General features: G+C 52.8%; 2 protein-coding genes across 10 annotated transcripts in view; both read right to left on the bottom strand.

Moving 5' to 3' along the window:
- Window positions 1-5714: 5714 nt before the first annotated feature.
- Window positions 5715-33161, bottom strand: LOC142930411 (serine/threonine-protein kinase Nek8-like). 8 transcript variants are annotated; one of them, XR_012946361.1, is made up of 16 exons: window positions 32958-33160; window positions 30469-30674; window positions 25897-26129; window positions 24688-24819; window positions 23239-23444; window positions 22523-22599; window positions 21979-22178; window positions 21165-21312; window positions 20301-20377; window positions 18563-18680; window positions 16500-16649; window positions 15608-15777; window positions 14813-15096; window positions 9498-9591; window positions 8676-8756; window positions 5715-5738 (listed from the first exon to the last, which is right to left on the bottom strand). XR_012946361.1 is itself a non-coding variant. In XM_076072769.1 (15 exons), exons 1-15 carry the CDS (start codon window positions 33002-33004, stop codon window positions 9586-9588), a joined length of 2151 nt encoding a protein of 716 aa, XP_075928884.1. In that variant the 5' UTR covers window positions 33005-33160; the 3' UTR covers window positions 9498-9585. The 8 variants fall into 8 exon arrangements, 5 of the variants coding, with proteins under 5 accessions (XP_075928884.1, XP_075928883.1, XP_075928887.1 ...); XM_076072769.1 differs by lacking the exons at window positions 5715-5738; window positions 8676-8756 and adding an exon at window positions 13856-13952; XR_012946363.1 differs by lacking the exons at window positions 5715-5738; window positions 8676-8756 and having other exon boundaries at window positions 9525-9591; window positions 14813-14971; window positions 32958-33158.
- A 6004-nt stretch (window positions 33162-39165) lies between these two features.
- LOC142930410 (uncharacterized) overlaps window positions 39166-58281 on the bottom strand; it is a 22602-nt gene continuing 3486 nt past the window's right edge. The window contains exons 2-13 of one of the 2 annotated variants that reach the window (XM_076072766.1): window positions 57932-57985; window positions 56874-56927; window positions 55958-56106; window positions 53727-53863; window positions 51888-52028; window positions 51388-51523; window positions 49923-50004; window positions 45658-45830; window positions 44563-44623; window positions 43882-43999; window positions 42883-43275; window positions 39166-41156 (exon numbers count right to left, since the gene is read on the bottom strand). In XM_076072766.1, coding sequence (XP_075928881.1) covers window positions 39656-41156; window positions 42883-43275; window positions 43882-43999; window positions 44563-44623; window positions 45658-45830; window positions 49923-50004; window positions 51388-51523; window positions 51888-52028; window positions 53727-53863; window positions 55958-56106; window positions 56874-56927; window positions 57932-57983 — 2997 coding nt within the window. In that variant the 5' untranslated portion in view covers window positions 57984-57985 and the 3' untranslated portion in view covers window positions 39166-39655. Of the gene's footprint in view, window positions 41157-42882; window positions 43276-43881; window positions 44000-44562; window positions 44624-45657; window positions 45831-49922; window positions 50005-51387; window positions 51524-51887; window positions 52029-53726; window positions 53864-55957; window positions 56107-56873; window positions 56928-57931 lie in introns of both variants that reach the window. The other variant, XM_076072767.1, reaches the window with a different exon arrangement.

Genomic DNA, 58281 nt, shown 5'->3' with positions numbered 1-58281 from the left:
TGCCATGCATAGCGCCCTGACAGCGATTGTTTAAGGGCGCTTTATACATTTACATTATTACTAGTCATATGAGTAGGGGGTCGCCACCCTTTTTCCACCGTGGACCAAACCCAGACGCCGTTCTTCAGTCAGCACTGTGGTCCATCAGCAGCGGTGGTACAAATCAATCACTGCTACCTGCAGGACAGGTGGCAACCTTTACATTTGAAGGCTTAGTCGACCTTGGGGATGCCCAGAACCGCTTCTGATATCACTCACCACTGATGTTAACCGTGGCCAGGAATCGAACTGAGGTCGCCTACTTACTACCGTTACCATATCCGAAAAAAAAGACAAAGATCCCCCATATAGCATTTTAATTGACTGCCGGGGCAAGTGCTTTTAGCGAGCACCTAGTAAGGCTGGTGGCAACACGAGGTGGGTGGCCAGCACCATGCCCAGCCGCCTTTGTTTCCCATGTGCCGATGTTTACATACTAAGTTAAGGCTGAGTCGACCTAGGGGAAGCCCAGGATCGGTTCAGATTTTCGTCACCAATGTTGGCCATGAGCTGGGATCGAATTCGGGTCACGGGGTTCGTAGCGCAGTGCGCTAACCACACTTAACTCCCGACGCCCTGTCACAAACACATAGATACATGTTGTAGAGATTTAACTTCATTTGCAATTGCACTTGACATCATATATCCTTGTTTGTTTACGTATTATATTTGTTCCACATCTCTGTATCTTAATTGTAAATGTACTGCGATCAGTTTAACACGGAGGAATTCGCAACCAATATTAACTCTAAGAGGTTTTTGGGTTAGATGGCGAAAATCTAACACAAAAACCTCTATTATGGGTACTGCGAACAGTAAAAAAAGACTTAATATTGCTTTACGCTGTCCAATATTTTGTTATTGCTCATGTTGTGTTTCTACTGATTTCTGTGTGCTTCATTGCAGTACTTTGTTTTTATTTTGTAATATCTGCAACCCATCACTGGCAATTGAGACTCATCCTGGTTTCTTGAGTTCATCTGGTGAAACAAAAAAACTTTTAACTTAAACTAGCTCGCTCGCTTATCATCTCACTCACTACCCGTTCACTCACAGTCTCACTGAACCACTCATTCGCCAACCTAGTCACTCACCCACTCATGTACCATCTCAATCACCATTACTCATTCACCCATCCACCATCTCACTCACCCACCCACCAACCCACTCATGTACCATCTCAAGCACCCACTCATTCATCCACCCACCATCTCAATCACCCACTCATTCACCCACCCATCCACCATCTCACCCACTCATTTACCCACTCATTCACCCACTCAGCCACCCACTCATCAACACTCAGTCACCCACTCATTCATTCACTCAACTGATCACTCATCCACTCGTTCACACACACACACCATCTCCTCTCACCCACTCATTCACACAATCTTGCGAGTGCGACTTTGTCCTTGCCTCTTGAGCTCACACCTGGTGAAACAAAATAAACTTGAACTTAACATATACCATGTAGCCCATGCAGTCACACACATACGGATCATGTGGGTAGCACACACGTTCCACTGTTCACACGTACAGTCAGGATGTGTGATAAGGAGGACGTAATAGATGGGGGTGAGAGGGCGAGAGAGACAAGGAGAGGGTGAGGCTGGCAAGGAGCTGCAGAGTGAGGGAAGGGAGAGGAAAATGTGAGGGCGGAGATGAGATGGGAAGAGCGGGAGGGGGAGCGAGGGGAAGAGTGCTATTTAGCGAACGCTGTTACCTGTGACTGAGCGGTTAGGACAATGGATGATGCACAGATTGAATCATTGCAAAACGCGAGAGAGAATGAGTGAGTGAGGGGGAATGAGTGAGACGGGGAGCAAGTGGGAGAGTGTGGGGGCTGTGAGAGTGAGGAGAGAGAAAGGGAGAGCAAGGGGGAGATGTGTCTCACCGCTCCGAGCAGGGCCAGGCCTGATCCCACGTTCACGGCCGTGGGAACGATGCTGAACCTGCCCGCCTGGGTCAAGGGTCATGGTTAGTTCATTATGTATATGTTCGTTTGCAGCTCAGGGTCAATCCACTTCTGGATGAGGATATTCCCACGCCACACACCATGTGGGTCTTGAGGGGGGGGGGGGTTATTTGACCATACTTCACCATGCTGGTCAGAGCAGAGTTGATTAAGTTTTAGAGCATACTTACGGGCAGCATAGTAAGTACAGTGCAACACTGGCTTTTGCTGCACTCCCATCTCAATCAGAGCTGTAAATTCCACATTTCTATGAGAGAAACCACGAGTTCATCACTAGGATAACTATTAACGATGTCTCGCAGTGAGTCACTGTTTCTTTTTTTGACTGTCCCAGAAGGGTCTGTGAGTGAGGCTGAGATTTGGCAACTGGCCAAGTCTCATTCTCGTGAACTCGTGCCTGAATTACCACGATGTCACCTGGCCAAACAATAATAAGAAACTAATAACGATCTTTATTTAAAGAGCAGAGCGCATTTCGTACCACAACGTTCAAGGCCACTTCACGCAAAGTTAAGATAAAAGGGAAACGTGAATAAAATAGGTCGCATGTCCCGTGTGGCGCTCACCTTGCCGAACACCAGGACGTCAAAGCGGATGCCGTAGACCTTGAAGAGCTTCCGCTGCTCACCGCCGTCCGCCTACCGGTAGTATTTGGCGAATCTGCATGGGCCGAAAGGGTGCGGGTTGAAGGGTTGCGGTGTTGGTCAGCGCGTAACGTTCGTTGGTTGGGGTTCTTGTTTTTTTTAACGGTAGGGTTAGGGTGAATGTTGCAGTTCGGGATTGATGTTAAGGTTAATGTTACAGTTAGGGTTAATGTTAAGGTGAGGGTTAATGTTACGGTAGAGGTTAATTCTACGGTGAGGGTTAATGTTACGGTGAGGGTTAATGTTACGGTGAGGGTTAATGTTAGGGTGAGGGTTAATGTTAGGGTGAGAGTTAATGTTAGGGTGAGGGTTAATGTTAGGGTGAGGGTTAATGTTAGGGTGAGGGTTAATGTTAGGGTGAGGGTTAATGTTAGTGTGAGGGTTAATGTTACGGTGAGGGTTAATGTTAGGGTTAATGTTACGGTGAGGGTTAATGCTATGGTGAGGGTTAATGCTACAGTGAGGGTTAATGCTATGGTGAGGGTTATTGTTACGGTGAGGGTTAATGCTACGGTGAGGGTTAATGCTACGGTGAGGGTTAATGTTACGGTGAGAGTTAATGCTACGGTGAGGGTTAATGTTACGGTGAGGGTTAATGTTACGGTGAGGGTTAATGTTAGGGTTAATGTTACGGTGAGGGTTAATGTTACAGTGAGGGTTAATGTTACGGTGAGAGTTAATGTTACGGTGAGGGTTAATGCTACGGTGAGGGTTAATGTTAGGGTGAGGGTTAATGTTACGGTGAGGGTTAATGCTATGGTGAGGGTTAATGTTACGGTGAGGGTTAATGTTACGGTGAGGGTTAATGTTACGGTGAGGGTTAATGCTACGGTGAGGGTTAATGCTACGGTGAGGGTTAATGTTACGGTGAGGGTTAATGTTACGGTGAGGGTTAATGTTACGGTGAGGATTAATGTTAGGATGAGGGTTAATGTTAGGGTGAGGGTTAATGTTACGGTGAGGGTTAATGTTAGGGTGAGGGTTCATGTTAGGGTGAGGGTTAATGTTACGGTGAGGGTTAATGTTAGGGTGAGGGTTAATGTTACGGTGAGGGTTAATGTTAGGGTGAGGGTTAATGTTACTGTGAGGGTTAATGCTACGGTGAGAGTTACGGTGAGGGTTAATGTTACGGTGAGGGTTAATGTTACTGTGAGGGTTAATGCTATGGTGAGAGTTACGGTGAGGGTTAATGTTACGGTGAGGGGTTAAGGAAGATGGTGAGAGTGAAGGGGCCCACCTGAAGTTGTACCCCGAGGAGGAGGCGGAGGCATTGAGGTGGGGTCGCGCTGCGTCGAGGCGGTTGAAGGAGTCGACGGGGTGGCACTCACTCGCTGGGCGGTCCAGGTTACAGCTCCACTCGATCTGAACCCCGATAACGCCACCCTGTACACGCAGCATTACACACACAGCATTACACACACACAGCATTACACACACGCAGCATTACACACACACAGCATTACACACACGCAGCATTACACAGACACACAGCATTACACAGCATTACACACACACAGCATTAACACAGCATTACCAATACCCGCCATACGCCACTAAGTGAAGGTGACGCCACCACGGCGCCTGTGCCAGGCCAGGTGCACTTTGTGGCCACGTGAAGTGTCGAAGGCTCGCTGACGGGAGGTCACGGGACAGACCCAGCAGGTGACATGTTTTGACTGACCGAGACGACTGGTTGATGCACCAGCTGTGCCCCCCACTGTGCCAACTCACTGTGTTTTAGCCACCCGACGTTACACTTGTTTTTGTGAGCGTCGCTCCTCCGCCCTCCGGTGGTGTTGGAGGGCGACTGCCTCCAACTGCCCAGTAGCAGCGTCCTTCACAAGTCTCCATAAAGGCCGATCTTGACACTGCTCGTACCAGTCATTGGCAACTCCACTCCAAATTCAAGTTTCAAGTCCACTCAGCTCCATATCCTCTGTTACCACATAATGCCATCTCTTCTCTAGCCCATGCCACGCTCGTTTAGCCCTCTCTATCCGGCCGAACAAAAGCTGTTTGGGCATGCTGTGGTTTGGCATGTGGGCTACATGACCCAGCCAATGGAGGATCTCACCAATGGGACTTTGTCCAGATCAGTAAAGGATCTGTGAGCTCATCACACAATCCAGCCTGGTTAAACCCAGGATTGATCGTGGACAGGCTTGCCTGAATGTTTCAAACCAGCCAAGATGTTTCTTTACAGGGCTCCATGTTTTGTAAGCATAGAGAAGGAAGGATATCACTGTGGGCACGAAGATCCAAAGATTCTTGCGGAGCAACAAGCCAGGCAGCTTCCACACAGCAGCATTATACTGGTAGGAACCTCCTGGTTACACCAGCCCACAGGGGATTATTGTGTCCGTCCGTCCGTCGTGCATACAAAAATGGGAGGTGTGGGGCTGGGTAGAGAGGGGAGGGTGGGGAGGGGCTGGGTGGGGAGGGAGGGGCTGAGTGGGGAGTGGAGGGTGGGGAGGGGCTGGGTGGGTGGGTGGTGGTAGGGGTGGGGCTGGTTGGGGAGGGGCTGGTCACCCCGTGGTGCCCTTATAAAACTCAACGTTTAACCTACTCACGCCGGCTTGTGCCCGCCCTCACAGTCGGGCATATTTGCGGAATACACCACGTGGTGCCGCCGTTGACCCTGGCCATTGACCGAGCAACCCAACGTTCCTACCAGCTCCCTCCGCAGGAATGTGTTGTAGCTGCTGAGTGAAAAGATAACGCCGCTGGACTGATTCGAAGTGAGACATCGACTGCCAAACTGGAGCTGGTCATAAGCACACTGCCCAGGTACAGAAACCTCTCCATTCTCTCCACAACTGCCCCATCACTCATTGGGAGTGGAGGGGGTGGAGTATGCACCCTGTGTGTACGTGGTGTACACGCCGTGTACACGTAGTGAGTCATGTCCGCGGCGTGTTGCCAGGCAGGGCGCCACCTCCACGGCGAGGCTGTGGAAGTCCTCCCCGGCTGCGCGCACCAGCTGGCCCAGGCGGAAGATCGGGCAGTAGGGGGCGGCCGTGGCGCTGTAGCGGCAGCGCTTCAGGTAGTCCGCCTCGGCGCGCTCCAGCACGTTACGCCTGGCACGCCGGACACACGGGTGGACACGGGTGGACACGGGGGCACACGGAGACGAGGGCAGGGTGAGGGTGTACCGTGAGTGCCTGGTGCGGAGTGTAACCATTAACACTGGGGGAGACAAAGGCGGCCGGGCGTGGTGCTGGCCACGCCTCATCGAGGGTGCCGTGCCGGCCGTCGCTAGCAGCACTTGCCCCCAACCGTCCGTGAAGGCTACACGGGGGATCTTTGCCTTTGTTATATATCACCAGACAAGAGGCTCCTCTGGCGCTCCCTCGAGTCACGTGGAGGTGGCAGTGACAGTGACGGAGCAGTTGCTGTACCGCACCACTGTGCCGTGCAGTACAGGTGTGTGTGTGTGTGTAGTACAGGTGTGTGTGTGTGTATAGTACAGGTGTGTGTGTGTGTGCAGTACAGGTGTGTGTGTGTGTGTGTGCAGTGTGTGTGTGTGCAGTACAGGTGTGTGTGTGCAGTACAGGTGTGTGTGTAGTACAGGTGTGTGTGTGTGCAGTACAGGTGTGTGTGTGCAGTACAGGTGTGTGTGTGTGCAGTACAGGTGTGTGTGCAGTACAGGTGTGTGTGTGTAGTACAGGTGTGTGTGTGTGCAGTACAGGTGTGTGTGTGTGCAGTACAGGTGTGTGTGTGTGCAGTACAGGTGTGTGTGTGCAGTACAGGTGTGTGCGTGTGGAGTACAGGTGTGTGTGTGTGTGCAGTACAGGTGTGTGTGTGTGTGCAGTACAGGTGTGTGTGTGCGTGCAGTACAGGTGTGTGTGTGTGCGTGCAGTACAGGTGTGTGTGTGTGCGTGTGGAGTACAGGTGTGTGTGCGTGCGTGGAGTACAGGTGTGTGTGCGTGCAGTACAGGTGTGTGTGCGTGCAGTACAGGTGTGTGTGCAGTGTGTGTGTGTGCAGTAAAGGTGTTTGTGTGTCTGATGGAGGTGTGTGTGTGCAAAATGCAGGTGGGTGTGTATGTGCAGTACAGGTGTGTGTGATGTAGGTGTGTGTGATGTAGGTGTGTGTGATGGAGGTGTGTGTGTGTGATGTAGGTGTGTGCGATGTAGGTCTGTGTGTGTGTGATGGAGGCCTTAATAGGTGCTCGCTTACCATCGCTTGCATTCTACTACTGAATTTTGAAGATCACATTGACTATATTGGTAAAAAGACAAAAATAAAAATTGGTTTTCTGTATCGACACAAGCACTGCTTCCCCCCAATGTTCCGTTTGGAATTGATAAAAGCTACCATACTGCCTCTACTTGACTACTGTGACATCGTGTATAAATCAGCCTCAAGTACTGTACTGAAGAAGCTTGATTCCATCTATCACTCGGCCTTAAGATTTACATTGAACTGCCCATATAGGACTCACCACTATGATTTCTACATTGGGTCAAACTTAACATCTCGTAATGTTCGACGGCTTGTGCACCAGATCTTATTTATTCACGATGTACTTACAAAAAAATCCGCAGACTACCTACTGGATCTCCTCTCTGTTTCAAAGAACAAATTTGACCTCAGGTCTTCGCTCATTTACCAGCTTCACATTCCCTATTGGCGTACAAAAACTGCAACTTGAATCGCTACCAATGAGATCTTCTCTCAAAACTGCTCTAGAGGAGTTGTACACCCCTTGCTGCCACTGCTATTCATTGGCGTAAAATAAAATAAAATGTTTCGCTCCGGATGACGCTGCAAAGTATTATCTGTATTTTGATTTAGCGTGCTGATCTTAAAGGTGCATTGCAAAATTTGATACTCCGACTGATGCTTCTGTTGTTGTGGAGTAACTCATGCAGCCAGCTATGGCTCTAGGATTTGGTGTTACATGTTATTTACGTAGTTTATTGTAAAAATTCGGTCACAGTCCCTATGATCACTGTTACGTTGCAATTATGGCTTTATTTTTTGGTGATTTTCGAAAACGTTTTTTTGGGTTGGACATGTTTGTTTTGTTGTAGTACGGAGTTAGACTGATGGCCTTAATCTAAGTTTTATTGTGGCTGTTGTTTGACTTGCATCCCACTGGGATTTTTTTTGCACAGCGTTGGTGTACGGTGCTTTTTTTCAGGAATATTTTGCCGTTTTTGTCATGGATTTTCTGTTTGCACAGTCACATGGTCACTTTAAGATGTTTTCTTGTTCGTGTTTTAGGTTTTTTTTTGTTGTGGTTGCACCCGATTCAATAGCCGAATGGCTCACAGGGCTATACCAAAATAAATAAACTGAAAAAAACAAAAAAAACCATGTATGTATGTATATGTGCATGTATGTGTATATGTGTGTGTGTTAAACTTCCTTCGCACTGTACGTAGCCAACTGTGCTAATCGGGAGTTGCGGGGGAAGGACAACAAACTGAACACAAATCATATTCTTAGTTCTTTCGGTAAAGTCACGTTGAAGGGAAGCAACAAAATAATAAAATATATAGCAATATAAAAATAATTATATATAGTATTATTTTGTTGTTTCCCTTCAACGTGACTTTACCGAAATAACTAAGAATATGAATTACTGCAGTCACGAAAGCTTTAAATCAAAATTGAACACAAATCAGTTCTAAATAAATGAGTTTGTCAATCTCGATGATGATTTAAAAGTGCACCGCTCCAGTGCCTTCCTGGTAGGGGAGTGAAGAGCGTTCCAGATAGCCGCAGAAGCGTATCTGAAAGCGTGCAATGCAGTGACCGCACGTACAATCACACGTAGGACGACTCAGCCCCAGGTGAATACCTGGTGCGGTGTGTAAACATCGCCACTGGGGAGACAAAGGCGGTCGGGCGTGGTGCTGGCCACTCACCCCCTCGTGCGCCGTTCCGGCCTTCACAGGTGCGACTCGCTAACAGCACTTGCCCCTACAGTCTGTTAAGGCTATTTGGGGCAGCTTTGTCTTTGTGCATATATACGTGCGTGTATATATGCGTGTGTCGAATGTCTCACTTGCTGAAGTCAAACTTGGGGAACCTGATTGTGTTCTTGATGAAGACTGTGAAATTCTCAGCCCCGGCGAGCACCGGCCTCCTGGACAGACGCGGAGAGAGCGGGGACGACGCTTGCTCGTAACCACACACGAGTTCACAGAACCTCCTCGCTGGGGCTACGCATCTCCTCCACACGAGACGACACTTCGTTGAGCTATCATTTGTGGGTGGCCAGGTCGCTTCTGAAAAAAATTGTTGATAATTTAGTTTAATCCATAATGCGTTTTTTTTGGGTTAGACCACGTAAAAAGTTTAGTTTAACCAGCCGACCCCGTTAAATACTTTCCTCAATCTACGCTTACGCCTCACTGTGTCCCCGAAGCGAACGGCAGTGAAAACCCACGAGGGATCCTCTCTGTAATCCCGCTGGCAGCAGCGAAGCTTCCTGCCTGACCCCTCTGCCGAGCCGCGTGGTTATTTTGTGTGGCGGCTTTCTCGCCGCGCTCCGAACCACCAAACCCCCCCCCCGAGTTCAGTTCTCTCTCGCAGCCAACGCCAGGTGACGGGCGTCTCAACCCATCCTGGGCCTTCCCCTAGGTCTACTCAGCCTTAAATGTATACCCGGTGCGGAGTGTAAACATCACCAACCCGGGGAGAGAGACAAACCGGGCGTGGTTACTGCCCACCACCCCGCTCGTGTGTTGTGCCGGCGGCCTTCACAGGTGCTGCGACTCGCTACTAACGGGGGATCCTTGCTGTGTGTAAAGGTGTTCATGCAGCTCTCCATACAGGTGCTCATACAGGTGTTCACGCAGGTGTGTGTGTGTGAGGTGCCCCTCACCGTGGGGCCGTGGCCTTCTCCACAGGGCACCAGGCTGAGATCTCACAGGTGCGTATGCCCGGGCTGTAAGGAACACAGCGACCGGTCCTTATACCTGGCAGGCAGAGGAGGACAGGTGAGCGGCTGTCTGTGTGAACAGGTGTGAGCGTGAACAGGTGTGTGGAGAGGGTGGCCACCGCTTTCACTGCACACCGAATCCGGAGAGATTTCTGAGTGCTACGTCGATCACAGCTGTGCGGAAGTCACGTAATGTAATACATGTGTTGAGGAGTTCCCGGCGACGACTCGGAGACGGCTTGAAGGTAAGGGCTTTCGCCAAAGGTTTATTAAGTGTATTACAATAGCACAAAGGGTGGGACAACTTCCCAGGGGTTAGGGGTCCTACACTAAGTCCTGGTCCAGCCCGGCTAGCTCCGGTCTCTCTCCCTCGAGTCGGATGGGGGCACTAGCCAACCCCACCGACCGGGAAGAGCAGCACCTCCTACGGCTACCAGCGGCTTCACTCCTGACTCTCGTCGATCCCTCTCTACCCCTGGTTCCCTCTCCACCCTTCTCACTCTACCCGTTCCCACAGTGACCCCGCTTTTGTCACGGGGTCCCCCTTAAATACTAGACGAGACATGACGTCATCGAGCCCCCCAGCGTGCATGATGCCACGTTCCGTGACGTCATCGCACTGGACGGCACACATGACGTCACGTCCCCATTTTACTCCTCTACACATACAAACGTACACGACACCGGCAGCGTAAGTGCAATAAAACGGTGAAAGAGACGAAATGGAATGTTTGAGGGATGCCACACGCGAGACGCTCGGACGGCAACCGCCTGCTTTGTGATTCCCACAGCCTTCGGCAAATCCCTCACGGTCAACGTTGGCGTTCCCTTCGCCGACGTCATCACCACGTGAGGCTTCTCCACACCTTGAGCACGTGGCTCCTCGCTTGCCCCTCCCAGTTGAAGCTGCCCCCCGTGTTGAAGCTGCCCCCCGTGTTGAAGCTGCCCCCCGTGTTGAAGCTGCCCCTCTGTATTGACGCTGCCCCTTCGCGTTGAAGTTGCCCCTTCGCGTTGACCCCTTGCCCACCGGATTCTCTGCGCTCGAGAAACTCGTGGGCTGGAGGAGAGGCCGAGGAGGATGGCCTCATGGTCTCGCGAGGCTGCATCAGATCGAGACTCGGGGATAGGAAGGGGGCTTGCTTGAGGAGCTTTGCCGGAAGGGACCCCTGGGGAAGGGGGCTTGCTTGAGGGGCTTTGCCAGAAGGGACCCCTGGGGAAGGGGGCTTGCTTGAGGGGCTTTGCCAGAAGGGACCCCTGGGGAAGGGGGCTTGCTATGGGGGCTTTGCCGGAAGGGACCCCTGGGGGTTGAGCGACCCAGAGTGGATGCTGCCGTCCGGGCGTGTGCTCCCACACTTGACTTGACCGTGGCCCTTTCCAACATTTACAAAGCCCAGTTTCCGCTTGGCTGGAGACCGTTTCCATGTTCGGTCCGCTTTGCCAGTGTGGCCTTTGTGGCGTTGCAGGGCTAATGAACTACGTTTGTTGCATTGCAGGGCAAGTGAACTACGTTTGTTGCGTTGCAGGGCTAATGAACTACGTTTGTTGCGTTGCAGGGCTAATGAACTACGTTTGTTGTGTTGCAGGGCTAATGAACTACGTTTGTTGCGTTGCAGGGCAAGTGAACTACCGAAGGATGCAAGCAACAGGAAGTACCTCCTCCGACTAAACAAAGCGCGCGGTGAGTGCGGCAGGTTGCATGGGACCGGGACTTTGTTCGGCTGCGTGCCAGACCGTGCCACAGGCAACTCAGTGGCTTGGCTGTCGAGTGTGCAGGCGGTGTAACTGCACCGGAGCCCACGGGACGGGGCGGCCCAGGGAGACCTCGGTTCTCCGTGCCGACCGTCGATTCAGCGGTGTCCAGGAACGGAGCACGTGTCAACGTTCTCACCGCTTCGCAATTTTAATTAGCGTTGACCTTGTTAGAGTGTTGCAGTGTTCAGTTTGTCGTCCTTGCCCCCGCACCTCCGATTAGCACGGTCGGCTACATGCGGTGTGAAAGAAGTTCCAACGTACGCGCGGTACAACACCTGAACCCCCACCCACCACCGCACCTTCGTGAGCCCGCGCTGAGCGGCGTGGTGGAAACGGTCCTCGCGAGTTTCGACGTGGAGCCCTTAACCCAGAACAGGGGCCCGTGGCAGGGCGGCCTCCCGCCGCACGCGTCCCCGTCGATGACCTTGGCGGGTGCCGCTCGACAGACGGCACCTTGCCCCGACCTTCGCCAAGACGGGTGGAGGCTGCCTCTGATTCTCGGGCGGGCGTCGTACAGGAGCGGTCTCGATCGTCCTGCACTACTCGTCCGGCGCGAGCGACATCGTCGGGGCCTGCTTCCACGCACAGCTGTTGAGCCTCGCTCTGCCGCGCGGGGCCACCGTGGAGGTGGCCGCGGAGCACCGGGACGGCTTCCTGCAGCTGCAGAGAGGCGAGTCGTAGCGGCCCTTATGCATAGCACGTGACAGTGGGGGCACTTTATTCCAGGCAAGGCCCCACTGAGCTGTCTAGCTGTTTTTTCACAAGTGACCTGGCCACAAATGATATGTGGGCTTATCATCATGATCATCATGTGGAGATTTCTCGCAGCCAACTACTCTAAATGCGTGGTGACGTTGATTCTAAATGTGGAGGGGAAAACCGGAGGGACCCGGAGATAAATCCACGCGCAGTGACCGCGGGGAGAGACGCAGGCTCCTTGGGGCCTCGTGTCAGTGGCGTTGTCTCCGAGCTCCAGCGTGCCGCTCGCAATCAGAAGGTTGCCAATAAAAAAAATTGCCATTTAAATTTCCATACTTGGCAGTAAGTCCCGAAATTCCGAAGACTCGCTCGGTGAGAGGGATTCTCTGGGTAAATGGCAATGAACCTGAGAGGTATGGCAAAAAGAGAAGTAATAAAAAATGGTGTTGTTCGGGAAGAATGGAAGGAACCGGAAAGAGAGGAAGACCTAACAGAGCGAATCTCATGACCACAAAATAAGAGATTGGTGCCAGATAGGTGTGGCCCTGCTTGACCATACTAGCACTACATGACAGAGAGGAAAATGGGAACAAATGACGAAACGTGCAGTGGACACCCGCGGGGCTATCTGCCCCATGGTTCTTGATGATGATGACGATGCGTGAAAAAATTGGCAACCAGTTTTTTTTACCTAACCCATCGGGCGGTTGCTAAATTTCAACCTTAAGAATCTCGATGTTTACTTTGGCTCTCGTTTCGTTTGCGCAGAAATAACCGCCGGCGACCCCTGCATGTCGGCGTCTCAAGATTTCGCGACGCGCCTCTTCCCAGAGGTGCTCGCCGGGCTGCGGAGCGCCGGCTGGGCCATCTCGGCAAGCCTCCTGCAGGCCGACGAGTGGCGGGCACAGTGGCACCAGTGCCACCAGAAGGCGCAGTGACGACGTCAAGAAGGGGGATTCGCGCGACATGAGAAAAAACGATTCAATTTGGGGCATCTGTTCCCGTGGGGAGAAATGTGGGGGGCTATAGGGAGTAGGAGGAGGGGGGGCTGTGTGGGGGAGCAGGAGGGGGGGGGCTGTGTGGGGAAGCAGTAGGAGGGGGGGTTGTGTGGGGGGGAGGGGTAAACCAATGTGCCACCCGTGTAGTATGTAAGTAATGCCCCACGCACGTAAATATAAATACAAATGTATTGACAATAAAAAATCGGAACGTTTTGTTCAGTGGCACAGTGAACTGTTCGTGATTTTGTATCACATCCCGCGACATATATCCCAGCACACATTTGATCATCCTAGCCCAACCTGGGGAGGAGCGGCGGTGCAGCGGTCGGCACGCTGAGTTCGGTGAGCGGAGTTCGATTCCTGGCCGCAGGCTGATATCCGTGGCGAGGGATATCTCACCACGTGGTCCTGCCCCACGCTTCACTAACCCACATTGACCAGTGTGGGGAGGTATGGTCAAACAACCCTCAAACATCAATGGAGAGGCCTTCCAGGAGGAGTTCTAGGTATAACCAAACTTGGTAATGTTAGTGACATTGAGGCAAGCAGTTTGGCAGTTAAGAACAAAGGTCAAAATTATTAAAATCACCCAGTAACATCAACAATGGGTGGATGGTCGATCCAGAGGCATCACAATGTTCAACATTGTGAGTGGAGCTTGGGCAAGCCACCGGCACCGCCGCCGCCGCCGCCGCCGCCGCGAGGAATTTGGGCGTTGACGCAGGACCGTCGGTCACGCCGACGCCGTGCCGGCAGCGGCGGCGGTGTCAGCGGCACTGTGAGGCACAGTGCACGGAGAGCAGCGTGTTGCCGTGCCGGCTGGACACGGAGGTGACCGCGTAGGGGAACCTCTCTTGGAGCTGCACGGGCCCAGGAACGCAGGCCTCGCCGTCGGTCCGGCCCAGCCTCCCCCGCGCGGCCTTCCCCCACGTGAACACTTGCCCTCCTGGCACGAGCACACGAGAGAATCACGCACGCGCGTGAGCACGGATCTGCACAGGTTATCATTGTGCAACGAAGTTAACTCGTGGTTTTTACGACACAAACGCGAGTCATCATGCGTGAACGCGCGTTGGCGCGGCTTGCGTGAAACTAAACCGGAGAGACGCACGCACGCACGAGCGGGGGATGTTTCAGCGAGACAAGGGAGCATTGCTTGAGTGCTCATCTCCATTGCCGGTGGTGGAAATTCCCCATTCCTACAGCGGTGGGCCCAGTCTGTGCAAAAAACAACAACCTCTGACTCCACACAAAGTGTTACTTAATTTATCACCACGGGAGTGACAATATTGATGATGGGGCGTCTGAGCCAAGTGCTCTGAGCAAAGAGGCCCCCACCCCCCCAGCATAAGGTGGTCATGGTTACAGACCTTTCACCATTCAACTGCTGGATGAGAGCCTCCCCCACACCGTGAGGGTTATTTCGCACTGGTCAGTGCGTGTTGGTGAAGGCGGGGAGTGCACAGACACACACAAAGATAACAGAGATCCCCCATATTAGGCCGGCACGACAGACGAGGTGGTGGGTGGCCAGCACCACCTCATGGCAACCTAGGAGAGGCCCAGGACCGGTTGAGATAATTGTCACCGGTGTTGGTGGCCGTGAGCGGAAAATGAACTTGTGTCTCTGGGTTCGTAATGCAGCGCACTCACTACACTACTGCTACACTACTGCTCCCCACACACGCACGTTCACACGCACGTTCACACGCGCACGTTCACGTGCGCGTTCACACACACGCACGTTCACACGCGCACGTTCACACGTGCACATGGCGGCGGCAGCAGCGGCACCGTCGTCGTCACCTTCGGCGACGGCCACGGTGAAGGCGTCGCCGCACGTGACCTGCACCACCTTCACCCCGCCGAGCCCGTCCACCGGCTGCGGCGCCCGGCTGCTCGTGCGAGCTCCCCCGCCAAGCTGCCCGTGCTGGTTGCTTCCAAACGTGTAGCACGTGCCCGTGTCTGCACGACGAGACGCGGCGAGATCGGCAAAGAATTTGCCAGGGCCGGTGACCGAAGAGAGGAAGACGGGGGGGTGCAGGGACAGGACGAGACAGACGGGGGAGATGGAGGCGGAGTGAGACGCCCTACACACGAGGCAAAGAGAGACGGGACAGACGGACACACCAGAGAGAGTGCGTCCTGGTGGATTACAAACGTGCCACGACTGACCGCGTCACGACTGACGACCGAGTCCGTCACAATGGCACGAGCGCTACGTGCAGAATTGCTCAGCTCGGTATTTTGAGGACGATGCACACGACGGAGGTGAAGGAGAGCGACGAAGACAAGGCAGACGGAGATTTAAGTATCTGATCAGCACGGTTGGCTACGTACAGTGCGAAAGAATGTCGACATACATCATGTTCGCCTTTTGGCGTCGTTCCCCGGTCTGACACTGGTGAGACTATGCCCTAACGAAGGCCGTCTCTGGTGTCGGCCAAATCAGTTTCAAAGACAACGCCACGTATAATTATCAGCGCATGTTTTTGTTTGCACGTTCACAACAAGTACCGTGTGTGATTAATGCGGGAACTTGATTCCTTGCAAAAGGTTTATATTTGCTGTTCAAGCATCTGAACACAACTCGCGCCCCACCTGTGACGGCGGCGGAGTGAGCGGTGCCCAGCGCCACGTGGACCACCCGGGCACCGTCCAGCGGGCTGGACTGCACCGGCGAGAGCACCAGCGACTCCTCCGTCTGCTCCGCGGGGCACGCGGCGTCGTCGCCGTCGTGCGAGATCTTATCCAGGCCCAGTTTGTTGTACCTGCGGTTCGCGTCGGGCAGACGTAGAGGGGGCGGGGGGGGGGGCCAGGGGGGCATACGTCCCGGTGCAGTTGTCAACTCGGCCTCAAATGAGTACCTGGCATGGTGCGTAAACCATCGTCACTGGGGAGACAAAGGCGGCCGGGCGTGGCGCTGGCCACCCACCCCCTCGTGTGCCACAGTGCCGGCCTTCATAGGTGCTTGCTAACAGCTCTTGCCCCAAGTCTGTTAAGGCTACACGTGACGGGAAGGGGGGGAGATCATTTGTCTTTGTATGTAGGCGGTGGCTAGGAGATGTTAACTACCTCGCCTGGCATGCAGGAGCCTTGGGTTCGATTCCTGATGTCTGCTGCTGCTGTATATTTGCGCGTCTTTCTCTCACCGCGGTCGCGTGGATTTTTCTCCGGTTCCTGCGGGTTTTCCCTCCACATTTAGAAAAACGCGTTTAGAGTATTTGGCTCCATACATTTCTACATCGTATTAAGCCATTTTGTTACGCTATCATTTGTGGCCAGGTCACTTCTGACGAAGAGCTACATCGCTCAGTGGGCCTTACCTGGTAAAATAAAAAAATTGTTTGGTTTAATAGTTTTAGTTTCGTCCGTTGAACTTCTTTCGCACCGTACGTAGCCAATCGCGCTAATCGGAGGTGCGGGGGAAGGACGATAAACAAACCACAGAGGAGCAGTGGTAGAGAAATGAGACTTTGAACCCAGCTCGTACCGGTTGCTGCCGCAGGCCAGGAGCCTGCCGCTGGAGGTGACGTCATGGAGCAGTCGATGCCGCAGTGCGCGGTGCACGGCTCGTAGGGCGGAGGGACGGCCACCGGCTGCGGGCACAGGTGGAGCTCCTGATTGCCCAACCCGAGGCGCCCTGGGGGATTGGAGAGACACGCGCAGACGCATGGAGAGACAGAGATGCGCACGGAGAGACAGAGAGACGCACAGAGAGACAGACAGACACAGAGAGACACAGAGAGACAGAGAGACACACAGAGAGACAAAGAGACACAGAGACAGAGAGACACAGAGACGCACAGAGAGACAGAGAGACACAGAGAGACAGAGAGACACACAGAGACACACAGACAGAGAGACGCACAGAGAGACAGAGAGACACACAGAGAGACAGAGAGATGCACAGAGAGACAGAGAGACACAGAGAGACAGAGAGACGCACAGAGAGACAGAGAGATGCACAGAGACACACTGACAGAGAGCCGCACAGAGAGACAGAGAGACACACAGAGAGACAGAGAGATGCACAGAGAGACAGAGAGACACACAGAGAGACGGAGAGACGCACGAAGACGCCGAGAGATGCACACGGGGCTGAGTCCGCGTGCCGGTGTCGTTACGGAAAGTTTCGTGACATGTGTGGGTTTGTTTATTATAAATAAGCATTCATATTGAACTACAACTGACTTTTTTATTGTACCAGGCCCACTGAACTATATAGCGTCTTTGGCAGAAGTAACCTGGCCTATCACAAATGATAGCTCAACGATGTGGCTTGTCGTCATGTGGACATTTATAGCAGCAGCCAAATACTTTGAAATGCGTGGCGATGTTGATTATAAATGGGGAGCGAAAATCCGGAGGACCCGGAGAAAAATCAACACGACCACGGGCAGAGAGAGAGAGACGCAAAATCCAAATATACAGCAGCAGCAGGCGTCAGGGTTGGGATCGAACCCATGACCTCCTGCATACCAGGTGGGGGAGTTAACATCTCCTAGCCACTGTGGCACCCTACTTTGACGCCGGCAGCATTGCGGAACGTAACAAAGAATCGCTTCTTCGCATGTCTCGTGCGGCAACGCAATCCGTCGTGCGCGGAGGGAACGGCCCACGGAAGCGGACACTACAGAGCTGCCTCAGATTGGCTTCAAAGCAAAGGGAGTTCATGACATTGTGGCAATTTTTCTGCCAAAAGTGAGCAGCGATCGCCTCCATTCCTTCCCATCAGTGGCACCCGTCGGGGTGCAGAGCAAGTGACAAAAACAAACACAAGAGGTATTGTGGGTAGAGGGCGGGGTAATCAGGCGACGGGGGCGCGCACGAGCCGTCCCTGCCCCCGTGGGAAGGTGCCACGCGTAACGGACGACGGCAACGCGTGCGGAGGGCGGCACCGACGAGGAATTGCACGCGCCCACCGTGCGCATGAGAAAACTCAACGTATAGGCCTCGGCCCCCGTGGTTCCGTTGAAGAGTGGGGAGCTGTGCGGCGCGGCGTGCCGGGCGGACTGGTCGCCGTGCACGTGCCGGAGGAGGGGATGCAAAGCGGCTCTGTGGCAATGCGGGGGCTGACATCCACCCGAGGAACAACATCTCTACTTGGCTATATCTACGTCGTTAATGCATCCGGTGTTTTGGCTGTGGGAAGTCGCGTGAAATAGCGTTCGCTAAATAACAAAATTGTTCAAAGTTGAAGAGCGATGATGCCATCGGTGGACGACGCAGGAAGTGAGACGAGCGAATAATAAAAGCCGGGAAAAAAAACGAGACCCCCATTTGTCGTTCCACTGCTGGATGAGCGCCTCGCCAACGCCGAGAGGGGTGGTGGTAATAGTGGGGGTTATTGAGTATTTGGGCTGATATACATTGCCGCGTCATAATGATAATCCACTTTGTTGAGCTATCACATTTGTGGCGATGATGAAGTTGTGATAGCTAGGTCAGCTTCTGAAAAAACAGCTACATAGCTCAGTGGGGGGGCCTTACCTGGTAAAACTGAAAGAAAACCAGTTTACGAGTTCAGTTTTCGTGGGAGGTTGGAAGTCTTACCGTTGTCTCCTCTGCCCCAGGCAAACACCTCTTGCTCATTGCTCACCGCCAGGACGTGCGACATCCCGCAGGACATCTGGGTAATCTCGTAGCCCAGCAGCGCTTCCACAATCTTGGGCTGCCAACGACACAAAGAGTAATACCAAGAGCATTCGCTCGCACCCCACGTCACGTGTGTGTGTGTGTGCAGAGCTTCTATCGCACCATGACGTAGTGATGCGAGCGCTGATGTACGCTACGGCGGCGCTGACGCGGCGATGGAGCGGCGATGGCGATGACGAAGTTGGCTCCAGTCTCCTCGTCAGTCATCGTCGTCGGACTTGGACGACGAGGGGGTGCTCAACGCCTCCTCCTCCTCTATCTCCTCATAATCCTTCTACCTCCTCATCGGAGCCCTCACTACCGCTGCCCCACCCCCCCCCCCCCCCCTCTCTCGTTGAGAGGCGCCGGGAGGAGGAACCACAGCCATGCGGTGTGAAGCCGATGTCAAGTCCCCCCCCTTCACACCAGAGCTCTGCCATCCCCTACATATGAAGGTGTCACTGGTCAATGAGCGAATGTTCATTATACACGTGGGAGCGAGGGGGGCAACACGATCACACGCGTCCGCACAGCGCTCGCTCAGCTCCATTGGCTTCCGGTTGCCGAACGAAAGCGTCGTTGTAAGTTGGCACCCATTACACACCAAGCGCTCGCCACAAATTAACCACCACACCTCACCGATCTCGTCAAGGAGCATAAACCACCATCAGCACGCCAACTCCGCTCATCCTCGCAGAGGCGGCGGCGGCTTCTGGCTGGCCATGGAACAAAGACGTCGGTGGTCGTCGCATCGCGCGCGGCGCTTTCAGACGCGCTTCTTCTGCGGACGTCTGGAACGTTCTTCCTTCCGACATTAGTAAGCGCACTGAGCGCTACGCACTTTTAAATCATCATCTAGATCAACAAACTAATTTCTTTAGAACTGCTTTTTGTGTTTAGTTTGTTGCCTTTCCCCCGCACCTCCAATTAGCCACGGTGGGGTAAGTACGGTGCGAAAGAAGTTCAACACACACCCGCACAGACGGAAGAGGTGGAGCCCACATTTGCTGAGCCGCCTTCTGACGAGGCACGGTTCTCGACACCTCGACACCCACGGGAAGGGAGTTCACAACATTTGGGCGATCCGCCAAACGTCGGCCCGAAGACCAGGAACTGGTTCCCGGCAAATGTTCAGGATCCATCCCCGAGCCTGAGCCAGTTCTTGCAACAGACGTAAAACGGCGCTGTTATTCCAGGTGGGCGAACTCCGTGCCGTCGGCACGCACTTGTCATGGGCCGGACCCAATAGGAGTGGTCCCATAAGAGTGCACAAAAACACCGTAACAGAGGTTTATTTTTTGGGTTAGGTCGCGTAAATATGAACGTGGTGTCGTTACACCCGCCACCACCCGCCACCACCCGCCACGGCCAATGAGTAAGGTTTGTCACGTCAACCAAGCATGGTGACACAGCCCGATGATGCTGGTGGTAATTATCAGCGAAACGTCACGGTACTCAAATTGTAAATGTTGTAGTGGGTTTACTCTCCAACACACTGGGCGTCCTGGACTAGCCACTCATTGTCATCCCATCATCTCGTCCACTGACGTCATCTTTCCAATCTCATCCCATCGCCGTAACAAATCCCATCATCCCATCCCATTTCTCTCAACCCATTATCCCATCATCATCATCATCCCACGATGCCCCACGGTACCTGTGCGACGTCGCTGTAGCTGCCGTGGCCAAGGCAGCCGCTGCTGCCGCTGCCGTAGGTCATGAGGATCCCCCTGTCTGGAAACAACGACACAGAAGGCCCGGGTTCGCACGGTGACAAGATGCAAAAGCTCGCAAGGGCACGAGACAACAACAACGACGACAACAACAACAACAACCAGCATCACTGCCTATGAAGGCCGGCACTGTGACACACGAGGGGGTGGGTGGCCAGCACCACGGCCGGCCACCTTTGTCTCCCCAGCGGCGATGTTTACTACACACCGCACCAGGTACTCATTTGAGGCTAAGTCGAACTAGGGGAGGCCTAGGACCAGTTCAGATAATCGTCACTGGTGGTGGCCGTGAGCAGGAATCGAACTCGGGTCGCCGGGTCCGCAGTGCAGTGTAGCGCTAACCGCTACGCTACCGCTCCCCACGCACACATTGACACACACGAACACACACTGACACACACGAACACACACTGACACACACGAGCACACAATGACACACGCGAACACACACGAGCACACACACGAACACACACACGAACACACACATGCACACACTGACACACACGAACACACACGACACACACGAGCACACAAACGAACACACACGAGCGCACACACAGGGACACACAGGGGGACACACGAACACACACGAACACACATGAACACACACGAACACACAGGGACACACACGAAAACACACGAACACACACGAACACACACATGAACACACACGAACACACGGTGACACACAGGGACACACAGGGACACACACACGGATACACACGGGGACACACATGAAGACACACATGAAGACACACATGAAGACACACATGAACACACACGCGGACCGGTGAGGCATGCGGTGAAGAGGTCGCCGCAGGAGACGTGCTGAATGGTGACCCCGGACTGGCCCTCCAGGAAGCGCGACACGAGCTGGGGCTGGACGCTGCCAACCGAGCCGGGGAGGGCAGCGTCGCCCACCGTGCCCGGAGAGGCCTGCACGCACGCAGACCGCGGGGCAGCGGGGAGTGGGCAGCGGGGAATGGGGAGTGGGCAGGGTGCAGCGGGCAGGGTGCAGCGGGCAGGGTGCAGCAGGTAGCAGACAGTGGGGAGGATGGAAGAGCTGAGTGACACGGTGCTCACAGCGATCCACTCTTAGGGTGGAGAGACTCGGCTCATGATCATCGTCGTCGTCATCAGCCTTATCACTGTTAACGTCATCGGGGTCATCGCCATCATCACAATCATCACCATTATTAAATCATCACCATCTTCGGCATCGTCACAATCACCAAAATCATCATCATCGCCATCATCATCGCCATCATCACAATCATCACCATCATCACCATCATCGCCATCATCATCATCGCCATCATCATAATAAAGATGAAGAAGCCTGGCGTGAAGCTGTGTGACCCCACGTTTCCGGGTCGTCCCGCGCGGGCGTGAATAAATATTGTGATTGCGACACCTCGTTCTGCACAGAGACAGCTGCAACCGGGGCCCCCAGCCCCCCACCCACGGGGAGCAACTGCAGCAGAGCGCCTTGATGACGACGATGACGACGACGACGACGACGATGCGATGGCGAGGCACGCGGAGGTGCTCTGGACAATTCAAGCAAGCTTAAGTCTTCGGTGAGTTCCACGTTGTGCTCACCTCCCAGACGATGAGCCTGCCGCTGCGCGTGACGCCGGCCCTCTGCGTGCGCCCCACCGCCACCTGCAGCACCTCCGTGTTGGGCATGGCCAGCTTGACGGGCGCCAGCGTCCCGCTGCCCCACATGTAGACGGAGGAGAGCGGCGGGGGGGCAGCCCCTGCCCTGCCGGTGCTCCCGGCCGGCGCTCCGTCCCCGGACACTGGCGCCGTCGGCCGGGACGCGGAGACGGAGGGGGAGATTTGATTGGTTGCTCGCACCCAGACCAGTCCGGGTTGCTCACGACGTTACTCACGACGCGTAAAAATATAAACGTTGTGTCGTTCAACCCGCCACCGCCCGACACGGCCAACCGGTAAGGGTTGTCACGTACGCAGAACGTGCCAATTCGTCACGAGTGCGGCACTAGCCGGTCGTGTGCTGGAGAGCCAAGCCACAACGCAACATTCATCCCAGGGCCTTGCAATAATCTTGAGCCAATCGGCTCCCGCACAGAGGGGGCGAAGGGAGTGCGGTTGAACGATGGGCGAGCGTGAAGATACTCACGCGGGAAGCGGGGGCGACACACTTGCCTCGCCCTGCCCTGTGCGTCCAGCGACAGCAGCATCATCGGCTTTTCCATCCTGCAATCGACATCGCCAGTACGATTTAAATAAAAACAATTTTTTTTTACAAATACAAAAAAACCCGTGACCAAAACTAACGGAGAGGGAGGAGCAATCGCGTGGTGACGACGGTTCCCGTGCGCAGGAAACCCGCTTGGGGAGCCTTCGTCCAGCAGTGGATTGATCATGGCTAATGATGGTGACGATGACGACGACAAATCCTATTCCTTAACATGGGAGCTGGATGGGAGTGAACGGGGAGGCGAGGAGGGGGAGATGACTGAACGTGGTGGAGGGCGCCACGGTGGCTGGGAGATGTTAACGAACACACCTGCTGTACAGATCTTCTTTCTCAGAAGCTTCCTGGATATCACAAATGATAGCTCAACAAAGTGGCTTATCGTCAAGTAGACATTTCTAGCAGCCAAATACTCCAAACGCGCGGTGATGTTGATTCTAAATGTGGAGGGTAAAAGCCGGAGGACCCGGAGAAAAATCCACGGGACCACGGGGAGAGGGAGAGACACGCAAACTCCAAATATACAGCAGCAGCAGGCGTCAGGGTCGGGATCGAACCCACGACCTCCTGTCTATCAGGCGAGGTAGTCAACATCTCCTAGCCACGGTGGATCGAGCTCGGGCTCGCCGGACACAAACCTGGCGGGCACCCGGCCGATGTCCATGTAGAGGCGGATCATGGCGCTCATGCACACGGGGTGAGACAGCACCTCGCTCAGCTGCGGCCTCTTGCTGGGGTCCAGGTTGAGCAGGCTGACCACCAGCTGGCGCAGCTCCCCGCTGTAGCGGTCCGAGACGGGGGCGAAGTTGCCACTCATGATCTTCAGCACCAGCGCCGGCAGATTCTGCCGGCAGAGCGGCGCCCCCGCCGGCCACGTAAGCGCCGGACGACTCTGACCCCCCCACTCCGTGTACCCCCCACACCTTGTACCCCCCACACCTTGTACCCCCCCACCTTGTACCCCCCCACTCCTTGTACCCCCCCACCTTGTACCCCCCCACCTTGTACCCCCCACACCTTGTACCCCCCCACACCTTGTACCCCCCCACCTTGTACCCCCCCACTCCTTGTACCCCCCCACCTTGTACCCCCCCACTCCTTGTACCCCCCCACACCTTGTACCCCCCCACACCTTGTACCCCCCCACACCTTGTACCCCCCCACCTTGTACCCCCCCACTCCTTGTACCTCCCACACCTTGTACCCCCCCACACCTTGTACCCCCCCACACCTTGTACCCCCCACACCTTGTACCCCCCCACCTTGTACCCCCCCACTCCTTGTACCCCCCCACTCCTTGTACCCCCCCACCTTGTACCCCCCCACCTTGTACCCCCCACACCTTGTACCCCCCCACACCTTGTACCCCCCACACCTTGTACCCCCCCACACCTTGTACCCCCCCACTCCTTGTACCCCCCCACCTTGTACCCCCCCACTCCTTGTACCCCCCCACTCCTTGTACCCCCCCACCTTGTACCCCCCCACCTTGTACCCCCCCCACCTTGTACCCCCACACCTTGTACCCCCCCACCTTGTACCCCCCCACCTTGTACCCCCCCACCTTGTACCCCCCCACACCTTGTACCCCCCCACCTTGTACCCCCCCACCTTGTACCCCCCCACCTTGTACCCCCCACCTTGTATCCGCTCGTGCGTCCGAGCCGCTCCCAGCGTGGGAGGTCGGCACGGCACCGCGTGGCTTTTCCCACCGGCTGATAACCAGAAACCGAGCCGTGCCACGATGCAACGACGTCCCGCGCCCGTCAACAAAGCTTGCTTGCTCTTTCCACACTCCGGTGTGCGGACACAAACCCAAATCGGTGTGGCGCATTCGTCCGCGACAACTCAACTCGCTCGGCTCCGTCGCGTGGCGGAGGGCATAGCTCAAAATGTTGGCTTGAACCTACGCGGCGATACAACCTCCGATGAGCACGGTTGGCTACGTACGGCGCGAAAGAAGTTCAACGTACGTACACACGCGCGCACGTACAAGAGAGGCGAACGATGACTCGCTTCCGAACTCGTTACCAAACGAACGCGCGGAGGGGACACGTCGGGGGGGGGGGGGGAGCCGGGTGGCTCACCTCGGCCTCGAACGCCCTCTTGAGGCTCGCCAGCTCGTACAGGATGCAGCCCAGGGCCCATATGTCACTCTTCTGGTTGTAGGGTTTACCCTCGCACAGCTCCGGGGAGATGTAGCACGGGGTGCCCACCACCTGCAGGCCAACGAATCACCCACGGGTTAAAGGCAGTTGGCTAACACAGCCAATTACTTACTTGGCTATCACAAATGATAGGTCAACAAAGTGGCTTATCACGTGGAAATGTATAGCAGCAGCCAAACTCTATAAACGCGTGGTGATGTTGCTTCTAAATGTGGAGGGAAAACCAGAGGACCCAGAGAATAATCCATGCGGCCATGGGGAGAACGTGCAAACTTCAAATATACAGCAGTAGGAGTCAGGGTCGGGAACGAACCCACGACCTCCTGCATACCAGGCGAGGTAGTTAACATCTCCTAGCCACCGTGGCGCCCCGAGAGAAACCAGATAAGATGGGCCAAGACCATGGAGGGCATAAAAAACCGTGCTCGCTACAATTTCTGAATAGTTATCATAATTATAATTCCGCCTTTCCAAACTCTGTCATTTAAATTTTTTTTAAAGTTATTATTACGAGCAACAACATTGGAGCGAGCACGCATATTCCACTTGTTGCAAGAATTAATTCTCCATTTGAGCCCGGCGGCTGCCCTGGTGAGTACAAGTGTGTGTACGGATCGTGGATACGCACCCGTCTGCGGACGTCAAAGATCCTGCGAGGTTATTTAAAAAAAAAACAGAACGCCACACGTGTGTGCGGTGACGTCACGGTCAAAATGGGATAACACGGCTCGCACGTGAGACTCCACGAGGAACGACGCCGCAGAATCAGACCGGGGGGGGGGGCGAGAATTGCTGCATGATTTTACTTTTATTATAATTTCTCCAAGTGGACGCGGGCCGCCTGGCGTGCGATGGGTACAGCCCATTGGGCTCCGTGCATTGAGCCCCCTTTGTCCACGTACCGCACGGACACGGCCAACGCCTCGTCCCTTACCCACCAGTCGCCAGATCGACCCTCCGGCCACGTGACTCGGTGGGGGTGCGACCGTTGACGATTCCTTCCTCACATCGCCGATGGAGGACGATCGATGATGACGATTTCACCCCCCCACCCCACCCACCCACCCACCCACCTCTTCCTCACCGGGAAGCGAACCGGAACGATTCCGACGCGCCGCGGCCGCTCACCGTGTACGCCTTGCTCTTGCTGCTCAGGATCTTGGAGATGCCGAAGTCGCCGATCTTGACGACCGTCTGCCGCTTGTCCAGCAGGATGTTGTGCGTCTTAAGGTCGCGGTGCAGGATGTGGTTCGAGTGGACGTGGTGCAGCGCCAGGGCGATCTGCACGAAGAAGTGCAGGATGGTGTCCTCGTCCAGCAGCGAGCCGCCCCGCTTCTGGATGTACTCGGCGAGGGTGCCCCCTGCGCCCCGCCACCACGGAGACAAAGGTTCCCCACCGCGTACGAATGTAGTACGAATGTAGTACGTATGTTGTACGTATGTTGTACGTATGTCGTGTGTGGGGAGCGGTAGAGCAGCGGTTAGCTACGAACCCGGGTGACCCAAGTTCGATTCTCGCTCACGGCCACCAACAGCAGTGCCAAAATATCTTAACCGGTCCTGGGCCTCCCCCAGGTCGACTCGGCCTCAAATGAGTACCTGGTGCGGTGTGTAGTAAACATCGCCACTGGGGAGGCAAAGGCGGTCGGGCGTGGTGCTGGCCACCCACCCCCTCGTGTGCCGTGCCGACCTTCATAGGTGCTACTCGCTAACAGCACTTGCCCTAACAGTCTGTGCAGGCTATACAGGGGAAATTTGTCTTTGTTGTCTGCTGTGTGTTTGTTGTATGTTGAACTTCTTTCGCACCGTACGTAGCCAACCGTGCGAATTGGAGGTGTGAGGGAAAGACAACAACCTCAACACAACAAGCAGTTCTAAAGATAAAAGAGTTACCAATGTAGTATAGTGGTGTAGTGTAATATATAGCATTGTGTACACCATGGAAGTCCAGTTTACACTGGAAGTCCAGTTTCCCATGGGAATACATTCCATTCTAGATTTAAAGTTTCGTGACTGCAAGGATCCATACTCTTTGGTTCTATTCGGTTGTTTTTTACGTGACTTTACCGAATAGAACCAAAGAGCATGGGAATACAGTTTACCATGGGAATACAGTTCACAGTGGGAGTCCAGTTTACCATGGAAGTCTAGTTTACCATGGGAATCCAGTTTACCATGAAAGTCCAGTTTACCATGGGCACGGGTGGGCAACCTGGGGCTCCTTAAAGGACATGCGCTTAGTGAGGACGTTATTTATTTATGAATGACCACTGCCATCTCGTATTCACCACCACCACCACCACCACAGTGCGTTGTGTGGCTCCTGAAACATTGACATTTGTTTGACCGAATTCGAAAACAATGGCTCCTCTTGTTGTTGTTGTGGTTGTTGTTGTGGTTGTTGTTGTTGTTGTGGTTGTTGTGGTCGTTGTTGTTTTGGCGGCGCGAGCAACCCGCCGCAGGGCTGCACTGCTCCGCTGGGATCTACGTGCCCTGCACGGGGAGCAGGCAGTCCCCCTTCCTGAACACCCTTCCATTCCTCTCTCAAAACCTCACCTCCTCTTCTCCGTTACCGCCCAAACCTCTTCCTCCCTCCCCTCCACTCCTCCCCGTCCCTCCCCTTCACCCTTCCGCGACCCCCAAGCACCCCGCTAATGGCTGCCACTCCTTTCCTCAATCCTCAACTCACCCCCCCCGGGCCATCTTTAAAGCCGTTCCATTCTGTCACCGTCCATCCACAAGCTCGGGCCAAGCGCCGTGAGCGAAGGCGCTCTCCACGCAAATAAATTAGCGTAGATGATGTGCAACTTTCTTTGCAGACGGGATATGCTCAGAAAACAACGTTGAACATTCAAATTCCTCACACCCTGGTCTACAAATCACTTCGTGGTCTTGCCCCACCGTATCGTGCCATGCTTGTGTCCATCGATGTTGTCGCCTTCTCGCCCTCCCACGTGCTCAATCCACGTTGTCTCTCTCTGTTCCTCCTCCTGGTGCTCAATCCACGTTGTCTCTCTCTCTGTTCCTCCTCCTGGTGCTCAATCCACGTTGTCTCTCTCTCTGTTCCTCCTCCTCCTGGTGCTCAATCCACGCCGTCTCTCTCTCTGTTCCTCCTCCTGGTGCTCAATCCACGCCGTCTCTCTCTCTGTTCCTCCTCCTGGTGCTCAATCCACGCCGTCTCTCTGTTCCTCCTCTTGGTGCTCAATCCACGTTGTCTCTCTCTGTTCCTTCTCCTGGTGCTCAATCCACGCCGTCTCTCTCTGTTCCTCCTCCTGGTGCTCAATCCACGCCGTCTCTCTCTCTGTTCCTCCTCCTGGTGCTCAATCCACGCCGTCTCTCTGTTCCTCCTCCTGGTGCTCAATCCACGCCGTCTCTCTGTTCCTCCTCCTGGTGCTCAATCCACGTTGTCTCTCTCTGTTCCTCCTCCTGGTGCTCAATCCACGTTGTCTCTCTCTCTGTTCCTCCTCCTGGTGCTCAATCCACATTGTCTCTCTCTGTTCCTTCTCCTGGTGCTCAATCCACGCCGTCTCTCTCTCTGTTCCTCCTCCTGGTGCTCAATCCACGTTGTCTCTCTCTGTTCCTCCTCCTGGTGCCCAATCCACGCCGTCTCTCTCTCTGTTCCTCCTCCTCCTGGTGCTCAATCCACGCCGTCCCTCTCTCTGTTCCTCCTCCTGGTGCTCAATCCACGTTGTCTCTCTCTGTTCCTCCTCCTGGTGCTCAATCCACGTTGTCTCTCTCTCTGTTCCTCCTCCTGGTGCTCAATCCACGTTGTCTCTCTCTCTGTTCCTCCTCCTCCTGGTGCTCAATCCACGCCGTCTCTCTCTCTGTTCCTCCTCCTGGTGCTCAATCCACGCCGTCTCTCTGTTCCTCCTCCTGGTGCTCAATCCACGCCGTCTCTCTGTTCCTCCTCCTGGTGCTCAATCCACGTTGTCTCTCTCTGTTCCTCCTCCTGGTGCTCAATCCACGTTGTCTCTCTCTCTGTTCCTCCTCCTGGTGCTCAATCCACATTGTCTCTCTCTGTTCCTTCTCCTGGTGCTCAATCCACGCCGTCTCTCTCTCTGTTCCTCCTCCTGGTGCTCAATCCACGTTGTCTCTCTCTGTTCCTCCTCCTGGTGCCCAATCCACGCCGTCTCTCTCTCTGTTCCTCCTCCTCCTGGTGCTCAATCCACGCCGTCCCTCTCTCTGTTCCTCCTCCTGGTGCTCAATCCACGTTGTCTCTCTCTGTTCCTCCTCCTGGTGCTCAATCCACGTTGTCTCTCTCTCTGTTCCTCCTCCTGGTGCTCAATCCACGCCGTCTCTCTGTTCCTCCTCTTGGTGCTCAATCCACGTTGTCTCTCTCTGTTCCTTCTCCTGGTGCTCAATCCACGCCGTCTCTCTGTTCCTCCTCCTAGTGCTCAATCCACGCCGTCTCTCTCTCTGTTCCTCCTCCTGGTGCTCAATCCACGCCGTCTCTCTGTTCCTCCTCCTGGTGCTCAATCCACGCCGTCTCTCTGTTCCTCCTCCTGGTGCTCAATACACGTTGTCTCTCTCTGTTCCTCCTCCTGGTGCTCAATCCACGTTGTCTCTCTCTCTGTTCCTCCTCCTGGTGCTCAATCCACATTGTCTCTCTCTGTTCCTTCTCCTGGTGCTCAATCCACGCCGTCTCTCTCTCTGTTCCTCCTCCTGGTGCTCAATCCACGTTGTCTCTCTCTGTTCCTCCTCCTGGTGCCCAATCCACGCCGTCTCTCTCTGTTCCTCCTCCTCCTGGTGCTCAATCCACGCCGTCCCTCTCTCTGTTCCTCCTCCTGGTGCTCAATCCACGTTGTCTCTCTCTGTTCCTCCTCCTGGTGCTCAATCCACGCCGTCTCTCTGTTCCTCCTCCTGGTGCTCAATCCACGTTGTCTCTCTCTGTTCCTCCTCCTGGTGCTCAATCCACGTTGTCTCTCTCTCTGTTCCTCCTCCTGGTGCTCAATCCACATTGTCTCTCTCTGTTCCTTCTCCTGGTGCTCAATCCACGCCGTCTCTCTCTCTGTTCCTCCTCCTGGTGCTCAATCCACGTTGTCTCTCTCTGTTCCTCCTCCTGGTGCCCAATCCACGCCGTCTCTCTCTCTGTTCCTCCTCCTCCTGGTGCTCAATCCACGCCGTCCCTCTCTCTGTTCCTCCTCCTGGTGCTCAATCCACGTTGTCTCTCTCTGTTCCTCCTCCTGGTGCTCAATCCACGCCGTCTCTCTCTCTTCTCGCCCTCCCCTTCCCTAGAACAAACCTTCCCCTCCACATCAAGCGGTCACCTTCTCTCACTAAGTTTCCGCTCCTCACTCACTGTTACCCCGAGCTCACCCCACGACCCCACCCTTAATCTCCCCCTCATAACCACCACCGTTACCGTTCCCTCTTCACATTCTCATTACACGGCTACCACTCAGTAACCCCATTCATTAGATCCATTCATCATCAATTCCGTTTCCACCGATTCCAGCAATCGCGGATTCGCCCCCATCGCTTCCACTCATCTATTTCACTCAGCGCCACCGTCACACCAAACGTTGTGCCGCTGTTACTTCCTTGCAAAGCTCCGGCGTGTAAAGGCGCTATCCAAATTATTTTACGATAAAATCTAACTTGCGTGTCAGACTACCCACAAACAATCACAGCGACGACGACAACAACAACAACAAACACTACCAACAGTACCACGGCGTCGCCACGACAACAAGGCCTCACCGGGCGCGTACTCCATGGCGATCATGAGGGCTTTGTCCGCCAGGAAGTTCTCAAAGTACTTGATGACGTTGGGGTGGCTGAGCAGCTTGAGGACCTGGCACTCGTTCTGCGCCGCCTGCCGCTCGTCACGGCTCATCTGCTCCACGGGGATCTGCTTGAGTATCACCTGCTTGGACTCGTCCCTCCGCAAGCACAGGTGGACGATCCTGGGACGGTGGGGCGGGGGAGTGGAGAGGAGGGGGAAGGAGGCGGGGGGAGGAGGTAGGAGGGAGGAGGAGGAGGGGCAGGAGGAAGAGGCAGGAGGAAGAGGCAGGAGGAAGGACGGGATAGGAGGGAGGAGGAGGAGGGGGACACAAGAGCATGCCGGGGGTGACGCAGGGCCGGACCGAGCTGAGATTTAAAACTTTCGTGCCTGCTGGAATTCATTTTCTTGGTTCCTTCGGTAAAGTCACGGGGATAGAAAACAAAAAGATAAAAGCAAAAACCCCACGACGTTTCAGGTCGCAACACAAGCAGTCTTCATCCGCCTGATGCAGACTGCTTGTGTTGCTACTTATTATTATTATTACTACTTCATCCGCCTGATGCAGACCGCTTGTGTTGCTACTTTTTATTATTACTACTACTTCATCCGCCTGTTGTTGTCAAGGAGCGTCACGAACAGGCAGCGTCACATGGCGCTCCGCTCGTCACCCTCGCAGCAGCGGCTTCTGGCTGCTAAGCAACGTCCCGCGGCGCTTTCAGATGCGCGACTTCTGCAGCCGTCTGGAACGCTCTCGCGTCCGACGTGAGGAAGAAGCCACTGGGCGCTGCGATGCATTTTTATAGAGCAGCTTCCACGAGCAGCTTCCACGAAGCCGTTCGTGGTCCACCATAAACCGCAGCCACTGCACAAACCATGGCAGCAGTAGATGCGGTTACCCCTGATGATGCACAAATGGATACGATTACAAACTCCCTCCAGTAGCGGTGGCGCCTGTGGTCATCCGGAGCAGAGGCCGTGGTACAGCGCGTGACGACGCAACGCCCCTAGCCACCGAGGAGAGATCATCACGGCGACGACGACGATGATGCTGCTGCACGACCACTCCACCACTACTCAGCTACTCACGACGCGGCGACACAGCAACCAGAGCGAACACAGCAACCAGAGCGACTACAGCAACCAGAGCGACCATAGCAACCAGAGCGACCATAGCAACCAGAGCAACCATAGCAACCAGAGCAACCATAGCAACCAGAGCAACCATAGCAACCAGAGCAACCATAGCAACCAGAGCGAACACAGCAACCAGAGCAACCATAGCAACCAGAGCGAACACAGCAACCAGAGCGAACATAGCAACCAGAGCAACCATATCAACCAGAGCAACCATAGCAACCAGAGCAACCATAGCAACCAGAGCAACCATAGCAACCAGAGCGAACACAGCAACCAGAGCGAACACAGCAACCAGAGCAACCATAGCAACCAGAGCGAACACAGCAACCAGAGCAACCATAGCAACCAGAGCGAACACAGCAACCAGAGCGACCATAGCAACCAGAGCGAACACAGCAACCAGAGCGAACACAACAACCAGAGCAACCATAGCAACCAGAGCAACCATAGCAACCAGAGCGAACACAGCAACCAGAGCGACCATAGCAACCAGAGCGACCATAGCAACCAGAGCAACCATAGCAACCAGAGCGACCATAGCAACCAGAGAGGCACCGCTAGCTCACACCACATACCTGTAACCAACCCTAACGTCGACTCGCTCTCGTACGCACATTACTCACTCACACACTCACACACACACTCACACACATACACACACACTCACTCACACACTCACTCACACACTCACTCAAACACTCACACACACACTCACACACATACACACACACATACATACACACACACTCACATACACACACTCACATACTCACTCACATACTCACACACTCACTCACACACATACACACACACTCACTCACACACTCACACACATACACACACACACAAACTCACATACACACTCACTCACACACTCACACACATACACACACTCACACACATACTCACATACACACTCACACACTCACTCACACACATATACACACACATACTCACACACTTACACACACACTCAACAACAACAACCGCCATTCGCCACTAAGTGGCGATGACGTCACCACGACGCTTGTGCCAGGCTATGTGCACCTTGAGGCCACGTGAAGTGTCCAACGCCCGCTGGCAGGAGGTCACGGGGCAGACCCAGGTGCCACGGGTCGGCTGACTCAGTCACTCACACACTCACATACACACATACACACACACTCACATACTCACACACATACTCACTCACACATACACACACACATACTCACTCACACACACATACACACACACTCACATACTCACACACACTCACTCACATACTCACACACTCATTCACATACTCACACACTCACATACTCACACTCACAAGTCGCTCACTCACCCGAAGGCTCCTCTGCCTACGACTTTTATTTTCTCGTATTTATCCATCGCGGAGTCGAGCAGAGACAGCGAGGAGAGAGGAGGGAGCCGAGAGGGAGCCAGGAGGGAGGAGGGAGGGACGAGGGAGCCAGGAGGAGGGAGCGAGGATTTTGGTTCTCTCGCGACCACGGCCGCCTGCTCGCACGCCACTTCCGGGTAGGTGAGCTGGTCACGTGACGTCTCCACGGGGGAGGAGGGAAGGTGAGGAGGGAGGGGGAGGGAGGTGAGGAGGGGGGGGAGGTGAGGAGGGGGGGGGGAGGTGAGGAGGGGGGGGGGAGGTGAGGAGGGAGGGGGAGGGAGGTGAGGAGGGAGAGAGGTGAGGAGGGGGGGGAGGTGAGAAGGGGGGGGGGGAGGTGAGAAGGGGGGGGGAGGTGAGGAGGGAGGGGGAGGTGAGGAGGGGGGGGAGGTGAGGAGGGGGGGAGAGGTGAGGAGGGAGGGGGAGGGAGGTGAGAGGGAGGTGAGGAGGGAGGGGGAAGGAGGTGAGGAGGGAGGGGGAAGGAGGTGAGGAGGGGGGAGGGAGGTGAGGAGGGGGGAGGGAGGAGGGGGAGGTGAGGAGGGAGGTGAGGAGGGAGGTGAGGGGGGGGAGGTGAGCACCACCAGCCAGCTGGAGATGAACAATGATTTTTGTTCATTAAAAAACACTTTTATTAAAATTGTTTTGCCGTGTTAAAACATTGTTTTTTTTTATTCTTTCAACGTGAATTGCCCAACGAAGATATCATTTTAAAGTTGCCCCCTATTATAAACCGCTGCGGCAACACCACCGTCTGATTGGTGTGTCGATGCGGCCGTGAAGGCGTCCTCCGAGTGAGAGATTCTCCCCCCTCCACCCATCGCGAGCAGCTTCCAGCATCGTGGCCACGCCGCGCGAGACCCACTCAGCTGCGATGGTGGGGAAGGCGCCCGCGGCACCAGCCGAGGTTGGGGCCGTCCATAAATGACGTCCACGCACCTAGGGGGGGGGGGTCAGGCATTGGTAACGATGTGTGACGAGGTGGGGGAGAGAAATGTGACGTCACATCGAAATGCGCAACTTTAAATCCATATAGAATTGTTATAACAACACTCCTACAACATCAGAGTGCAGCGCCACATTAAATACGCGCTACAATGACAATAGTTTAAAGCGATTTGAAGCATGGTTTTTTTAAAAATGGAAATATGGTGTTTGGGGGGGGGGCGGGGCAGAGCTTTGTGACGTCATACTTGAGGGGGGGGGTCTGACTTTTCGTGACGCTGTGTGACGAGGGGGGGGGGTAAAAAATTGCCCAAAATCTCGTGACGTCATTTATGTACGGCCCCATGTGCCGTGCAGACGGAGCAGTGGGGCCGACTCGCTCGTAGGAGAAAGCAACGGAGAGCGGTGGCAGCAGTCGCAGCGACACTGTGGGAGTCACTTCTAAATATTAACTTTGCAAGGATTTGTCGAGTCGTGTCAGCTGATCTGTAAATTGTTCTTGAGGCTTTTTGGCGGTGTCCCAAGGGCGTGTGGGGACCTGATGGGCATGGTGGAGAAGTTTCCAGTCATGCGTTGACAACGGTGACGAACAAGTGGAGACTTTTTTTCATCTATTAACATACAATTGTTATCATGTTACAGTGCAATATCCGTTCCTTTCCCATTACAAGCGATGGTCACACTCGAGTGTTAATATTTTTTTGAAACACCCTGCATTTCAAAGACGCACTCAATGTGAATGTTTATCAGAAGCCATCCTCCGTTGGGCTCTTATTTTAAGATGTTTTCAGCTGAGCAATGCCGAGTCACGTTTATTATTATCTGGAGAAAATCCACGCCTTGCGCGAGGGGGCAACGCTCGATCTCCGTACAGATGGAGACAGATGGTGACTGGTCCACGTGGCACACAACTTCAGGCTGAACGGCCTTTTAAGTAGGAACACCATGATGCAAATTAAAGCAAACCTGACAAGCAGTCTTAAGTTTAAAACCATGACCTCCTTAAGGAAATTATTATGCAAATGTAGGAATGGTGGTGGTGGCTGCTTGCGCCCCCACCGAAGATGAACATCAGTGGAGGGATGCAGGCAAGGCCGATGAGTCAGATAGATGCCTTCTATGACCTCCTGTCACAGATGCTCGCAAAAAGGGCCCCTCGGGATAGTTATCCTGTTGGGTGACCTTAATGCCCAAGTGGGTCATGATGCGGGCAACTGGGCTGGAGTGATTGGAAGACATTGACAAGATCAGCTCAACAATAACGATAGGAGGCTGCTAGACTTCTGTGCAGCCCATGCACTTGTATTAATGACCAAAACGCTGTTCTGGCATCAGCGCATCCACGCGTTATGGATGCATGCCGGGTCCAAGCAAGGACATCTGCTGGACTATATAGTGACAAAACAGCGGATGTGGGCCCATGTCCATGACACCAGGATCTACTGTGGAGGCGTTCGGTCCACTTACCATCGGCTTGTGATCTGTAAGATGCGCCTGCCATTCTTCCACTCCGGTGGTGGGTGTCCATCTAGGACCCCATGCAAACCCACAGTGGCCTGGTCTCAGCTAGCTGATGGAAGTTGCAAGAATTTCATCATCGTTTGCAGCTGAGGTTGGCATCGTCTCCCCCCCCCCCCCTTCTCCTGATGTAGAAGAGAAATGGGTGAGGTTTAGAACTGTGGCTCATGCAGCTGCAATGGCTGTTTTGGATACACGGTCCAGACCTCCCCAGAGACCCTGGCTGACAGAGGAGGTGTTCGGGCTGGCTGAGAAAAAGTGAAAGGCCCACTCTCACCGTCTACAGCATCCCGCGTGAGAGAATGAGGAGGTTTACCGCAGCCTTCGCTCAGAGGTTTGGAGAGCCATGAAGCGGAATAGAGAAGAGATGGAGCTGATGTCGCACGACAGGATGTGGTACGAGCAGTGCCAAGATCGGTCTCTGTGGAGGAGGATCGTGAAGGACGCTGCTACTGATCAGTTGGGGGCAGTCGCTCTCCAGCAACAGCGGAGGGCAGAGGAGCAACCCTCACAACAACGAGCGGAGCGCCGGGTGGCTAAAACACAGCAAGGTGGCACAGTAGGCGGCACAAGTGGTGTGTGGTGCCACGGCATCAAAGCCACTCTGCAAGTGCCACGATCCCCCCCCCCCCCCCCCCGCCCCCTGGCCACCACACTGAGCACTCACACGCAGTGCACACACGGAGTGTCCTGGCGGGGAACGGGTTTTGATCCGAAGGGTCCCTATGAGGAAAGTCCCACGGTTTCCCGGTGCCAGGAGATTGGCCAACCCTCGCAGGACAGGGTACATTGTGGTGCCCCTGAGTTGGCTTCATAGTGTATGGGCGGAAAACGGTTTACTGGGCCAGCCGCAATGAGTCATTGATGAGTCATTGATGAGTCATTGACGAGTCATTGATGAGTCATTGATGAGTCATTGACGACATCGGGAGGGGCTGGGGTGGAATAAGCGAGAAGGGCAGACCGTGAGAACGGGGGATCACAGCGCCACGACCTCCCCCGACCCCCATACCGAATACACACTCGCAGGGTGTGTATTCGCCAGTCGGGTGTCATTCTGGATTAACAATATTAATGAGTGCGAATGTACAGACAATGGGTCGCAGAAGCACCAGCAGCAACGCTCCATGTAAGGACAAAAAAAGGCGGAAAATGGGCAGTAATCACCGATAGGCGCACGAAGTCAGGGGGATAAAGAGGGGAGCCTGAGGCCGTTGAAAGGAGATCTTTTCTTTAACATCTTGGTCGCCAAGACCCCACCGCCTGCCTCCTCGAGCCGCTCGCAACATCCGTGTGACGCCAGCGAGTGCCGCCACGAGGCAGCGATAGGCAAAGTTCGTTTTGTCCTCTTGCCTCCGACTCTCACAGCGTCCGTGCGACGCCGTGAGTACAGCTATGACGTACGTGGTGGGGCGTTTGAGTATCTGGGGACTTGGGCAGCAGTAGGCTCTTCTCACAAAATATTCCCCCCCCCAGGTAGTGCGGGGGTTTGCGCAGAGAATAAAAGTTAGCACAGAGCATTGGTGCGGTGTCTGTGATTTCTGTGTGGAGCGACTGCGTGGGGGAACGCGCGGCGAGAGTGAACGCGGGGCCGCGGTGCGGGCGTCAAGAGGTAATCCCTCGCTGGTGCGAGCGCGTGCGTGCTCCCCCGTGTTAGCGATAGCTGCGGAGTGCACGGGTGTGTGGTCTAACCTCTTGCGGCTACGAGCCAGCAGCACGAGGATGTCCCTCAGAGAGGGCGCTAGCGCGGAGGGCCCCATCACTCGGTCGGCGGGGGCTCGGCGGGAGCCAACCGACACGGTGGAGCGGACCGGGCAGACATCGTGCCCCACCTGCCTAGCGAGGGCGGTGGGGTGGACGTCGGGCCCCACAGGTGTATCTACCAGTAGTCATCTAAGTCGACCCGTGGCACTTGCTGGATCTGTCCCGTGACCTCCTGCCAGCGGACTCTCGACACTTTACGTGGCCTTAAAGTGCACCTGGCCTGGCACAAGCGCCCGTGGTGACGTCACCATCACTTAGTGGCGATTGGCGGTTGTTGTTGTTGTTGTTTGTGATTAGTGGTTAACGCACGGCGAGACCAACCCGGAGATCCAAGTTCAATTACCACTCACGACCAACGCCAGTCACAATTATTGGAATGGGTTCACGGCCTCCCCTAGGTCGACTCAGCCTCAAATGAGTACCTGGTGCGATGTGTAAACATCGCCACTGGGGAGACAAAAGCGGCCGGGCGTTGTGACTGCCTTCATAGGTGCTCACGAACAACACTTTCTGTAACAGTCTGTTATTGCTACACGTGTGATCGTTGTTGTAAGTGTGTCTTTGTGTCTTTGTATGTATGCGTGTGTCTTTGTGTCTGTCGTTGTGTCTGTGTGTCTGTGTCGTTGTGTCTGTGTGTGTGTCTGTGTGTGTCGTTGTGTCTGTGTGTGTCTGTGTGTGTGTCGTTGTGTCTGTGTGTGTCGTTATGTCTGTGTTTGGCTGTCTGTGTCGTCTATGTCGCTGTGTCTGTGTGTGTCGTTGTGTCTGTATGTGTCTGTGTGTGTGTCGTTTTGTCTGTGTCGTTGTGTCTGTGTGTGTCGTTGTGTCTGTGTGTGTCTGTGTGTGTCTGCGTGTGTCTGTGTGTGTGTCTGTGTGTGTCTGTGTGTAAGCTTCAGGTCTTCTCGGCCACGGTCATTCCCTCCCTTCTCTACGCTTGCGAAACATGGACCCCCCTAATGGAACATCTTCGCCGGTTAGAAACATTTAGGCTGGCCTGCCTACGATCCATACTGGGTTTAATCAGACTGGATTGTGTGAGGAGCTCACAAATCCTTGAAAGATCTGGGCAAGGTCCCATCGGTGAGCTCCTCCAGCGGGGAAGGCTGCGATGGCTGGGTCATGTAGCCCGCATGCCCAGCCACCGCATGCCGAAACAGCTTTTGTTTCGGCCGGATTGAGGGGGCTAAGCGGGCGCGGCACGGGCTAGAGAAGAGATGGAGTGATGTGGTACAGGAGGACGTGGAGCTGAGTGGACTTGCCGATGACTGGTACCAGCGGTGTCAAGATCGGCCTATGTGGAGGAGGCTCGTGAAGGACGCTACTGGGCAGTTGGAGGCAGTCGCCCTCCAACAACAACGGAGGGCGGAGGAGCGACACTCACAACAACGAGCGGAGCGCCGGGTGGCTAAAGAACAGCAGGTTGCCACAGTAGGGGACACAGGTGGTGCATCAGCCAGTCATCTCAGTCAGTCGACCCGTGGCACCTGGGTCTGCCCCGTGACCTCCTGCCAGCGGGCGTTCGACATTTCACGTGGAATCAGGGTGCACATAGCCTGGCACAAGCATCGTGGTGACGTCACCGCCACTTAGTGGCGAATGGCGGTTGTTGTTGTCTGTGTGTGTGTCTGTGTGTGTGTCGTTGTGTCTGTGTGTTGTTGTGTCTGTGTGTGTCTGTGTGTGTCTGTGTCGTTGTGTCTGTGTGTGTCTGTGTGTGTCTGTGTGTCGTTGTGTCTGTGTGTGTGTCTGTGTGTGTGTGTCGTTGTGTCTGTGTGCGTGTCGTTTTGTCTGTGTCTGTGTCGTTGTGTCTATGTGTGTCGTTGTGTGTGTGTCTGTGTGTGTCTGTGTGTGTCTGTGTATGTGTCGTTGTGTCTGTGTCTGTGTGTAATTGCGGGGACTAATTACGCTTCTTCAAACAGCATCCGGACTCAAGTAATATGAAAAATAAGATTTTTTTCTTTTCTTACAAAACTACATTTTTTCCTTACAGTATATATACATGGAGATCTACAATATATCTTATACTTAACAATGATTCCCTTTTTCATTGAACCCCATTATATTTTACAACAGTTGAACACAGTACATGATCGCTTTCCATCTCTCTCCCCTCTTGACAACGGCTGAGATTACAAGCTAGGCTGGCTGGGAGGACACCATGCAAGGTGACAGCTCCGAATGTCAATTATCGTTGATCTGGGCTAGTCCCATGCGTGTGGTGTGGTGGTGATGATGGGCAGCCATCCTCCCGCCACTCCTCCGCTTGGTTCTCTCCCAGTATTCGCACGAGATGCTGGCACCGGAAGATTCCCCGAGGCCGTGGTGAATCCCCCCCAGCATTTATTCCGTAAGACACACAGCACCTAATAGGGAGACACACTCACGAGCCATGTAAGTCCCCCCCCCCCCCCCCCCCAGAAATAAAACTAAACTTTGTCCCCAGGGCGGCGAATGGCCGGCCCTGTGACAGGATCATCGTCCTCTCCGCTCGTGCAACAGCAACAGTGATTCCGAACGAAAGAGAGAAATTTCCGGAAGCGCCTCCTAGTGCCTGCGAATCTTCGCCGAGTTCTCCGGGCTTCCGTCGGCCCACTGCCGACATCATCATCATCGGCGACGGAGGTGGTGGTGGAGGGGGCGGTGGGGGTGGTGGCAGTGACGGTGGAGATGGTGGAGATGGTGGAGATGGTGGGGACGGTGGTGGCGGTGGCGATGGTGGAGATGGTGGAGATGGTGGGGACGGTGGTGGCAGTGACGGTGGAGATGGTGGAGATGGTGGGGACGGTGGGAATGGTGGTGGCAGTGACGGTGAAGATGGTGGAGATGGTGGAGATGGTGGGGACGGTGGTGGCGGTGGCGATGGTGGAGATGGTGGAGATGGTGGGGACGGTGGGGATGGTGGAGATGGTGGAGATGGTGGGGACGGTGGTGGCAGTGACGGTGGAGATGGTGGAGATGGTGGAGATGGTGGGGACGGTGGTGGCGGTGGCGATGGTGGAGATGGTGGGGACGGTGGTGGCGGTGGCGATGGTGGAGATGGTGGAGATGGTGGGGACGGTGGTGGCAGTGACGGTGGAGATGGTGGAGATGGTGGAGATGGTGGGGACGGTGGGGACGGTGGTGGCAGTGACGGTGAAGATGGTGGAGATGGTGGAGATGGTGGGGACGGTGGTGGCGGTGGCGATGGTGGAGATGGTGGAGATGGTGGGAACGGTGGTGGCAGTGATGGTGGCGATGGTGGAGATGGTGGAGATGGTGGGGACGGTGGTGGCGGTGGCGATGGTGGAGATGGTGGGGACGGTGGTGGCAGTGACGGTGGAGATGGTGGAGATGGTGGAGATGGTGGGGACGGTGGTGGCGGTGGAGATGGTGGAGATGGTGGGGACGGTGGTGGCAGTGACGGTGGAGATGGTGGAGATGGTGGAGATGGTGGGGACGGTGGTGGCGGTGGCGATGGTGGAGATGGTGGGGACGGTGGTGGTGATGGTGGAGATGGTGGAGATGTTGGAGATGGTGGGGACGGTGGTGGCGGTGGCGATGGTGGAGATGGTGGGGACGGTGGTGGCAGTGACGGTGGAGATGGTGGAGATGGTGGAGATGGTGGGGACGGTGGTGGCGGTGGCGATGGTGGAGATGGTGGAGATGGTGGGGACGGTGGTGGCAGTGACGGTGGAGATGGTGGAGATGGTGGGGACGGTGGTGGCAGTGACGGTGGAGATGGTGGAGATGGTGGAGATGGTGGGGACGGTGGTGGCGGTGGCGATGGTGGAGATGGTGGAGATGGTGGGGACGGTGGTGGCAGTGACGGTGGAGATGGTGAAGATGGTGGGGACCGTGGTGGCGGCGGCGATGGTGGCGGCGGCGTCTTCATCCCTCCCGTCGTCAGGACGGCGATGTTCCTTGCTGGTGCAGGGGACCGGAACCCAGCTGGTAGAGACAAAATGCCCGTAACATCGATATGCTCCTCATCCGTACTTGAGGCATTCACGGCAGCACCCACTTACTGCAGGGGGCACGTCTCGCGAGGCGACGAGCGGGATGCGTCAAACACCGCCCATGGTCTCCTGGCCCGTGTTAACAGCTGAGAGACGTTTCAGCCCCAAAATGTTCCACGCTCGAACAACTTTTTTCGTTAACATGAGAAGTACAAATTATCGTACAGTTTTAAAATCTAGGAATAAAATGTAAAATGTAACGCCTACCGTACATGAAGAAACACAGGGCAAGATCCCCCGTATAGCATAGATCCCCCGTTTATATCACCTGTGAGGGCAAGTGCTGTTAGCGAGCACCTATGAAGGCCGGCATGGCACACGAGGGGTGGGTGGCCAGCACCACGCCCGGCCGCCTTTGTCTCCCCAGTCGCAATGTTTACACATCGCACCAAGTACTAATTTGAGGCAGAGTCGACCTAGGGGAGGCCCAGGACCTGGTTCAGATAATCGTCACTGGGTGTTGGTGGCCGTGAGCGGGAATGGAACTCGGGTTTCCGGGTCCGTACTGCCACGTGCTAACCGCTGCGCCACCGCTCCCCACACCTACCCATTATAGTGCTACACAACCCTGGCCCTGTCAATAACTAAAGTAACTACGTAACTACCGTGTTTCAGATCTGCCTTATGTTCACTAACACGTTCCGAGACATGTTGCTTAGTTTCCCCAATTTAACTACTGCCGCAGACACAGCTTAGTTTGTAGACGCCGGGGTATTGCAAGTCAGGGATCACATCTTTCACAGATGGGATCAGATCACGAATTTTATGCAGTGTTAAATCGAACCTGGATCTTGTGTTTGCTCATGATTTTGGAATCTTTTTGGTGACCCCTGCTATGTATGGCAAGGTGATGGTTTTGTGTCTGCGGCAGTCATTACATTTTGTGTCTGCGGCAGTAGTTACATTGGGGAAACTAAGCGACATGTCTCGGACCGTGTTCGTGAGTAGGACCAATACCTCGGCCGTGGCTGATCATTGTTTTAATGCGGTGAACTCACACGGAATTGATTTCTCTAAGACGAAGGTACTCTGCAAACCCACTGGCTATCAACAATGATTCGTTCACGAAGCCATCCATATATACAGACACAGATACAATTTCCACCGAGAAGATGGGTACAAACTGAGCAATCATTGGAAGGACGTTATCAACCAGTTTAAGTCATAACTGGCTGTGATGTTCCCATCCTACCACCTTCCGATGTTCGTTGTTCATTAACAGGTTCACACTACCACAGCCAATTCGCGTGCCGACCTGGAGGTGGCGGTGGCTCTGCGATCTTCTATCAACATGCCAATTTTCACCTGGCAGCCCTTTGATTGGTGGAAAACCAACCACCGTCATGGTTGCTGCCCACCACTCACATTACCATTGGCTGCTGACATTTGGGCCACGCCCATTTCAAACCTTTATAAACAGTTTGCCTTTAGAATCTAACCCACTTTTCCTGATGACGACCGCTTGCGTTGCGATCGAAACGTCGCAGTTTTTTGTTATTTTTTTGTTATTTAATTTGAACCTATCTACGTGACTTTACCGAAAGACCCAAAGAATATGGATTCTCTACGCCCGTTGCCAAAAGGGGAGGCACTTTAACTCAACAACCCAGCCAGCCCCAAAACTTCACCAAATGCACCACTCGCACACGAAGACTCACTTCCCCTGACTCATGGTCCAGCTAATGCCGCCGTCCCAGCTGCTGTCTTCTCTGAGGCCCTTCTCAGTGCCCCTCTCGCCGGACGCGGAGGGGATCGCCCCACCCGACGGTTCGCGAAGCCACTCGCAAGCCGTCACGTACGACTCCACACTCTCGGAGGACGCCGGCGGCGACGGGGCGGAAGCTGCCGGATCGGGTGACCCGCATCCATCGGAAGAGGAGTCGTCGTCAATCTCGCTGAGCGTGCCGCAATTATTCCCGGGGGTAAAAAAGGTTCCCTCGGCCTGGCTAGACGGCGTCAGGAACGCTTCCGCATCCAGGTAGAGGGAGCTGTCCGCCATCCACTCGTGCTCGAGGGCGTCCTCAGGCGTGAACCTCCACATGGGATCCCACCTGGAGAGAGGGGAAGGGAAATAAATAAAGCGGTCAAGAAGGCCCACTCCTCTTCAAACATGGAGTAGGCGCGAGCTGTACGGTCTGTTCTCCGAATAGCACCGCATGGTGCTTTCACGACACCATTGAGCGACCGGAACTACGTCGCAGTGCGAGTAGGGACAAGCGGTCGTGCGGCCGCCTCGGCGCAACGTAACGCAGGGACATTGGGATGCTGGTGGATGCTTCTGATGCTGCCCACCATGCCCACCACGCGCCTCGGTCTTTGTTCGGCCTGCGTATGCACCTCACGCATTATCGCGGACTGCGCTTTACCCTACGTTATATATTGCTTATTATAATGCGATTTTTCCTAAACATGTTGTTCTTCAGGAACACAGCTACTATCGCGTGATAGGATAAACAGGCTGCACGCAGTTTTACCAACAACCGTATCACGTCACGTGGTTGACCGTCAGATGACGTCATCAAAAACATTTTGCCCCTGACAGGACAAGCAGCTGCCCAATCTCAACGAAATTGCATCTGTCAGGTGAGTGTCGATCGCAGATGTGAATTGAATTATCGACGAAGATAATGCGCAGTGGGCGGTGGTGTGCCACTTACGTGAGGCATCCTTTGATGAAATTGAGGAAATGGATATTTTCCGTCCCAAGCACTTCGTTGAGGGGTAAGCTTTCCGGGATTACTTTCTTGTTCTTGACGAAGATCTCGCCCATGTGACCTGTTTTACGAAACAAACAAGGACACGGAGAATTAGTGCTGGGATGAAGACTGCAACGCAGTGCGCACTTTACGCACGACTTGAATGTCGCTTCAGTGTTGCTGAACGAATACATGATGAGGTCGTGCTCGTTGCACACAAAGCGCTTGCTGCAAATGAACCACTATACCTCGCCATCGAACAAAGACGGAGGTCACCGCATCGCACGGCGCTTTAAGATACGCCTCTGCGGCCGTCTGGAACGCTCTTCCTTCCGATATTAGGAAGCCACTGGGAGCTGTGCACTTTTAAATCATCATCGTCGAGATTAAAAAACTAATTTCTCTTGAAACAGCTTTTTTGTGTTTAATTTGTTGTCCTTCCCCTGCACCTTCAATGAGCACGGTTGGCTACGTCAAATCTCAGACTCAAAGATGCACTTGCACGTGGAGATTCCCCGTCGGCCCATGGCCGATAAAGGGAAAACAGATTAAAACAGAGGGCAATATCGCTGGCTGCATTGCCACACGGCTCTACGAGAAGTGCCAGCGCAAGTAGCGACCGCCGCCCCCTCCTCCACTCACCAAAGGAAATGAGCTTCGCTTTCGAGGTTACGATGACAGTCATTGGCGGCACCCCCAGGATCTGCACGCACGCACGCACACCACAGCGGCGATGAGTTGACGTGGGCGAGATCAGTCGAGAGATTAGTCGTTGATGCACACGCGATTACGTGTGTCCGTCCGGTCGACTTACCTTCGACCACTTTCGTCGGATCTCAGAAGCTCAGCAGGTTTTGGCCTGCAAAGTGCTCGGATGAGTGACCATTGCCCACACCAGATTGTCGGGATTACGTGGTGTGCATTACTGGGCAGTGCAACAAAATCTATTGTTGTACTTCATATGCTTCCATGCTCTGCTCCCCTTCACCAACCTACACCGACCATCATTGTGCAGTACAGTACTACTATTCCCTATTACTACTCAACTATTTTTTTATTTTACCAGGTAATGCCCCACTTAGCTATACAGTAGCTCTAAGCAACCTGGCCATCACAATGGATAGCTTCACGAAGTGGCTTGCCATCACGTGATAACTTCTTCTCGCAGCCAAATACTCTGTTTGCGCACACGGAGAGACGCACGGAGCGACGCACATGGGACTCGCTTCCCAGTTCGTGACATGTCGCGTTTATATTGAACTAACTGCAGCTGACTTGTTATTTCATTCAGGTGACGGCCTCACTGAGTTGTGCAGCATCTTTTGCAGAAGCAACCTGGCCTATCACACTTGATAGCTCAACGGTGTGGCTTGTCGTCATGTGGAAATGTATAGCCACAGCCAAATACTCTGAAACGCGTGGTGTTGTTGTTGTTGTTCTAAATGTGGAGGGGAAAACCCGAGGACCCGGAGGAAAATCCACCCAGTGACCACGGGGAGAGAGACAGAGAACGCGCAGACTCTAAATATACAGCAGCAGCAGCAGGCGTCAGTGTCGGAATCAAACCCACGACCTCCTGCGTACCAGGCGAGGCAGTTAACATCTCGCCACACGTATCTTGTAGAATAAAAAACCCTGTGACAAAGAGCTTCATGGCTCATCGGATTCCTCCAGTATTAAACACACATTCAGATTCTAATCGTTGTTGTTGTTGACCTAGAAAGACCTCGAGCATACCTCGATGACCCTCTCCAGATGGTGACATTGCAACTTTCTGTTGAAGAGGTAATGGCCAGTCACGAGCTCAGCAGCCACGCAGCCCAGGGACCACATGTCCACGGAGCACGTGATGGGCAGCTTGAGGTACATCTCTGGCGCTGTGTACTGCTCCGTGCCAAACCTCTTGAAGACTACAAAAAAAGAACGACAACAACAAAAGATGTCGATATATCTTGCATTGGCATCTCTTGCCATGGGGGCGAGAGATGTTAACTATGTCGCCTGGTACACAGGGAGGTCGTGGGTTCGATACCGACCCTGATGCCCACTGTGGTCGCGTGGATTATTCTCAAGGCAGGCACGGCACACGGCGGGGTGGGTGGACAGCACCACGCCCGGCCGCCTTTGTCTCCCCAGTCGCAATGTTTACACATCGCACCAGGTACTAATTTGAGGCCGAGTCGATCTAGGTGAGGCCCAGGACCGGTTCAGATAATCGTCACCGGTGTTGGCGTGCCGTGAGTGGGAATCGAACTCGGGTCGCCGGGGTTTATAGCGCAGCGCACTAACCGCTACACTAACCGCTACACACACACAGTACACACACAGAGTACACACACACAGTACACACACAGTACACACACACAGTACACACACAGTACACACACACAGTACACACACACAGCACACACATACAGTACACACACAGTACACACACACAGTACACACACAGTACACACACACAGTACACACACACGGTACACACATAAAGTACACACACAGTACACACACAGTACACACATACAGTACACACACAGTACACACACACGGTACACACATACAGTACACACACAGAGTACACACAGTGTATAATGTAGTGTATAGTAGTGTATAGTGTAGTGTATAGTGTAGTGTATAGTGAAGTGTATAGTGGTGTAATGTATAGTAGTATAGTGTATAGTGTAGTGTATAGTAGTGTAGTGTATAGTGTAGTGTATAGTAGTGTAGTGTATAGTGTAGTGTATAGTGTAGGGTATAGTGTAGTATACTAGTACAGCACACCGGTTGTGTTGGAGAGCCAAGCCACAACATTTACAATCTGAGTACGACGTTTCGCCAGTAATTACAACTAGCTTCATCAGGCGACAGCCAGATTTGTGGAGAAGGCCACCTGTTTAGTTCCTTATATAGAGGCGTAGATGTGGTGACCACGCTTCTGCGCTCTTGCACCACGTGGGGGGGGGGGGGGATTTCAGAGTCAACGTACATGATGCATATACATTATGTGAACCCTTTGATCTTGTCCTTCCTGTCCATTGTGTGTATTAAAATAGCCGTACCAACGGTAATCCCTATTGAAGTATGGTGCCCTTTATAGGCGTGCATTTAAATCATGTATTATTTGATGATTCTCTTCCACGCAGCACTAATGCGGTCGCTATCCGAACGATTAAAATTATTTTTTATTTATTTCAATTTCGATAGACTATCTAATTACGGTAGTCTTGGCCAGTAGTAGCTAGTTTTGCACGGAACTTCAACATTATCAAAATCAATTAAGTGTCCTTGTTGGCACGCGTGTTCTGCTACTGCTGACAGTTGTATTTGGAAGTATTTAATATTTCTCTGATGTTCTTTTAGTCTCGTGTTGATCATTCGTCCTGTTTGCCCAACATAACATTTGCCACAAGTGCAGTTAATCCTGTACACCCCTTCTGTTGATAGCTTCGGGAATGTATCTTTTGTACCAGATTTTTTGTTGTTGTATTTTATGTACCGTGCCATATCTGACTCGGATGTTTTTTTTTCCAAACATCTGGCTTATTTATAAGTTACTCCCGCAATGTACGTTATTTTGATCATTTTAATTACTTGGGCAGTTTCAATTCTCATGTTACTTGATTTGGTTTTGGCATTCAATGCCCTGTTGATTTGTGCATCATTGTAACTGTTCATTTGCAGCGCTTGTTTAACATGTTGAATTTCACTTCTCAGACTGTCACCATCTGACACTTTCTTAGCTCGATTCAATGAGCGTCTTGATAAGAGCAGATTTCTGTGCGGGGTGATGGTGTGACTCTGCATTCAGATAGGCATCACTATGCATTTTCTTTCGACAAACGCTGTGTGTTATTTTACTATTTCGACCCCGTCCGAGCAGAATATCCAGAAATGGTAGAGTTCTGTCAGCTTCCACTTCCATGGTGAACTGGATGGATGGGTTTTGCGATTTGAGATGATTTAGAAATGCGTTCAGTGTATATTTGCCTTGTGGCTAGACCACCAATGTGTCATCCACATATCTCAACCAAGCAGATGGTTTTAGTGTGCTTGAAGCTGTTGCTTTTGTTTCAAAATCTCCCATGTACAAATTCGCTATCACAGGACACAAAGGAGAGCCCATTGCTGCTCCTTCCTATTGTTTATAGAAGTCACTTTGCCACAAGAAGTAAGTGTTCTTTAGACAGTGTTCAGCTCGTCTTGGGATATATTTGGCTAAACCTTTGTTCGTTACCAGAGTGTCGAGTAATTTAATTGGCCCGTTGACCGGAATCCTCGTGAACAGAGACGTCACATCCAAACTTATGAGAATATCATTAGGGTTAAGCTTATGGACAGTACACACACACAGTACACACATACAGTAGACACACACAGTACACACACACAGTACACACACAGTACACACACAGTACACACATACAGTACACACATACAGTACACACAGTACACACACACAGTACACACACAGTACACACACAGCACACACATACAGTACACACACAGTACACACACAGTACACACACACAGTACACACACAGTACACACACACAGTACACACAGTACACACACACAGTACACACACACAGTACACACATAGTACACACACAGTACACACACACGGTACACACACACGGTACACACACACGGTACACACACACGGTACACACACACAGTACACACACACAGTACACACACACACAGTACACACACACGTGGTGCCACGACAGCGAAGCCGCCCCGTGGGAGCCGTGCCTGCAACGGGGGTGCTGCAGCGGAGAAGCCACCCGGCCTCCGTCACGGCGCTTCCCCCGCCACCCTCCACGTGAACACACACCTGCACTCACGTAGGGCCTCGTGGGGGTGGGGGGGGGGTCACCTGCCCCTGAGTTTTTACCCGAGAGCCCCCCTCGTGGGGGTGCTCCACGGTTTCTCAGGGCCAGGGGATTGGCAGCCCCCCCCCAGGCCGAACGACACTGCGGCGCCGTGGATTAATCTAACATTGTATGGCGATGGCGAACTCACTGAGAACCGCAACGAGGAAACACCCAAAACACACGCGGATCGGCAGGCAGGTGGGGGGTGGGGCGGTACAGGAGGTCCTGCATGCCGTGCACTTGGTTAAACAATAGAGGGCGGGCGTCGGGGAGGAGGGATGATCTGATTGGCAGAGAGCGGGAAATCCGAGGCTCCTGATTGGATGAGAGACCAGCGGATCGGCGGCGCCTGGGCTTTGAAGTAGGGGAATAAAAAGGGTCGAAAATGAGAAGCAGGCCTCTCTTTTGCCCGGGGTCTTTTGGAGTGAGGGACCGAGGAGTGATCGTCCCCTGCTACTCGAATGTCCGTGAGACGGGTGGCAGAGCAGCCAGGTCCAACCCCCCAGCAAAAGCCACGTGCAGTCTCGCCTCTCTGCGACTACCTACACCTCGAGAGCGGATCGTAAGTACGGAGAGGGGAGGTAAGTCTAAGAGGGAATATCCGTTAAGGAGAGTGAGTAGGGAGAGACGGGACAAATTGGGTCCTAGACCGTAGAGAGATAGGTTAGATCTGCCCTGCTGGTCCACACTGACACAGGTTGGGTGGCTTCATTAATCGAGGAATAAATCGCCAGTAGACATTAAACCGTGTCGTGTTGTCTCTGTGAGTACGGAGGGGGGTGCCTGGTGTTGTGAGCCTGTTCGTTGTGGTTTCCTGCGTTTTCGCACGTACGTATATTTTGCCCGCGCGTGCACGCTCGCTGTGCACGTTAACTTGTGAGCCCGCGCGTTGTGGTGTCCCGTGTATTCTGCCCGCGTGGGTACTCTCGCCACTGGGCAGCTCGTGGTTGGCGTGTACGAGAGGGGCACAGCGGCGCATTCGCAAGGTGGTTAGTGCAGCCATTTAAATCATGCCACGAGGGGCAGCCGCGAGGGGGGGAGAGTCGGAGAACGGTGGGTCACAGGAGAACGGGGAGATGGGGGGCAGTCTCCCCAACACACACCCACTCATGTGAGCTCACTTACAATTGGGACACTCTTGAAAGCTGAGACCAAAATCTGCGAGTCTGACATCGCTGGTGTCTTGGTCCTTGATGAGGATGTTTTCCTGGAGAAGACAAAGATGTTAGATACCTCGCCTGGTACGCAGGAGGCCGTGGATTTGATCCCAACCCTGATGTCTGCTGCTGCTGTATATTTGGAGTGTACATGTTTTCCCAGTAGTTGCATGGATTTTTCCGGTTTCTCCCTCCACATTTAGAATCAACATCAGACGCTGAGAGTATTCGGCTGATATATATGTTTCCACATGATGATTAGCCACTGCGTTCAGCTATCATTTTTGATAGCCAGGTTGCTTCTAAAAAAAAGCTACACAGCTCAGTGGGGCCTTAAATAAAAAGTAGTTTAGGTTATAGTTTCAAAAACACTCCTGGATTGCGACTCTCTACTTCAGTTCTAATACTAATGGGTCATCTGTTTTACGATAGGGTTCAACTATTTTTTAAATCGTGAATTTGTTTCCTCAAAAAGTGTGAACGTTGCAAGTCAAAGTTATTGCTACGCAGACCTCCTGGGGGTACCGTGAGGTGATTTATAAAGTAAAGTGATTTATGAACGTGAGGTGATTTATAAACGTGAGGTGAAATTATATCAGACGAGAGAGTCATTGGTGAACAACCGTGTTGTATAAATCTACCGATATAAAATAACGATAACATTTAAATCCATATGGTAACCTATAAGGATATAACAAATGACGTCACGCGTGCAAAGCGCGCCCGTTGATTTTTGTTTGTATTCGCTTGCAGTTACTGGCCAGTTAGCATACTTCGCAAAATGGACAATTAGTTAAAGAATTGATGTTCATTATTCATACATTTATTTATCAGGACCATGTTGGGTCAGGCAAGGGGGTACTCGGTTGAAACAAAATTCAGGGAGCTGGTGGGAACGTTGGGTTGCTCGGTCAATGGCCAGGGTCAACGGCGGCACCACGTGGTGTATTCCGCAAATATGCCCGACTGTGAGGGCGGGCACAAGCCGGCGTGAGTAGGTTAAACGTTGAGTTTTATAAGGGCACCACGAGGTGACAAGCCCCACCCAGCCCCACCCCTCCCACCCCCCACCCAGCCCCACCCTCCCCACCCAGCCCCTCCCCACCCTCCCCTCCCCAGCCCCTCCCCACCTTCCCCTCCCCACCCAGCCCCTCCCCACCCTCCCCTCTCCACCCAGCCCCACCCCTCCCATTTTATCCGGGTGTCCGGATACACGTGAACAGACATCCACAGACATACACAATTAATCCCCTGCCTCCTGTGAATTAATCCCGGTTGGGCTTCCAGTCCACTACGTCTCCTACTACCAGTATAACCACTGGCTTAGAGCATTGCCACTGAGATGCACGAAGCGCTGTGGGTGGGGCGCTGTGGGTGGGTGGGGCACTCTGGGTGGGATGTCAATGACGCTGCAGGCCGTTGTATTCACTCACCGGCTTCAGGTCTCCGTGAATGATTTTTTTATTCTTGAGTTTCTGCAGGGCCTTCAGAATGGACCTCACGTACACCTTGGCCTCGGGCAGGGTAAAGGCCGTGGGAGCCAAATTGAGTTGCTGTCTGAGGTCTCCCCTGCGAGAGAGAGCGGCACGCATGGTTACGCTCCCTTCTTCTTCTTCGTGACCAATGCGCATGCGGCGCGTATTGGAGACGAGGCTCCTCGCAAGAGCCGGATGTCGACTCTACCGTAGCCGGTCGCTCACAAACATTCCCCACGCCGGTGATGTAGGGCCCCGTGGGGGACAGTGTCCTCGTGCACGGCTGACAAGTGCTCCCGTTTCCCATCGCTGTTTATAATCATGAAGCAGATGCATTGTGTTATGTGTATGTATGTTGCGGGGAGGAGGCTCGTGATGGATGCTGCTACTGGGCAGTTGGAGGCAGTCGCCCTCCAGCAACAAGGGAGGGCGGAGGAGCGACACCCACAACAACTCACGTCAAAAGCTCAAGGACCAGACTGAAATGGCCCCTGAAGGTGAAGGTGTTGAGGAGTTTGATGACGTAGTTGTTGTTTTTCTCTTTCGACTGCAACGCTTTAAGCATCTGCACCTCCCTTTTGGAATGGTATGGCTTGGCGCTGCGGAGAGAAAAGTGGTGAACGAGTCTCACCCCGCTCTTAGTACTGCACGTTGAGAAACAAGGTGGCCGCATCAACACATTTCTTTAATAATAGAGGTGTTTTTCTGGTTCGATCGCGTAAATATATAAATGTTGTGTCATTAAAACCCGCCACCACCCGACACAGCCAACTAGTAAGGGTTGTCACGTAAACAGAACGTGGCCAATTCGTCACTAGTACAGCACTCGTGTATAATGTAGTGTATAGTAGTGTGTAGTGTATAGTGAAGTGTATAGTAGTGTTTAGTCGTGTGTAGTTAATAGTGACGTGTATAGTAGTGTATAGTGTAGTGTATAGTGTAGTGTATAGTGGTGTAGTGTATAGTAGTGTAGTGTATAGTAGTGTAGTGTATAGTAGTGTAGTGTATAGTGTAGTGTACTAGTACAGCACACCGGTGTGTTGGAGAGCCAAGCCACAACATTTACAATCTGAGTACGACGTTTCGCCAGTAATTACAACTAGCTTCATCAGGCGACAGCCAGATTTGTGGAGAAGGCCACCTGTTTAGTTCCTTATATAGAGGCGTAGATGTGGTGACCACGCTTCTGCGCTCTTGCACCACGTGGGGGGGGGGGGGGGGATTACTGAGTTAACATACATGATGATTGTACATTATGTGAACCCTTTGATCTTGTCCTTCCTGTCCATTGTGTGTATTAAAATAGCCGTACCAACGGTAATCCCTATTGAAGTATGGTGCCCTTTATAGGCATGCATTTAAATCATGTATTATTTGATGATTCCCCCACGCACCTCCGATTAACACGGTTGGCTACGTACGGCACGAAAGAAGTTCAACATATATACATCCCCATCGCAGGAAGGTGGAATGCATTAACAGCGCAACCCAGCAATTTGGGTAAGCACTCCTCCCCATAACTGCACCTGAGCTAGCGATGGAAATTTCTAAATATTACAGGGATCACTCATATAAAAGGAATTCCACTTCGAACATTTTCTTTCCTGATGATGTTTTATCTATAATACTATTCAGAGAGGAAACATCGACTGCTGATCACTATCTAGATTTTTCAGCATTGTCTCCTATAAATATACACCGATGCGAGTTGATTTAACACGCAGGATTTCGTGACTAATATTATTAATAATAAAAGGATTTTGGGTAGGATCGCATAAATGTGAATGTATCGTTAACCCACCACCAGCCGACACAGCCAATCAGTAAGGTTTGTCGCGTGAACAAAACGTGCCAATTATCTATTATTTAAGCACATCGGTGTGATGGCGAGTAAACCCACAACATTCACAATTGGCTATTCAAGACATCATATATTGATTCATTATGATTAACCCATCTGGTAATATGTCCTGCATATTTTCAGATTAACATATTCCATTGTGATTTATATGATTACAGTACAATAAACCCCCCTCTGATCTTTGCGCCTGATAGGCTTACGGTGATGATGTCATCTTGCTCAATTAACGACCGGAAGGAGGAAGACGTCTTCACAATTCTGGAAAATCGCCTGATGATGCTGGTTGTAATCACCAGCGAAAACGTCATATTCAACTGTAAATGCTGTGGGTTTACTCTTCATCGCACCGGCGTGCTGAAGTAATCGCTAATCGGCACATTTATATTCACGCAATCTCTTCAAACTCTTCTCTTCACAATTCCAGATATAAACTCACTATGATTCGTGCTGCAGCATTTTCACAGCTACTTCCCGCTTATGTTTGTGATCCAGGCATCGGATCACCTGGCCATATGCTCCCGCTCCGAGCACACTCAGGAACTGGTACCTATATGCCAGATGCTCATCCTGGACCTGGAAAACATTACAAAAGAATTCGATTTACACTCAGTTAAAACAACATTTTCAAACCAAACTGTTATTTTTATTTTGCCAGGTAAGACCCGCTGAGCTATATAGCTCTTTTTCAGAAGCGACCTGGCTATCACAAATGATATCGCTCAACGAAGTGACTTATCACGTGGAAATTTATAGCAGCCAAATACTCTAAATGCGTGACGTTGATTCTAAGTGTTGAGGGAAAACCCAGAGGACCCGGAGCAAAATCCACGGGACCAAGGGGAGAACATGCAAACTCCAAATATACAGCAGGCTATTGAACCCACGACATCCTGTAGACCAGGCGAGGTAGTTAACATTTCGGCACCATTCAGTCAGTGCTCAATCACAACTTAGCACTCATTTAACCAGTGCTCAATCGGTACAGTGCTCGCATTCATATTTTTCAGAGAAAATTATTAAAAAGTATTGGAATCATGATTTTTGTCTGTCCGTATACCGATCTGTCTATGAGCACCAGTGGCTGTGATTCGTGAACACATTTTACGGGACGCAGACCAAAAGATTTGTCAGCCTCCAGAGAAGATCCCGAGTGTTGGGTGGCAAAGTCTACAATCCTGACGTGAACATTGCCACCATGTGGGCTACGTGAAATGGGGAATGTAAGTTAACTGGCACTGCTACAAGAGGCATTACTCTGACATGCGGCACAGGGCCTCAAATCGTTGCTTTTTTTACTCGAACATCTAAAAGCCCCAATTTTTTTTTTTATTCTGTAAGGTTGAGGTAAAAAAAAAATTACCTGATGAAAAAAAATAGGCAACAGTACAGGAAGTGTGAAGATGTTTAAACACCAAATAGACACCCACTGTAAGGCATCAGGTATGCATTAACCACACACCATCGTGGTAAGAGACCCAAGCAAGCTCGTTCTGATAATATCTGGGTGTCTACTTGGGTGTCTGAACACCTCCTGCGTTGTTGTTGCCAGGAAAAGGTGGAGCGTCTTCTTTTCTCTTCATCATGTTGATACTGGCAACAACATTTCCCGTAATACAATTTCTCTATACACTTGCAGTAGCAATCCAGTACGTCACTCAGACAAAGTGTAAGTAAGCGTGCAGTGTTTTTGGGGTGTTATTCATAATGAAGGTTTTTTTTTGTTAGATCGCGTAAATATAAATGTGTTGTTAACCCACCACCACCTGACAGCCAATTAGTAAGAGGTTTTGTCACGGGAATAAAACGTGCCAATTAGTAACTGCTTCAGCCCACTAGTGTGTTGGAGAGTAAACCCACAAAGTACTCAAATGGTAAATGTTGTGGATTTACTCGTCAACACACTGGTGTGCTGAAGCAGTCACTAATTGGCACGTTTTATTTACGTGACAAACCCCGATACTAATTGGCTGTGTCGGGTGGCGGTGGGTTAACAACACATTTATATTTATGTGTTCTGACCCAAAACATTTTTTCATTTTGGATATTGGTCACGAAATCCTATGTTTCGATTTAAAGCTTTCGTGACTGCAGGGATTCATCTTCTTGGTTCTTTCGGTAAAGTCACCACGTAGAATGGAAATAACAAAATAAAACATAATAAAATAAAATTCTCACGACGTTTCTGCCACAACACAAGTAGCCTCCTTCAGGTGAAGGAACAGAATTGTCGGGACGACAGCGCTTCAATGAACACTGCTAAGCTTGGCAGCGTCTTTTAAGCTGTGTTGGATTAGCAGTGTGTTGCTAATCCAACACATTAACACAGCTACTTCAACGCTAAATTCTTCTGTTGATATGTAAACTCCTTTGTCAAGGCGCTTTGCTCCTCCCACCCAGCTTAAAAGACGCTGCCAAGCTTAGCAGTGTTCATTGAAGCGCTGTCGTCCCGACAGTTCTTTTCCTTCACCTGAAGAAGGCTACTTGTGTTGTGGCCGAAACGTCGTGAGAATTTTATCATGTTTTATTTTTATTATTTTATTTCCATTCTACGTGACTTTACCGAAAGAACCAAGAAGAGAAATCCTATGTGTTAAACCAGGGGTGTTATGTTTACAGTGAGATGTGAATTGGTTGGAAACCACATGAACCTTGGTTGAGGGTACGTACCAAATTGTAGTCGTGACTTGTGAAATCATGGACATCGTTGAAAGAACTCTGTGATGGCTGACGGATCTTGAAATAATAGATGTGCTTGTAGCGTGTGAGTTCATCATGCTCAAACGGTGTCATTCTACTTCCGAATTTCCAGAGGATATCTGCATGCACACACACACACAAACAAAGACAAACATCCCCCGTATATCCTTTAATGGACTGTTGGAACAAGTGCTGTGAGCGAGTAGCACCTATGAACGTCGGCGCTGTGGCACACAAGGGAGGTGGGTGGCCAACACCACGCCCGGTCGCCTTTGGCTCCCCAGTGGCGACGTTCACACATCACACCTGTTAGTCATTTGAGACCGAGTCTACCTAGGGGAGGCCCAAGACCGTTTCAGATAATCGTCACTGGTGTTGGCGGGCGTGAGCGGGAATCGAACTCGGGTAACCGGGTTTGTAGCGCGGTGAACTAACTGCTACACTAGCGCTGTCCATACACGCACACATACACGTACGTACCAAGAACGTGTATGTGCATTGAAAGCAGAGTAAGCATCAACAAGGAGAGCATCACTTACAAGAGCTCAGTCTAACCTCTTACGTGTCTTCTATTGAGTGGTATAGCATCGTTGAGGGATGAGACTTAATCATGGAATGGAAGCCAAAGGAGGAACACGCCCAAGAAGAAATTACGCAATCGGAGAAATGAAATGAGAACGTGTGCAGGTTCTAGGACTGTTGTATGGCGGGATCATGCGATTATGGAGATGTTCTAATCAGAGGTGCGGGGAAGGACAAAAAACTAACACAAAAATCAGTTTTAAAGAAATTAGTTTGTCAATCTAGATGATTTAAAAGTGCATAGCTCCAGAGACGTAGCAGTGGATCGGGCGCTACGATTATACTGTAGTGAATGGAGTAGTACCGGTAGGCGTGTAGTGCATCCCTGCCTCTGCAATGACGACAGGTTCATCCATTGCTGCTAGTCACGCGCGGACACACAAACGCACAGATATATCAGTAACGCCTTCATCACGTACAACGCGACGCACACATGATTGCCCCATGACGAAAATTTAGCAGCATTCTCTTGAAAAATAGCCATGAGACACACGGTGGGGCCCTCCTGGGTAAACAAATGCAACAAAACGACACAGACAAGTGGATAATTTAATCCATGATAGAGGTTTTTTTTGGGTTAGATCGCGTAAATATATAAATGTGTCCTTAAAACCCGCCACCACCCGACACAGCCAACTAGTAGGGCTGTCACGTAAACAGAACGTGCAAATTCGTCACGAGTACAGCACGCCGGTGTGTTGGAGAGCCAAGCCACAACATTTACAATCTGAGTACGACGTAAAATAACGACAAATTTATATATTTACGCGATCTAACCCAAAAAAACCTCTTATGGATGATATTGGTTGCGAAAGCCCACGTGTTAAACGGATCATTTAATATAAATCAGTTTTAGCTAAGGGATATGTGATCACTTAAGGTGTTTATGTGGCATCGATTATCCTGGACCTCAATAGAGATTGTACCCATGTCTGTACTGTGCAGAGGGCTTGTGAAATAAAACGTCAGTGTTTTTGATGTAATTACGCAAACGGAGAAATGAAATGAGAACGTGTGCAGGTTCTAGGACTGTTGTATGGCGGGATCATGCCATTATGGAGATGTTCTAATCAGATGTGCGGGGAAAGACACAAAACTAACACAAAAATCAGTTTTAAAGAAATTAGTTTGTCAATCTAGATGATTTAAAAGTGCATAGCTCCAGTGGCTTCCTAATATCGGAAGGAAGAGCGTTCCAGACGGCCGCAAAAGCATATCTGAAAGTGCGCGATGCGGTGACCACTGTCTTTGATCGTGGCTGTTGATAATGCAGTGAACTCGAGTTGTACGTGTGTGCGCTAGATGCAGAGACGTAGCAGTGGATAGGGCGCTACGATTATACTGTAGTGAATGGAGTAGTACCGGCAGGCGTGAAGTGCATCCCTGCCTCTGCGATGACGACAGGTTCATCCATTGCTGCTAGTCACGCGCGGACACACAAACGCACAGATATATCAGTAACGCCTTCATCACGTACAACGCGACGCACACATTCATGCGTCGTGGGCCAGTGGATTGCTGCCAAGGCAACCTGACGGCGTGGCCGCACGTTCGCCGATCGTTGCAAGAAGAGGTTCGCGGTTAGACTCCAGCGGCCGCCCTGGATAATGCTGCAGTGTGTATCTATGATGCGAACGCGACGTGGACGCACGTGCCGTTTTCTTCGCGGCAAACGTTCAAGGTCCCGTGACACAAATAAGTGCAAGAGTAGC

This window comes from Petromyzon marinus, chromosome 38, assembly GCF_048934315.1.
Source record: "Petromyzon marinus isolate PM22_M1 ecotype Great Lakes invasive population chromosome 38, UKy_Petmar_22M1.pri1.0, whole genome shotgun sequence".
NCBI lineage: Eukaryota > Metazoa > Chordata > Hyperoartia > Petromyzontiformes > Petromyzontidae > Petromyzon > Petromyzon marinus.
Note: the sequence above shows the minus strand (reverse complement) of the source record. Positions and strands in the feature narration are given on the sequence as shown.

Excerpts from the sequence above, each read along its gene's own strand:
- LOC142930411 (XM_076072768.1), bottom strand. The coding sequence starts at position 33,004 with ATGGATAAATACGAGAAAATAAAAGTCGTAGGCAGAGGAGCCTTCGG. Across the intron at positions 26,130-30,468 it reads CGCCATGGAGTACGCGCCCG|GGGGCACCCTCGCCGAGTAC; the intron begins GTGAGGCCTTGT and ends GGCGGGGCGCAG. Across the intron at positions 21,313-21,978 it reads GCAGGCTCATCGTCTGGGAG|GCCTCTCCGGGCACGGTGGG; the intron begins GTGAGCACAACG and ends GCGTGCGTGCAG.